The sequence below is a fragment of the Homo sapiens genome, chromosome X (genome assembly GCF_000001405.40).
Source record: "Homo sapiens chromosome X, GRCh38.p14 Primary Assembly".
Classification (NCBI taxonomy): Eukaryota; Metazoa; Chordata; class Mammalia; order Primates; family Hominidae; genus Homo; species Homo sapiens.
Window position 1 is genome coordinate 30,266,923 of NC_000023.11, and position 71,864 is coordinate 30,338,786.

The 71,864-nt window shown below is 38.7% G+C and overlaps 1 protein-coding gene and 1 pseudogene across 1 annotated transcript, besides 15 other annotated features; both read right to left on the reverse strand.

The window, feature by feature from the left end:
• Positions 15,370–15,471: a silencer, noted in NCBI's record as "fragment chrX:30300409-30300510 (GRCh37/hg19 assembly coordinates)". NCBI's record gives its function as "represses an EF-1alpha promoter that drives an FKBP-Casp9 reporter gene in an ReSE screen in phorbol 12-myristate 13-acetate-treated (for megakaryocytic differentiation) K562 erythroleukemia cells {active_cell/tissue: K562(+PMA)}" and the evidence as "EXISTENCE:reporter gene assay evidence [ECO:0000049][PMID:32094911]".
• Positions 16,155–17,354: an enhancer, noted in NCBI's record as "P300/CBP strongly-dependent group 1 enhancer chrX:30301194-30302393 (GRCh37/hg19 assembly coordinates)". NCBI's record gives its function as "activates an origin of replication core promoter dependent on BRD2, BRD4, P300/CBP, MED14 and CDK7 cofactors, with strong dependence on P300/CBP, by STARR-seq in HCT116 cells {active_cell/tissue: HCT116}" and the evidence as "EXISTENCE:reporter gene assay evidence [ECO:0000049][PMID:35650434]".
• Positions 16,504–17,244: a transcriptional cis regulatory region, noted in NCBI's record as "candidate enhancer chrX.504 targeted for multiplex CRISPR interference". NCBI's record gives its function as "positively regulates MAGEB2 gene expression with high confidence in K562 cells {active_cell/tissue: K562}" and the evidence as "EXISTENCE:mutant phenotype evidence [ECO:0000015][PMID:30612741]".
• Positions 17,335–17,481: a transcriptional cis regulatory region, noted in NCBI's record as "candidate enhancer chrX.505 targeted for multiplex CRISPR interference". NCBI's record gives its function as "positively regulates MAGEB2 gene expression with high confidence in K562 cells {active_cell/tissue: K562}" and the evidence as "EXISTENCE:mutant phenotype evidence [ECO:0000015][PMID:30612741]".
• PLCE1P1 (phospholipase C epsilon 1 pseudogene 1) lies at positions 22,931–23,436 on the reverse strand (annotated as a pseudogene).
• On the reverse strand, positions 37,284–42,468 carry NR0B1 (nuclear receptor subfamily 0 group B member 1). Its single transcript, NM_000475.5, has 2 exons — positions 41,274–42,468; positions 37,284–37,901 (listed from the first exon to the last, which is right to left on the reverse strand). The coding sequence occupies exons 1-2, from the start codon at positions 42,439–42,441 to the stop codon at positions 37,657–37,659; spliced, it is 1,413 nt and encodes a 470-aa protein (NP_000466.2). The 5' UTR covers positions 42,442–42,468; the 3' UTR covers positions 37,284–37,656.
• Positions 41,677–42,177: an enhancer, noted in NCBI's record as "H3K4me1 hESC enhancer chrX:30326716-30327216 (GRCh37/hg19 assembly coordinates)". NCBI's record gives its function as "activates a minimal SCP1, AML or CMV promoter by ChIP-STARR-seq in naive H9 embryonic stem cells {active_cell/tissue: H9 hESC(naive)}" and the evidence as "EXISTENCE:reporter gene assay evidence [ECO:0000049][PMID:30033119]".
• Positions 42,442–42,761: a promoter, noted in NCBI's record as "-290 to +30". NCBI's record gives its function as "core promoter" and the evidence as "EXISTENCE:reporter gene assay evidence [ECO:0000049][PMID:9232190]".
• Positions 42,442–44,024: a promoter, noted in NCBI's record as "-1550 to +30; fragment spanning EcoR1 to translation start site". NCBI's record gives the evidence for it as "EXISTENCE:reporter gene assay evidence [ECO:0000049][PMID:9232190]".
• Positions 42,442–47,268: a biological region, named in NCBI's record as "NR0B1 5' regulatory region". NCBI's record gives its function as "regulatory_interactions: NR0B1".
• Positions 42,496–42,500: a TATA box. NCBI's record gives the evidence for it as "COORDINATES:motif similarity evidence [ECO:0000028][PMID:7677767]".
• Positions 42,603–42,620: a protein binding site, noted in NCBI's record as "SF1-RE". NCBI's record gives its function as "positive regulation of transcription" and the evidence as "EXISTENCE:protein binding evidence [ECO:0000024][PMID:7677767]".
• Positions 43,499–43,519: a protein binding site, noted in NCBI's record as "ARE". NCBI's record gives the evidence for it as "EXISTENCE:protein binding evidence [ECO:0000024][PMID:23846226]".
• Positions 43,683–44,036: a transcriptional cis regulatory region, noted in NCBI's record as "-1595 to -1241". NCBI's record gives its function as "mediates positive regulation of transcription by EWS RNA binding protein 1" and the evidence as "EXISTENCE:reporter gene assay evidence [ECO:0000049][PMID:18591936]".
• Positions 43,836–43,938: a microsatellite, noted in NCBI's record as "GGAA polymorphic tandem repeat region; repeat number correlates with transcriptional activity".
• Positions 46,102–47,268: an enhancer, noted in NCBI's record as "-4.1 kb CNE (conserved non-coding element)". NCBI's record gives the evidence for it as "EXISTENCE:reporter gene assay evidence [ECO:0000049][PMID:19773398]".
• Positions 46,598–46,802: a conserved region, noted in NCBI's record as "conserved region; human-mouse conserved sequence". NCBI's record gives the evidence for it as "COORDINATES:sequence alignment evidence [ECO:0000200][PMID:11923472]".

Here is a 71,864-nt window from a genome sequence, read left to right on the forward strand (position 1 = left end):
TTTGTCTACTATAGCACATTTGAAATTTTTTAAGTTTAATACATAAATTGAACTAATTACCCATAATCCTACCACCCAAAGATAGCAGTTAACCATTGTTAGCACTTCAAACCATTGTTAATAATTTGATGCATTATCCTTCAGAAATACATATATTTCTGACAATAATGTATATTACAGAATGGTAACAAAGTGCTATAAGACAGAATTATCTTTTTCTTTTAAAAAATAATACTTCATAAATATATAAATATATTAGCATGTATTAAATATTCACCTAATATCAATGATTGATCTGTACAAAGAGTGGTGCATTTTATGTATAATTTCATGAGAGCAACCATTTCTCCACTTTAATCAACATTTCACACATATGAGAATCTGTTTCATTTATATGTCTATTTAGCACCAATATAATACTGTTTTAATGATTATATATTTAGAATATATTTCAGGCCGGGTGCGGTGGCTCAAGCCTGTAATCCCACCACTTTGGGAGGCCAAGGCGGGTGGATCGCTTGAGGTCAGGAGTTAGAGACCAGCCTGGCCAACATGGTGAAACCCAGTCTCTACTAAAAATACAAAAATTAGCCAGTTGTGGTGGCGGGTGCCTGTAATCCCAGCTACTCGGAAGGCTGAGACAGGAGAATCACTTGAATGCCGGAGGTGGCAGTGAGCCAAGATCTTGCCACTGCACTCCAGCTTGGGCGGCAGAGTGAGACTCTGTCTCAAAAAAAAAAAAAGAAATACATATATATATATACATGTATATATATACACATATATATACATATATATATATGTATATATATACACATATATATACATATATATATATGTATATATATACACATATATATACATATATATATACATATATATTTATATCTCAAAATGTGGTAGGTAATATTTCTTCCCAGTGATTTTCTTTTTTAATCTTTTATAAGCTATTTGCTATATTTATTCTTTCAGACAACTTTTAGAATTACTTTGTGAAATTCTAAATAAAAATGGTATTGAGATTTTGGGTGGGTTTAAGTTAATCCTACATATTTTTTAATGACCCATATGCTAATTTATCATTTTTACCAAAAGCACTTTTTGATTCTTATCCTACTTTAAAACATTTCACATAATTGGTTACCCTTCTATGCTTGGCATTTTCTTCCAAGATGCTTCTGGAACTCGATTCACCCTCAGTTTTCCTCTCATATTTCTACCTTTTTCTTCTCATTGTCCTGTGGTCTTCAACTTTGGGGTCCAATCCTGAAACGCTTAATGTTCTCAAAGGTCACATCTTTGCATCTCCTCTTTTTTCATCATGTAAACCCTCCTTGAAGACTTTATTCTCTCCATTGGCTTCAGCCTCTACCTAAGTATTGATATCTCTCAACTCAAAATTTCCAACATTTCTATGCACCAGGTTCTAGAAGATACATCCTATCAGTAAACAATCTTTGATATAGAGATGTTGGCTCCTTAAAGACCTGGCTTAATCACCTTCTCTACTGTGAGGTTTCAGACAGAATCTTATAAAATACATCCACTTATATGTCTGTCAGGTATTCCAAATGAAACCTGCCCCCAATCTAAACTCATAATTTTCTCCTCACCATAGTGCTTTTCCTCTTTTTTCCCCCCTAGGAGAATACCACCACCATATTCCATTACCAATTCCAGAAATCTGGGAATCAACATTAATCCCTACACCTCCCTCAGATAATCAGTCTTTCTCTGACATCTAGCATATCTACCTATGTCTTAGTCATCTATTACCACAATAATGCTACCTAATAAACCACCCCAAAACTCAGTGCTATCCAACAATAAACAATTATTCTCATAGTCATCATTCTGTCAGATTTTTGGACAACTCTGCTTTAGACTGAGTCAGAAGGTTAGATGCAGGTGTATTATACATGTGTTCATTCTGAGACCAAGACTGAAAGGACAGTAACTGCCTGAGAAGTAGTTCTCATAGAAGATCACAGGAATCCAAGAAAGTCAAGCCAAATAGTCGAAGTACATGCCAACGCTCTGCTCATATCATATCCACCAACACTCTATTGGCCAAAGATAGTCACATGATTAAGTGACAGGAAAGTACATGTTGGCCATCATGAAACCTTAGCATGAGTGTATATATGTACTGTTATTTCAAGGAAGAAAAAATTGAGACTAATGATTCAACCTACCACAACCTAATAACATCACTCAAATTAATTCCATTCTCCCCATACCACTGTCAATGCCTTGGTTTGTTCCTCTTAATTTCTCCCCACATTAATGAATAACCTCAACTATTCTCAATGATTTTATTCTTGCCCCCGTTTAATGCATTTTTCACACACACATTAGAGTCATATTTATACAACACAAATTGTGTTAGATTACCCTTATGTTCAAAATCTTTAACTGTGAATCCCCCCCAAAAAATATATGTTTCTTAAGATGTCATATAAGGCCACACTTGTCCTGACTATAGTTTCTTTTTCACAATTCTTAACCCACACTTCATCTGATCATAATGAAATCTTTGCCATGCTCTGGACAAATTGGAAAAAGAACTCTGTACTTGGAAGATCATACTACTAGTTTCTAAAACTGCCTGACATATAGTTGATGCTAAAAATAAATGTTTGGTAAAATAATAATTGTAAAAGCCATTAATTCTAGAAATATCATTTCCTAGTTTATGAGACTTTGCTGGGCTTATTAAATTATGTAAAAAATTATTTGAACAGTTTAGCCTTTTAGCTGGTTCTAAAATCTTGATAAAACATCATTTTTCTTATATGGCCTTCGCTACATATCATATAGTTTCTCATGTATTTTTATCTTGTTTCTAAAATCTTTCATAATCTATACTCAGGTTATTACTCAGAAAATCTCATTTCAGATGATCTGTTAAATTAGGACAAATTCAAAGAGAAATAAAAAATGGATGTTTTTCTCATTACAAAATAATGAATGTCTCTACCTTTGGAAAGAAAATGTTTAATAACCCCTCTAGAAAAAGTTTTATTGTGATCTAATTATACCTTAGAGAATTTATAAAGATGGAAATGAACCAGCACAATGTATATGTGTGGCTTAACATGGTAAAGTGGAAAGAATATGAGTTTTGGAGGTAGTCTAGGATCTATGTGCCAGCCTTGCCATTTTCATTTATTTAATACATACAGAAGTATCCACTGTATGCAAATCAATATAATAGCGGATACTAAGGTGAACAAAGCATACATACTCTTACAGTTCAATGGGAAAGTTGGAATGGTAGAAATTATTATTTACTGATATCTATTTTCTCTACTTTTGAGCAAATAGGAAAATTGCACTTTCTTTTCCCCTGTAAAGATAGATTTTTGCCATGTTACTTGCTTTGTCCAAATGAAATATAGATACGTGTCACTTTCATGAGAAGGAATTTGGTTGCCTGTGCTCAACTCTCCAGCCCTCACTTTCTCCACTTAGCAATTATGGCAAACATGTTGAGATAGCAATGCCATAAGCTATTGGAACTTTCATCAGCATGTGTCACCAAGTAACTAACATGAACAGGAAGGACCCTCTTGCTGACCTGCTTTGAACATGTAATGTGAGAAAAAAAAATGTATTTTAAGGCTGTAATATTTGGGAGATGTTTACTACAGCAGCATAACCTAGACTAACCTAATGGGTACAATGGGCATAAAATAAGTAATGGTAAGTGGATACTTATAACAAAAGTGGTAGGGAGTAGCGTGGGCAAAGCGTGTCACTGAAGTTAAAGACAGAATGAATGATTCTTGTGTGGTGGGTTAAATAGACTTTTTTGAGGAAACCGTGATGAATTATGTCATAGTTAGTCAAGTGAAGAATGTTAAATGGAGAAGTATTGCCTGACCTTTAAGCCTCAGGGTAGAATGATTTAACATATTAAATATGCTCCATGGAGCACTGGCCTTATAGTAAAGGCCTAGTAAGTATTACTTCCTTTTTCTCATCATCTCTGAATTGGTTTCTGCCAAAATATTTATTTCCCATTCACTTGACATGACCTAGACTTCTGTCTCAATCTCTTCTGGTAGTCACCTTAGCCTTAGATGAGAAGATAATGCTGTATCTTTTAATTGCCTGCAAGAGTCTAACTCACTTCTACCAACAGCTGAAAACCAGCATTAAAGAGTCTTAAACTTCACCTTTTAAAGAATTTTTATGTAGAACCGTCAAAGAATGCTTTCCTCAAATCACTACAGATTCTTTAAACCCAATATGTCAAAACAGAACTTACGGGCTCTCCCCCGAACCAGGGCCTCCTTAAGTCCTCATTTTAGTATATGGTCCTACTAAGTACCCTGATGCTAGTGCCAGAAACCTGGGCAGCATTCCTCTTCCTCATTATCCTCCAAAACTATAATCAAGAATCAAGGCCTGTTGATTCTATTGTTACTGTAATTTAAATAGTCTCATGTGTCTTAACTACTACTATTCCTCACCACTACCCTTGGCTTTGATTTGTTCATTTGCCTTCTAACCACTGATTTCCCTACATATGCTTCTATGTACCCTTTTAATTCTTTCTTCCTCGAATTTTAAGTCTGAACCCCTTTTCCGCCAATGTGGAAATGTATTATTCCATAAATGTGGAGAAGGAGACTGAGTTATACAAATCCTATTCTCTGATAGTTCACGGGTTGGCAATTGTAAAGGAATAGATAGCAAATATTCAAGGCTTTGTGGGCCATATAGTCTCTGTTGCAATTATTTAACTCTGCCTTTGCGGGACAAAGGTAGCTATGGATTATATGGAAATGAATGAGTGAGGATGTTTTCCAACCAACTTTATTTACAATAACAGACAAAAGTTGGAATTTGGCTTATGGATGATAGTTTGCCAACCCCTGCTTTAGATAAACTGTGTGTGTTTCCATCAGCCAAGTCCCTTCCACTCTCAAGTCCTCCACACTACAGCTTCTTGTTTCTAAAATGCTCTTTCCCTTTTACTTTCCCGATTCTGCTTCAGTCTTTTAGCCTCAACTAAAATGTCATTGCCTTAGAAAACCTTCTTATATTTCTCTTACGTCTTGACTATATGTTCCCCTTCTATATGTTCTCAAAAAACAAAGCTATGAGAGTATGTTACTTGTATTTTAATAATGATCTGTTCAATTATTAGTTTAAAATCTCCCTCCATATGGCCAGGGATTGTTTGCCGTGTTCACTGCTGGCTCCAACAGCACCAAACACAGTATCTAATCCAGAGTAGGTGCTCAGTAAGTATTTGTTGAATCAATGAATGATAAAATGATTAGACCTAAAACTTTGTATTTGGAGCCAAAAGGCAGTGATAATACTTCAATGTGATTTTATTGGCCACAGTGTAAAATACTATAGCTAATCAGTCCAGTTGAAAGGGTGTTCAGGGTAAAGTCTTTGTTCATCCATGAATGTGGAGAAGCAGCTTAAGTTATAGAAATTTTACAGTCAACAGCATTAGTCAAGAGATTTTAATAAACAATTCACAATAATGATATGATAAATGAAAGCCAAAGTAACTACCTGAAATAAGAAGTCAGCCATTAAAATGAAAACTTTGACTGAAACAACCCCCACTATTTCAAAAACAGGGATTTAAAGCCAAGACTGTTAACCCCTCTTCAGTCCTATTTTTTCTCAAGTCCTCAACTTGGGTTCCTTATATCTCAGTGCCCAGGTACCTTGCCTACTATAGTTATAGGGTCTAGTACCACCTGTGCTTCTCCTAAGGACGATTAAGAACATGAACACGAGAGGTGGGTCAGCCATGGTTCAATCGAAGAAACAATCACTGATAATGAGGTAGAGTAAAGAATTTATTATAGAGATCTGACCTTATGTAATTGCCATACTTAATTCAACTGTTTATTCTGTTTGGTGCTGAGCCTGAAGTTATAGAGCAGGGGGTCATGAAGGAAAGATGGATGTCAAGTAGTAGAGTGCAGAACACTGGAAACTTCAAGGAATAAGCTGGATCCTGCATCTGTCTTAGAAGAACCCACATTTATCTCTCCCTGTGTCCAAGCCTCCTACTTCACTGCTGGGCGACTTGCAGGAGGAGTGGGTGCTCTTGCCACCAATCTTCATTTGCTTCTAACTCAGAGTCTGGAGAAGCTAAAAAAAAAAAGTTACAATGAGAGCGGAAGAAGCTGTGGCCCCAGCTGCTGCCCATATCAACAAATAAACCAGTGCAGCCACACAAACATGAGTGGGCTACATCAGGTATGAACTGACATAGACTGATATGGTTTGGCTGTGTCCCCACCCAAATCTCATCTTGAATTGTAGCTCCCATAATTCCCACGTGTCATGGGAGGAACCCGGTGAGAGGTAATTGAATTATGGTCTTTCCCATGCTGTTCTAGTGATAGTGGATAAGTCTCATGAGATATGATGGCTTTATAAAGGGGAGTTCCCCTACACAAGCTCTCTTGCCTTCCACCATGTAAGATGTGACTTCGCTCCACATTCACCTTCAGCCATGATTGTGAGGCCTCCCCAGCCATGTGGAACTGTGAGTCAATTAAATCTCCTTCCTTTATAAATTACCTACTGTTGGAGGGAATGTAAATTAGTCTTTTGTCTTTATTATAAAAGTCATAAATATTATAAAAACTGAAGCGAGGCAATATCTCACTGTGGTTTTGGTTAAAATAATATTCAGCTATAAAAAAGAATGGCATCCTGTCATTTGCCACAACATGGATGAACCTGGAGGACATTATGCCTATAATAAGCCAAGCACAAAAAAATAAATACTTCAAGATCTTACTCATATGTGGAATCTTAAAAAAAATCTATAAAGGAAATTAATACATCTTTATAAGCAGCGTGAGAACAGACTAATACATAGACCTTCGAGAGTAAACATGGATACTGCTTCACTTCAGTCTTGTATGTCTCACGCATGCCACACTTGCAGCCACAGCTAACTGAAAATATACAGGGAAGGGAATTCTGGAAAATGTAACTCAGCTTAGCCAAGTCGACCATGCATTACACAGCCACTACAATAGGTTTCGGGCAAATACAATAAAGGGTATGAGACTACATTCTTCTTAAACCTACCTCCACTGCAGAATTTTGTGGTGGAGACTATAATTTGCAGAGAAAAGATAAGCATGAGTCTAGCATAAAATTGCCACATTAAAGAGATGCTTAGGTAAAATTTCAATAAGCCAATCACAAAAAGTGTGTTTTATGGCAAATGGCAGTTTTAGGGTTTAAACCTTTCAAGGCAGTGAAAACTGACAGTGGTTCTTCTGAACAAAACAAGTTCTGATAGCTCAAAATGTTACAAATACAGATATCTCTTTGGTTATACTGGTTTCATTTTCTTGGGATATATCCCCAGTAGTGGGATTGCTGGTTCATATGGTAGTTCTATTTTTATATCTTTGAGGAACCTCCTTACTGGTTTCCATAATAGCTGTACTAATTTACATTCCTTCCAACAGTGTGTGAGGGTTCACTTTTTTCCACATCCTCAACAACACTTGTTATCTTTTCTCTTTGTTTAAAAAGTCATTCTAACTGGAGTGAGGCAATATCTACTGTGGTTTTGGAAGGGAAAAACACACACTGGGGTCTGTCGGGGGCAGGGGGTTATGGGGAGGGAGAGCATCAGGACAAATAGCTAATGTATGTCGGGCTTACTACCTAGGTGATGGGTTGATAGGTGCAGCAAACCACCACAGCACACGGTCACCTATGTAACAAACCTGCATGTTCTGCACATGTATTCCCGAACCTAAAATAAAATAAATTTTTTTAAAAAGAAAATAGATTTATTAGTTAACTTATAAAGAGATTAAAGAGCTTGAAACAAGTAAAAAAAATCTCACTGTGGTTTTGATTAAAATACTATTCAACTATAAACAAGAATGACATACTGTCATTTGCCACAACGTGGATGAACCTGGAGGACATTATGCCTGTAATAAGCCAAGCACAGAGAGACAAAGACTGCAAGATCTCACTCATATGTGGAACCTAAAAACATTAATCTCATAGGAGTAGAGAGTAGAATAGTGGTTACAGAGTCTGGGGAGAGAAGTGGTATAGAAACTAGGGAGAAGTTGGTCAATAGATACAAAGTTACAGTTAGATAGGAGGAATAAGTTCTGGTGCTCTATTACACAGTAGGGTGACTATAGTTAACATTAATGTATTGTATATTTCACAATAGCTAGAAGAGAAGATTTTGAATGTTCTCACCACAAATATTAGAGGTGATGGATATGCTAATTACCTTTATTTGGTCAATATATAATGTATACATGTATCGAAACAATACATCGTACCCTATACATATGTATAATTGTGTGTCAATTTAAAATAAAATAAAACTTTAAGAAATACCATTACACTCATATTCCCTTCTTTGCTGTTTCCCAAAGTTTATGTGCTACTTGTAAAGTAGTCATGACTCTGAATTTGGATTCTGGTGGCAATTCACAGAACAGTGGAAATATAATGGATCAGCATATCAGAGACCTGCGTTATAATACTACCTTTGTGATTCAATTTTGGGCTTCATCTTCATGCACTCTAAATAGTGGTTTGGATGGTCCTTAAGATCTTTTCCAATTATTCTATTATGATTTTGTGCCTTAGCACTTGGTATTCTTGGGGATACCATAGGAATCTTTCAGAATTCCACAATCCTACTTAGAGAATCTTGAAATCAGGAAGTAGATTGAATATTGGGAATATTTGGTTAGAAAAAGACAGCAACATTTCTCAATCTTACACAGCCAGATGGCAGTGTTGCTTCTTGAAAGATAATATCAGCGGTTTGTAGGTTTGGGGCTTGACCCTTAGCATTTATTTTATTATTTTACTGAATCCTATCTAGCTGCACCTATTTATCCCCAGTCATGTCAATGGAGCAGCAACAAGGCCTGATTCCTTACTTTTTTCAAGTTTCTTTACTCTTTTTTTTTTTCCTTGAACACATCTCTGATTCTCTGGAGGAATATTTGTCTAAAAGAAAGACTGTATGAGGAAGAATTAAAACAAAGTTCCTGGCTGTCCTTCCTGTGAAAAGACTCATTATCAGGGAAGCAATGGTAGTGTCTTTGCAACAGAGTCCATGGAAATGGATTTAAAATCTATAGCAAAATAATACAAAAAGCAGTTTAGTCCAATCCCTGTGACTGCAGGGTAATTAGTAAAATCCAGATTAATCAGAAACTTGCTAGGCAGCGGGGTGATTTGACTAACAGTCTGGGAAGGTACAAAATAACTGGGTAATGAAGTGGAACCAACTATAATGTGCAAGATTGCTCCTGGGATTGTACTGAAATCCATTATTTAGACAGGTGCTGTATCTTGTGGGCAAGAGATCTTTAAAGCTGGAAATATTGTATCTTTTCCATCTGATTCTGCTTTATGCCCCCATGAACCAAAGGTTGAAGGGCAGCATTAGAGAGGGGAAGGTTTTAGGAAAGTCTTTCCAGATCCAGTCTGGTACTTGTCATCAAAGATGGAGAATATATTACTCTAGGCCTTTGTCACACATCATCTTATCTGATTTTCATGAAATATAAACCCTGTTTGAAGCAAGAAGACCAGTTGTCATTTTCACTTTTTCATAAGTGATAAACCTGAGGCTCCAAGATGTGAAATACTGGATTTAAATGCAGATACTAACAGCATATAAAGACAATTTTTTTTTCAATAGTGATGCCTATGGGAGTTTCCAGGTATCTATACCCAGGCTGCAGCTGCAAAATCCTCTCTTCAATTTTGTTCAGGCAGAGTGGAAAAGTCCATGCACACATTATCGGGCAAATCATCAGCTTCACGGATGACATGAGGACATTTTTGTCCAGGTAAAGTTCTCAGAGATAAATAAGTGCAAACAACATCCACTGCTTATTAAAAATAAGAAATTTCACTCTAACAGGAAGAGTTAGCCTTAGGCATGAGGGAAGTAGGTGTCTGCCTATGTAGCAAGATTTAGGAAGCATCCAAATGACTTCTTCCTCTTCCTTGATACAAATTCAAATAAATCGCTATCCCTTCTATTGCCATTCTTCCAGGTGAGAATGGGTACATAGGACCAGAGGTAGAAGGTGTCATTCTTACAGCACAGCATAGACATGCTAGGTCAAGTAGATGGAATGGAACATTTGGCAAAAACAGAGAAGACAAAGAGACAGAAAGCAAATCTCCAGGCTTTGAGACTTGAAACACGAGCAGAGTCTAATTCAACTTCTCAATAAGGGATCAGCAAAGAGAAAAGCATCAATAACAACAACAGTAATAAAATTGATTCTTTAGAACTTGCAAAGCACTATGCCAGGTAGCATGAAGGAAAAAAATAAGAAAAACATTGTTCTTCCCTCAAGGAATTTGCATCTTACCTTGAGCTTACCTTACAGTTATTTAATAATTATTTAATCATAATTTTAAAAATTATATTATCTTGGACCGTACTGAAATGATGCATATATTTTCTTATTCTCTAACTGACCCATATATACAATCAGCACATGAAGGTGGGGTGGAACAGGTAAGAGTAATGCATTCCCTGAGAATTTAGATATAGGCATACCTTACTTTATTGTGTTTCACTTGAGAGATAACACATGTGCATATAAAACCACACCTAACTATCAAAGACAGTTCACTACAGAGGTGAAATGGCTGATCTCAGAGCAGAGACACGCCTGAGCCCAGTAAATACAAAAAGATGCTTTTTGCCTTTTTTCCTTAATGTTTATTTTGTGATTTGGGAATTTTTTTCTGAGGTTAGACTGCAATATTTTGGAAGAGGGTAGTAAGAGTTGAAAGATTTTTTTTAACTTAAAATCAAAATCAAAATACTCTCATTTTTCCAGTGTCCTAAACTACGAACTACATAACACAACTAGCAAGAATTCATTGAATGTCAGTCATGGGTGAGATGTCTTATATTTGTGTAGCATTTAAGAAATCACAAAAACACACATATGTTTCTGTTTTCTCATAATTTCTCATGTATTCTTATAATTTCCCTGTAAGGTAGGTAGGGCAGAACTTACTCTGGCAATTTATGGTTGAGACCCCACACTGTCAAAGACAAAGGCAATTTGACCACACTGACGCTTAATAGATGGTTCTGCCATCAAGGGCCCTTGCCCCTGTGGAAATAGAGACATACGCAAGTCCCACACATTTAGAGAAACAACAACAAAAAAATTGGGATGCAGTAAAATTAAAAAGCACTGGTCTATGAACCAGAAGATTTTGGTTGTGCCCCATTGGCACTGTTCACAATGAGTGAACCTGGAGAAGTTACTTGACTTCTTGGGATCCTATGTTTTCATTTGTAAAACAAGGCAACAGCTTGCTTCAAGAGGTTACAAAGAGGTTCAAATTAAATGTTATATGTGGATAGGCCTTAGAAACAGGAAAGTTCTACGTAAATGTGTGGCATTAAAAGGCAAAAGAGGACAAGATGTAATTACCCACACCTGTAATCCCAGAACTTTGGGAGGCTGAGGTGGGAGTACCACATGAGCCCAGTATTTCAAGACCAACCTGGGCAACATAGTGAGACCCTATCTCTACAAAAAATGAAAAAATTAGCTGGATGTGCTGACACATGCCTGTAGTACCAGCTACTCATGAGGCTGAAGTGGGAGAATCACTTAAACCCAGAAGGTTGAGGCTGCAGTGAGTCATGATCACGCCACTGCACTCTGGCCTTGGCAACAGAGTGAGATCCAGTCTCCAAAAATGAGAAAAAACACCAAATAATCCAAAAGGGGAAAAAAGAATTTAAAAGCATGAAAAGTACTAAATGAAATTGTAATAATAATACATAATAACAATATAAATAAATATGCATTGATTACTATTTCTGAGAGCTGTCATAATATATATAAAATCATATATAATATAATCATATATATGATTATATATGTGTAAATATATAAATTTTTTGTTAATTTCCACAAGAACTTTTGAAGTAGGTACTGTGGGTATTATTATCCCATTTTACAGACAAGGAAAATTAAGGTTTAAATATGTTTAATCAGTTGGCCAAGTTTACATAGCTAATAAATAGCACAGCCACAGATGAATATTATAAGATTTTTTTCATTGTTTTGTGTGATTTCAAGGAGAAAAAAATGGAAGATGGTAAAATACGATACTGTGCTTTTTCTACTGCAGCTCCTATTTGATCATTTAATGTGGGATAAGATTGAATATGTTGATTATCATGAAGACATTATTAATCAAAAAATAATATACAAAATCTAATCAAATTATAGCCCTATAAAACAGTTATGTTTTGAAATAATATTTCTAATAAGAACCATGAGAAGAAGTTGAGAAGATATTTATTACAGACAGATATTTATGACTAAAAAATACATACAGGTAGTTTATTGAATACGTTGGATTCAGTGGGTTGAAATTATGAAATGAGTTCATTTTTTCCACATCAGGGGATCTCAGAGCCTTTCCTATATAAGCAGATCACAACCATTCCTAAAAGGCCCAGTTCATGTAAAATGAAGATCCTCCTTCAAATACCTACTGTTTTGATAGCTGTCCCAGTTAACAATTATTAAATAATTATTGAATCATAATTAAGTACAAACACCTTGGACCTTACCAAAACCATACATACATTTTCTTATTATCTAACGGATTCAAGGTGGGGTGAGGTAGGTAAGAGTAATGCATTTCCTGAGAATGTAGACACAGGCATATCTTGTTTTTTTGTGCTTCACTTTATTGCACATCGCTGATACTGTGTTTTTTACAAATTGAAGGTTTGTGTTAATCCTGTGTTGAGCAAGGCTATCAGCACCATTTTTCCAACAGCATGTGCTGACTTCAGGTCTCTGTGTCACCTTATGGTAATTTTCTCAATATTTCAAACTTTATTACTATGATCATATTGGTTATGGTTATCTACAATCAGTGATCTTTGATGCTACTATTAAAATTGTTTTGGAGTGCCACAAGCTGCACCCATATAAGGCAGCAAACTTAATCGATCAGTGTTGTGTGTGCTCTGGTTGTTTCCCTTGCTCCCATCTCGCTCCCTCTTCTCAGGGTTCCTTATTCCCTGACACACAACAATATTGAAATTGGGTGAACTGATAACCCTATAGTGGCCTTTAAGTGTTCAAGTGAAAAGAAGAGTTGTAGGACTTTCAACTTTAAATCAAAAGCTAGAAATGATTAAGCTTAGTGAGGAAGGCATGAAAAAGCTCAGATAGGCTGAAAGCTAGGCCTCTTGTGCCAAACAGTTTGCCAAGTTTTGCATGCAAAGGAAAAGTTCTTAAAGGAAATCAAAAGTGTTACTCCAGGTAATACACAAATGATAAGAATGTGAAACATGCTTATTGCTGATATGGACAAAGTTTGAGAGGTCTGAATAGATCAAACCGGCCACAACATTCCCTTAGGTCGAAACCTAATCCAGAGCAACACTCTAACTCTTCAATTCTATGAAGGCTGAGAGAGGTTAGGAAGTTGCAAAAGGAAGTTTGAAGCTAGCAGAGGCTGATTCATGAGGTTCAAGGAAAGAAGTCATCTCTGTAACATAAAAGTGCAAGGTGAAGCAGCAAGTGCTCTTATAGAAGCTGCAGCAAGTTATCCAGAGGATCTAGATATGATCTAAGATGATGAAGGTGGTTACACTAAACAACAGATTTTCTTTGTAGATGAAACAGCCTTCTTTCAGAGGAAGATACCATCTAGGATTTTCATAGCTACAGAGGAAACTCAATGCCGGGCTTCAAAGAATCAAAAAACAAGCTGACTCTCTTGTTGAGGCCTAATGCAGCTGGTGACTTTAAGATGAAGCCAGTGTTCATTTATCATTCTGAAAATTCCAGGGCCTTTAAGAATTATGCTAATTCTATTCTACCTGTGCTCTATAAATGGAAGAATAAAGCCTGGATGACAGCACATCTCATTACAGCATAGTTTACTAAATATTTTAAGCTCACTGTTAAGACCTACTTCTGAGAAATAAAGATTCCTTTCAAAATAATACTCCTCGTTAGCAATGCACCTGGTTACCTGTGAGCTCTGATGGAGATGTATAAGGAGATTCATGTTGTTTTCTTTTATTATTATCATTATTATTATTATTATTATTATTATACTTGAAGTTCTAGGGTACATGTGCACAATGTGCAGGTTTGTTACATAGGTATACATGTGCCATGCTGGTGTGCTGCACCCATTAATTCATCATTTACATTAGGTATATCTCCTAATGCTATCCCTCCCCCCTCCCCAACCTCATGACAGGCCCCGGTGTGTGATGTTCCCCTTCCTGTGTCCATGTGTTCTCATTGTTCAATTCCCACCTATGAGTGAGAACATGCGGTGTTTGGTTTTCTGTCCTTGCGATAGTTTGCTGAGAATGATGGTTTCCAGCTTCATCCATGTCCCTACAAAGGACATGAACTCATCATTTTTCATGGCTGCATAGTATTCCATGGTGTATATGTGCCACATTTTCTTAATCCAGTCTATCATTGATGGGCATTTGGGTTAGTTCCAAGTCTTTGCTATTGTGAATAGTGCCGCAATAAACATACGTGTGCATGTGTCTTTATAGCAGCATGATTTATAATCCTTTGGGTATATACCCAGTAATGGGATGGCTGGGTCAAATGGTATTTCTAGTTCTAGATCCCTGAGGAATGGCCACACTGTCTTCCACAATGGTTGAACTAGTTTACAGTCCCACCAACAGTGTAAAAAGTGTTGCTATTTTTCCACATCCTCTCCAGCACCTGTTGTTTCCTGACTTTTTAAAGGAGATTCATGTTGTTTTCATGCCTGCTAATACAACATCCCTTCTGCAGTTCGGGGATCAAGGAGTAATTTTGGCTTTCAAGTCTTATTATTTGAGGAATACATTTTTTAAGGCTATAGCTGCTATCATTTCTCTGATGGATCTGGGAAGAGTAAATTGAAAATCTTCTGGAAACAATTCACCTTTTTATATGCCATTAAGAACATTCATAACTCATGAAGAAAGGTCAAATTATCAACATTAACAGGAGTTGGGAAGAAGTTGATTCCAACTCTCATGGATGAATTTGAGGGGTTCAGGACTTCAATGGAGTGAGTCACTGCAAATGTGGTGGAAATAGCAAGAGAACTAGAATTAGACACCTGAAGATATGACTGAATTTCTGCAATCTCATGATCAAATTTAAGCAGATGAGGAGTTGCTTCTTATGGATGAGCAAGAAAGTGATTTCTTGAGTTGGAAACTACTCCTGGTGAAGATGCTATGAACATTATTGAAATAACAATGAAGGGTTTAGAATATTCCATAAATGTGGTTGATAAAGCAGCAGCGGGGTTTGAGAAGATTGACTCCAATTTTGACAGAAGTTTTACTGGGGTAAAATACTATGAAACAGCACTGTATGCTTCAGTGAAATATTTGATGAAAGGAAGTGTCAATCAATTCTGTAAACTTTATTGTTGCCTTATTCTAAGAAATTTTAAGCAATCGCCACAGCCACCCCAACCTTCAGCAATCAGTACCCTGATCAGTCAGAAGTCATCCACATGAAGGCAAGACCCTCCACCAGCAAAAAGATGAAGACTCACTGAAGGTTCAGATCTTCATTAGCATTTTTAGCAATAAAGCATTTTTTAAGCAAGGTGTGCATGTTGTTTTTGAGACACAATGCACACTTAATAAACAACAGTAAGTACAATTTTAAAATCCAGTAGGAAATAAAAAAATCTGTGTGACTCACCTTACTGCAATATTGACTTTATTGCAGTGGTCTGGAACCAAACTTGCAATATCTCTTAGGTATGCCTGTGTATGAAAACCTAGATGTTCTACCTCAACATGTATCAGCTCAGCATGTTTTTAAAATTCTTCATAAAACAGGAACACATTTATTCTGAGTATTCAAAGCACTAGGAACCATTTCCTGACAGAGATCTGATCCTAGGGGCTCAGTGAGACCAGTGCCATTGCTGAATTGTACAATCGTTTATTTTCTTTGTGGAGTTTTGCTTCTTGTGTCTCACAGGCAGCAGCTCTCATTGCAGAGCAGGTATCTCAGAGATTGAATGAAGTTAACCCTTTTCTGTCATTACACCATTCTAAATATTTATTCGTCAAGCTTAATTCCTGTCTTCAAAATTGTACATCTCAGTGCTCCCAGTTTTCGCTCACATACTCACCATATGCTTGTCTGTAATTATTATGGCTCATTGACTATTGGTATTTGCTGGATGCTTTCCTCTTATTTTGCTTAATTCCTATTTTTTAATCTTTAGTGCTTTTTGCCTATCTCTGCTTCCATAGTGTTTATTTTGAGCTCATAGCTTATTGGTTTCTCTTTTCATATGTCATTCAAATTTTTTTCTATAGGCCTCACAGAGTTCTTACACAAAGTTTAGTCATCGATATCCTTCAGAAAATTTGTCAATATTTGATTAAACATCCAAAAACCTAGATCGATTGTTTGTTTAAGTTAATGTCCAGAATTGCATTCAATTCATATGAATAGTCACTACATATCAGTTTTGGGTTAATGAAAACATTTATACATTAATGGTCAATATTCCACATGATCACTTAATGAGCATTAGCTGAAGTGTGACCACGAAAACTAGCCCTAGCAACCCCTTGAGTAAAGACTCCAGAGTTTTATGTTGCTGTGCCATGATGATTCATTTGTATGAGTCATGTTTTCAGCAATATTTTTCTCCTTTGTCATTTCAAATTGTTGGTCAGCCTTTGTCACTGTGACTCATGGATTTTTACAAAACACAGAGAGATAGAATGGCTAAGGTCATTGGCTCTCCCTGTCCTTTGTAAAATCTCAATCTATTAAATGATCATTTTGCCTGTTCCACAGTTCACATGGGGATAGAGGGAGATAGATTTTGAAGCAGAGAAGGGAAGAAAAAGAAAGAGATTAAAATTTGGGGCTGAGGTTGGAAAAGGACCACAGGTTGAGGGTCCTGGTGAGAGTAAGGGAACCTATATATAGTTCAGAGGCTGTCCTCCAAGGAGATGACAACCTTCAGAGGGATGGCTTGTGATGAGCTCAGGGAATCTGGACAGGGGCTCCCAGACTCACCAAGTGAGTCACAAACATGTCTTAGAAACAGTGAAACTATCTGACCTGAAGAGACTCTGACCAAGCCTTAATAAAGGCTGAAATTGCATTTCCCGCCAGCCTGGTGGGCTGAAGCTTGGGTTTAAATTCTGGCTTAATTTTATTCAAGCGGGACAAAAAGTGAATATTTCTTGAATATCTGAGCTTAAAGAGTAAGATTCCTCCCTACAACATATGGAAGTTAATCCAAAACTTCTAAGAATTCTCATGCTGTATGTGTCTACATCCAGGACTGATTACAATCCCTCTTAAACAAGTGGCTTCCAAGACACCCATGCTTATCTGCATCAAGCCAGCAGGAAGAGGAAAAACATGGAGGATATCAAGTATATGGTCTGTATGTATTAGCTTGAAAATAGAACATATCACTTCTGTTCATATCTCATTGTCTAGAACTCCATTGTATATCCAATAGAGCACCAACTACAAGGTAAGAAGTTATGCTCAGTGATATATCCTATTTATGTGTCTGGGAAGAAGAAGGCCCTAATTTGTAAAGAGATAGACAGTCTCTTTGGAATTTGTTCTTCTGCCACTATATATTCATTTTTCTTCCCTCATATGGAACACATTCACTTCCCTCCTCAAGCAACTGAAAGTCTATTTCACTCACTTCATCCAGGTGAACATCCAGGACTTCTGAGTGATGTGCACTCTTCTCCATATGATCCAGATACACTTTGGTTATGTAATGATAAATCAGGGGCAGAATAAATGTCATAAAAACTTTTATTTAGAATAGAGAAAAATGAAAAACCCCTAGCAGCCACCGATCTGTGGCAATTATGAAATCCTGCTGAGGTACAAGACATTTCTTGATTAGACCCTGAATCTCTATCTGGGAAAAATTCCCCGGTCCAGGTCTACTGATTGAATTTCCCAATCACTTTTCTTGCAGAAACATACATCCGTCATGCTAGTCTCTACAAAAAGGAATGAGAAATTGCACATATTTAGAGAGCAATTGGAGTGCATAATTTTTTTATATTTTTATGACTTTTTCCAACTTTCACAGTTCTCTTGTTCACGTCTAATTTAGCAGCAATTTATATTTGTGCAACTCACCTTGGGCATTTAAAAGTATTTAATTTTAATGTAAAGAACACTTTATATTGGTACTCATTTTGTATGTGTAATATTTACCTAAAGTATAAAATTACAATAACAAAATAGGCTTAAATAAAATTGTTATTTAACACAGTAGATTCTTGGTAAACATATAACTCAACCAGTCTGAGCTAAGAAAAGTAGGGCATTCTAGACAGGCATTGTTCAATCTATGCTGGGAGACAGTTCAAGTGTTTAACAGAGAGAACGCAGGGTTTCATGTAATCAGGAGTTGATAAGTAGACCTTAGCTAAGAGAATTTCTCCTTTACTTTATGGCCTTGGGGATTTTGCTAAGCCTACCTGAAGCCATTGGTTCTCATTATTTTATTTGTCTGTATTTTGAAGTGCTTCAGTATATTGAAGAGATAGGGCTGGATGACCCACAGCAGAGTTGAAAAAAACAGATAGTTCTTGCAGGGCCTGAGACTATGAAGGAAACAACCAGGATCCTGAAGCATGGTGGATCCTGGAGACAACCAGGATCAGCTCATGAATTTGCGGCAATTTTCCAGGGATTTGGAAAGCGTTCAGGAGAGGCTGCATTTGAGCTACATGATGTCCAAGCTTGCCAAAGATTCCTATATTTTAAGCATGGCAAAGAAGCAGCAGAGAGTGGCATCAGGACCCTGAGCAACCCAAAAGTCACCATTACACCCAGGATTTTTGGCCAACACTGGAGGCGGGGATGTCTGAAGAATGATTAGGGTTGAATATTTCACTGACCTTGTAGGTTTAGCACTTGGAGTACAGTTTGATTTGATTTAAAGAAATAAACAACTGAATATTTCTTAAACAACTGAATTTTAGGTTGAGATTCATACCTGTTACATAGGTAAGACTATCGTCTAGGCACAAAGATTTGGAATGGCATGTTAAAGAGATACTTTTTCCAGGACAGCAAAACATGGTGGGTATCATATTAACAATTTTCAAAATGTTCATGTTGGAGGAAATATGATTGGCAACAAAAATTTTAGGTAAAGGCAATGCAAGCACAAAAGCTAATGCAAGCACCATCAGTGCAGCATTGTATAGGAAAACAAAAGCCCGGTCATGTCAACATGATCTTCCCAACAGTGAGGAGATGAATTTCTGATGACATTAAACATTTCAAACATTTTTACACTTATTGCCTAATTCCATATTCAGCAATTGGCATTCTGATATTTTGGTATATAGCATACCATGTCCACTGGGTGAAAATTGGTGTGTCAAGCTGGCTTCAGTATGTGATCTGCTTGACAGTCTTATTTCTTATTATAAATTAGCTTTCCAGTTTTACATGATAGCTCTGTGAGCTTTAGATATGTCCTGGATACAGCCAGTTCTTTGGCATTGTGGTAATTTAAAACAATGCAAATTCTTTGACTTTCCTCTCTTCAAAAGGTGGGGCATGTGTCCCTTCCAGTTGAAACTGGGCAAGGTTTTGTCATTGCTTTGACAAAGAGAATGCAGTGGAAGTGATTCTGGTGGCCAATAAAAGGCTTCTGCCTATTTCTCCTGGGATGATCACTTTTGGATCCCTGAATACCAAGTAATAACTCTGGCTACCCTGAGGCCACCAGGATGGAGAGACCATATGGAGAGACCACGTGAAGAGGGCCTGAGACTACCTGTAGCGAGAGAAATGTCTCCTGCTACTCCAGATGTCACCTGCTGTTCTTGCTTTACTCACCAACCAATTGCAATCGTAGGAGACCCTGAGACAGAACCACCCAACAGAGCTTTCCCCCAATTCCTAGAGCACAGAAACTATAAGAGAAAATACGTGTATATTGTTGGTTGAAGACACTAAGTTTTCAGTTAGGTTGTTAGGCAGAAATAGATAAAAAGAAGAGGCACTGGGGAGTTTGGATTTCTGGGCCTACAATAAAGAGGGACAGAGGCTGGCCAATGATGAAACTGCCAAATCATTTCCATGGTGCAAGGCTTCCTGGTGGACTCCCAATCAGCCCTTTAGCTTCTGCCATTTAGCTGCACCCTTTTCATTTAAGACTTGACTCCAGCTAGAAATTCCTTATGGACAGTGTAATTATCTTCCATTGCTTTTTATCCTGTATCTACATAATTTGATATTAGACACTCACAGGAGCCACATAATTAATGCTAACTGATCAATGAGAGGTCTCAAGAAAGTAACACCATGTAGTTTCGAAACCAGTGCCCACAGAATCCTTGACTTAATCAAAACTGTCAAGGAGAATTACATCACCATCAATCACATAATAGATATTAATAGCTAATATTTATGGAGCAACTGAGCACTTGTGTGTCAAACATGGTTCCAAAAGCTTTCCATGCTTCTACACATTTAATCCTTATAATATCTCTATGAAGTAGGTTCCATTATTATCCCCATTTTGCAGATGAGGAAACTGAGTCACAGAGCAGTGAGATTACTTAACTTTCCCTTGGTTACTCCTGAGTAAGAGGATGAAGTAGGAATGAAGCTCAAGCTGTGTGGGTCTAAAGCCTATTCTATTATTTATTACAGTTTACTGAATCTGAATAGACTCCTAGCTCTAAAATGAAATTATTGACAATTCTTTTTAAATAGGTAATGTGGTAAAGAATAAAGAACATGAGTTTTGGAGGGTAGGTTTATGTCAGATCTGTCTTTTACTGGCTGTGTGACCTAAAACAGTTTACATAACTTCTCTGAACCTTCCTTTTTATGAAAGTCTGTAAAATGAAGATAATAATACCCACCTTTCAGGATTAAATTTGATAAAACTTCTTAAGAGCCTTTCATGATGCCAGCACTGGTGGCTATTATTGTTTAATCAACTAACTGGATGGCAGTCAATCTATAATTTTCTCTAGCCAATAGGGTAAACCGCAAGATGGAGTTATAAGCCAAAGGAAAGCATGACTGAAGTAGGCTTCAGTTGAGTTGAGATCTGCCCAAAGAATCATTCACTAGTCTACAGTGGAGTCATATCAACCATATATTCAACTTTTGAGAAGTTGGCTTGCCAAAATAACAGACAGGGAATCAATAATTTCAATGTATAGAAAACCTCAGCTATCTTAAGCCTAGGAGTCAGCATGAAATGGTGAATCTTCTTTCTAACAGTCTCTGTTTCAGGTAGCTCTGCCTGACTGACAGTTGGGAGCTTCTTGCCTCAATAAGTGTGGTTATAGCAAAGCTTTCTTTTTTGTCAAACATAAGCAAGTTATTTAATCTTCTTGTGCACATCTAATAAAGAGTAATATGTTCCAATATTGGGGGACAAACTAGCGTTGGACTCATTATAGTTACAACAGGAAACACCATGATGATCTCCAATGGGGATGTCTTCCCTCAGGAATTTTTAAGGGAAATATTTATTACAGTTGATTTTCATTTTATGAGCTTCTGTTGTGATGCCACCATATTTTTGACATGGTTAATTTATGTTTTGGGTTTGTTTTTTTTGACCCCTGCCTTTCTTGAAGAAACTTCAGTCATAAAGCCTTTGGGCCACGTATTGGAAAGCACGTTGGCATTCAAATACCTTCATGATAAAATACAAAATAAGTAAATCTGTTCCAAGATTGTTACTTTATATTTTTTCTCGTCTGCAAACATTTTCAAAGAAATTATCTTTTCACAGTGCTGCAAATTCTCCAGTAGTATCAACTGTATATGGGAATAAGTTGTTCTGGCTTTCTATTCAGAGTGTATATGGTTGACTATATTCCTGATTACCCTATTGTTTATTACTGCAAGCAATCTTATCTAAAAGAGAAAGGGGAGAGTTCATGTTCTCATAATTCAGTTTGTTGATGCCTGAGGTTTAGAACCATTCCAAGGGCACTGCTTGTCAGCTCTCTTTGAAATGTCCAAAACTCTTTCAATTGCTGTGTTTGTTTTCTGTGAAGTGAACAAACATATACAGATTCCCTTATATATTTAATGTTGATGTATTTGGTGCCTAATCTTGTTATATTATCAAGCAAACCATGGGCCAGGTAACAAGGATCTAATGTACTTGCAATATCAATATTCATTCTATGGCTTATTTTTCTGAGTTATATAATCACATAATGAAGGTTCTTTAGTTTTAAGCAACAGAAATAATCTCATTTTGCTGAGGTTAAACAGAATTTATGTGGAAAACTATCAGGAGCTAATACAGGCTAGGGTTTTGAAATGGGCCAGACTCAAGACTGTCTTCCAGGCTGGAAAACAGGATTCAGCAGTTGGGGCAGTCAGAACATCCCTCCTTTTCATCTTCCACCCCAAGAGGGAATAAAATTTCTATGATTGTTAGTCTTTATTCCTCTGCCTGAGATTTACACTGGTTCAGACTGGGTCAGGTGCTAACCCATTGGTTGAAGGAGGCAGAGCCTTTGTTCAGAGCTCACCAGACTGCATTCAGTGTGGAAGAGGTAATTCCTCCAAAAATTGTTGAGTGCTTTTAAGAAGAGGAAATCGATGCTGGCTGGCCTAACCATACACACTTTTTCTCCAACCATAATTTTTTTTTTCCACAGAAGACGTTTTCCTAAATTGCCATTTACTTAATTCCCCCAACCCTCCTCCTCAACATCATAACAGGCTAAGAGTTTCCTTCTGTTCCTCATTAGTTCAACTCTTGCTTGATGTAAATCTCCATCCTTGGAGAAAAGAAAGTGAAGTAAACATAGACCTGGGATTGACTTTCTGTGATTGAAGATCTTGGCGAAATGCAGAGAGCTGGAGTGGGGTGCTTCATTTCTCTTCAAGTCTACAATTCCTGCCTGATCTCCGTACCCAGATCTGTCAGTTTTTGAGTTTCTGCTAAAAAGGCCTGATGGGTGGAAAAGGGGATGGGCTAGACTAGACAAATGTCACTAGAGATCATGTTGTCAAAACTCAAAATTGAGACATCTGGTCTTAAAAGCACCTGATTAAATCTTATCACAAGATCTTCAAGGGCATTGTGCTCTTTGTTCTGGGAAGTAAAAATTGATGCTGAAATGAGTCAGAGCAGGGACCTCTGGAATTCAGAAGTGCCCAAGTCCCAGGTTAAAAAGCAAAGGTAGTCAACTAGCAAGACCCTTTGGTAAATCTGCTCCTGCTTTGTCAGAATTCTGGCAATTCTCTCTGGTAACTGCATGAGGGGCTGTAGAGTGATCAGTTCCCTGCTAAGGCCAGTTGAACTTGAAGGGAAGGCATTGGAATTGGCCACAGAGGTGACTGGTTGGTACTCTCATGTAAGTGGAATCATGCAGTATTTGTCTTTCTGTGACTATTTTATTTCATTAGCCTGACATCCTTAAGGTTCATCCATGTTGTCCCATATTTCAGCATGTCCCTCTTTTTTAAGGTTGAATAATATTCCATTGTATGTATGCACATTTTATTTATCCATTCATCTGTTGATGAACATTTAGGTTGTTTCTATATCTTGGCTAGTGTGAATAGAGCTACAAAGAACACAGAAGTGCTAATATCTCCTCACTCCAAAGACTCTGAGACCATATTAGAAGGCAGTTCTGAAGAGGACAGGTGTGACTCGTGTCTGGGAACCCTCAGGAAGGAGGCACTATAAAGGATCTGGAGGCTTACTTGAAAGTAAAATGCCAATGGCTGACATCCCTGTGGCCACTGGGGCACAAAAGAGGGGATAAGGAGAGGTAGGTTTCTGTGGAGTACTGGGATCAGGACATGTTGCACTCTTGGGCTATTTTTCAAAGGCATCTTCCCTCCCTAGTATAACCCCACACCAAGAGTTTTCTATTCTACTTCTTATTTCTTTTAGACTTAATTTATTTTACCTTGAATATTAAAACACAAAATTTCAAAAAAATAAAAAGGCAGAACTAGCAGGTGGAGATCCTCTCTTAGGTAACTGGACTTTGACTGGGAGCTGAGGGGAATTACCACAGGGCCTCCTGGAGTGGAGGAAAACTGCCCCATATTGCCCACGGTGTCTTCTTGGACTGGAAGGAGGACATCTGAGAAAGCCTTAACCCCAGAGAGATTGCAGTCTTGAGCAGGTGAGGCTGAGGTCCCTGTTGAAAGGAAGCAAAGGTTTCCCACCTCTGACTGTTTTCAGCTTCTGCCCATCCGTGGCACTCTGAGGAAACTTGTAAAGCAATTTCACTGGGGTGCCTGGCAGCTGCCACTATTCTGAAAAGGAGCAGATGGCAGATTGTGTTGAAGAGTAATGGGGAATGATTCGTTACTTTACACCCCATCCAAACACTCCACATTCTAAGGAGGGAAATATTCCTGAGACAGGTGCTCCAAACATAAACATGGAGGCAGGTTACAAATTTTTTGATGTTTTTTAACTTTTCTTTCATGATTTTCCAGTGACAAAGTTATCTTTGGTCTGATTGTCAGAGTAATTCAAATGATAAATTGTATTTACCTTTGAAGACGTATAATCGGAGTTACCCTCCCTGTTCTCTTTTTATTAATGACAATAAAGCAATATGATATTAATATCTTCCTGATACATTAGTGAACAAACAAAAATTATAGAGGAAAGTATTTTTCTACTCATAGTACCTGCAATGTTATAAAACTTTAAAAAACAAAACTTAGAAAGTATTGTGGAGTAGAAGAAAATATTATCTTGGTTTGACAGATAAAATAGTTTCCTAGAGAAAAGATTATTTGAAATGGCCTAGAAAAGTATACACAATTTTTAACTATTAAATGGAATTTTGGGAAGACAACACCTCCATTATGAGAAAAGATTCAAAAGAAAGAGAGTTCTTGTTTAGAAAAGAATGTTTCTTTTCTTTTCAAACATTAAAATGAAGACAACTGCAACAAATGTCATGTGGTTGCAAATGTTTATTGATGTGTGTTTTGACTTTTTTTTTTTTATAAATGGGTTTATAGATCCCAAAGATGAGGCAGAATTTTTTCTGATGACTTGATGAGTTGTACATTTCCAGGGTTGGAGAAGAGACACCCTAAAATCCCTAAAAAACCACTGGAAGTCCTCCAATTTATATTTCAAATTGTTAAATGAAAATATCTTCACAATAAAGTGAGGGGGCGAGTGCAGGGTGCCAGCAGCAGAGAGACAAATTTACTTCACCTTTGTCACATCTATGTTTTGAGGGAGAGATATATTAACCAATGAAAGGCCTCTTCCAGGATTTTGCCCTTTCAGATTGGAGCAAATAGTCTAGCCTTGGGTATATTGATACATGCTAAGGAGGTGTTTGTTAAATAAATAAGTGTCCTCTATGGAAAGGAACTGATGATAGTGAAAAGGCTATCAACACACCATGGTCAAAAGTATTCCATCTAAATGGCCTGGCACTAAGATTTGTGTCTTTCACAGATTTGCCAGTAAACTGTTAACAAAGTGCACCTGCTGGTAAAACAAAACTGGTATAAAACAATTATCCAAATATTTTCAAACAAATAGTCATTTCAACAGTTTTTTCAGATTTATTCAACCACCTGCTTCACTTTTTCCCTGGCGATAGTAAGAAGCTGGCAAAAATTGGAGGTTCACTACTGGGGGAAAAATAAAGAATAAGAAATTTAAAAGGAGAAATAATTTATATCTAGCCAAACCAAAGTCAAAATGCAATAGCTGAGGATTCTTGTTTAGGTGTAAAGCATCACTATGTGGAGTACTTCGGAGTGAACCATCTCTACACCCATCAGATCTTAAGCTCCTTGATGGCCCATTATTTTGTACATTGTAGGGACAATGTACAAAGGATTTCATTTCAATCCTTATTTGGATTGAATTGAATGTTACTTGTGTTAATTACTTGCTGACCTAGAAGCTCTAGCCTGAACTTGCACAATCCCTACCAAAATGTATTAGGATACATTTTGAGGACGTTAATGTCTGGTATAAATGATTAACAATCTGGGATTCAGTTTTATCACTTGTTACAATTTGTTTATATTTTTGGTACTATGAAGTTTTCTAACTAAAAGACTTCATGCGAACTATCAGCAGATGAGTTTACCAGGCTGCCTTACTTGCATCTTTAATTTCCATAAAATCAAAAAAGAAAAAAAACAAGTTTATAGGGGTCCTTCCAGTACACCATGACTCAAGTTTCCTAGTACCATCTAATTTGTAACTTTACCTTTCTCTGACATCAACATCTTGATGGAATTAAAGACTAACGTTTTTCATAATTTAACTTGCCATCAGGATGCAATGAAACCAGAGCAGAAAAACAAATACACGGTGGCTTCAGAACAGGAAGCTTTGTACATAACTCAAAGGAACTCAAGCAAAGAGAATGTAATTGCATGCTGAAATCAAAATGATTATTGATCTACAAATCCTTACCTATATACAAAAAGAAAAAAATATTTTGAGGACAAAGGACACCCAATCTACCCAATTGTAACTTACTGGCCTTTTGTTGTCATGTGAATTAATTGATGAATAAGGAAAAGGCCCCTTTGGTTTTCTGTGCACCTGTGTGTGTGTATTCTTAGTGACTGATTTTAATTCAAATCATTATTCAATATAGTTTCAGATATCATAGGCTGAAAATTAATAGCCCTGTTTTCAGCTTCTTCCTAGTAAGAAATTCAGCCATTGCTTTTACCATTCATTAAAGTTTACTGATATTAAATAAGATTTTTAAAAAGTAAAACTTAATTTATGTACATAGAAGTGCAACCTGGCATATCATAGATCCTGCTTCAATTTCTATTTCCTAGAACACTTCTGATATGGTTTGGCTCTGTGTCCCTACCCAAATCTCATCTTGAATTGTACTCCCATAATTCGCATGTATTGTGGGAGGGTCCTGGTGGGAGATAATTGAATCATGGGGGCTGTTTCCCCCACACTGTTCTCATGGTAGTGAATAAGTCTCTTGAGAAATGATGGTTTTATCAGGGGTTTCTGCTTTTGCATCTTCCTCACTCTCTCTTTGCCTGCTGCCATCTATGTAAGACATGACTTGCTCCTCCTTGCCATCTGCCATGATTGTGAAGCTTCCCCAGCCACATGGAACTGTAAGTCCAATTAAACCTGTTTATTTTGTAAATTGTCCAGTCTTGGATATGTCTTTATCAGCACCATGAAAACGGACTAATACAGTAAATTGGTACCAGTAGCGTGGGGTGCTGCTGAGAAGATACCTGAAAATGTGGAAGCAACTTTGGAACTGGGTAACAGGCAGAGGTTGGAACAGTTTGGAGGGCTCAGAAGATAGGAAAATGTGGGAAAGTTTGAAACTTCCTAGAAACTTGTTGAATGGCTTTGCCCAAAATGCTGATAATGATATGGACAATAAGATCCAGGCTGAGGTGGTCTCAGATGGAGATGAGGAACTTGTTGGGAACTGGAGCAAAGGTGACTCTTGTTATGTTTTAGCAAAGAGACTGGTGGCATTTTGCCCCACCCTAGAGATTTGTGGAACTTTGAACTTGAGAGAGATCATTTAGGGTATCTGGTGGAATAAATTTCTAAGCAGCAAAGCATTCAAGAGGTGGCTTGGGTTCTGTTAAAAGCATTCAGTTTTAAAAGGGAAACAGAGCACAAAAGTTTGAAAAATTTGCAGCCTGACATTGCAATAGAAAAGAAAATCCCATTTTCTGAGGAGAAATTCAAGCCAGCTGCAGAAATTTGCATAAGTAACTAGGAGCCAAATTGTAATCCCCAAGACAATGGGGAAAATGTCTCCAGGGCATGTCAGAGGTCTTCACAGCAGCCCCTCCCATCACAGGCCTGGAGGCCTAGGAGGAAAAAGTTGTTTTGTGGGCCAGGGCCAGGCCCAGGGTCCCTGAGCTGTGTGCAGCTTATAGACTTGCTGCCCTGTGCCCCAGTTGCTCCCACCATGGCTGAAAGGGGGCCGATGTAGAACTTGGGCCGTGGCTTCAGATGGTGCAAGCCCCAGGCCTCAGCAGCTTCCATGTGGTGTTGAGCCTGCAGGTGCAGAAAAGTCAAGAATTGAGGTTTGGGAACCTCCACCTAGATTTCAGAAGATGTATGGAAGTGCCTGGATTTCCAGACAGAAGTTTGCTACAGGGGCAGGGCTCTCATGAAGAACCTCTGCTAGGGCACTGCAGAAGGGACATGTGGGGTTGGAGCCCCCACACAGAGTCCCTACTGGAGCACCACCTAGTGGAGCTGTAAGAAGAAGGCCATCATCCTCCAGACCCCAGAATGGTACATCCACCAAGGGCTTGCACCTTGCATATGGAAAAACCTCAGACACTCAACGCCAGCCTGTAAAAGCAGCTAGGACAGAGGCTGTACCCTGCAAAGTCACAGGGGCAGAGCTGCCCAAGACCATGGGAACCCACCTCTTGCATCGCGTGACCTGGATGTGAGACCTGGAGTAAAAGGAGATCACTTTAGAGCTTTAAAATTTGACTGCCCATTTGAATTTTGGACTTGCACAGGCCCTGTAGCCCCTTTGTTTTGGCCAATTTCTCCCACTTGGAATGGTTGTATTTACCCTATGTCTGTACCCCCATTGTATCTAGGAAATAATTAGTTTGCTTTTGATTTTACAGGCTCATAAGCAGAAGGGATTTGCCTTGTCTCAGATGAGACTTTGGGCTGTGGATTTTTGAGTTGATGCTGAAATGAGTTAAGACTTTGGGGGACTGTTGGGAAGGCATGATTGGTTTTAAAATGTGAAGACATAAGATTTGGCAGGGGCCAGGGGTGGAATGATATGGTTTGGCTCTGTGTCTCCACCCAAATTTCACCTTGAATTTTACTCCCATAATTCCCATATGTTGTGGGAGTGACCTGGTGGGAGATAATTGAATCATGGGGGCAGTTCCCCCATATTGTTCTCATGGTAGTGAATAAGTCTCATGAGATCTGATGGCTTTATAAGGGGTTTCTGCTTTTGCATCTTCCTCTCTCTCTGCTTGCTGCCATCTATGTAAGATGTGACTTGCTTTTCCTTACCATCCACCATGATTGTGAGGCTTCCCCAGCCACGTGGAAATGTCAGTCCAATTAAACCTCTTTATTTTGTAAATTGCCCCCCAACTCGGTTTTGTCTTTATCAACAGTGTGAAAATGGGCTAATACAACTTCATTAGCCTTGTTCATAAGACATTTTGGTGCATCTTATCTAGAATAAACTTCTCTATAATTGCTCACTGTATCAGCCAGGATTTAGTTAGAACACAGAAATAACACTAGTAATTTGAATATAGAAGACGAAGATAAAGAATTAATCACCAATAAACATACGTAAGTACTAAAAGGTGTGAAAGAAAACTCTAAGGGGCCCAGAGATAGCAGGTTTTAAAACAAATAGCCACAATATCTAGGCTGAAGAGAGTTGACAATGTAAGAACAATAACTTAGCAGAGGATCCCCTCAAGATGGAGGTTCAGATCTCTTTAAAGAGAGCAGGAACAGGCAGCTTCCAGGAGCAAAGACACTTGCCAGAGGGCACAGATCATAGCTGGTGGGCCCGCAAGTAGGGAGAATATGACGTGAGAGTGTGGCTGGCTGGAGCTGATGCATGAGGGCCAGTAGGCTCAGGTGCTGCTTTATAAGAAAAGAGAACAAAAACCTGAAGGGAAAGTGCCTTCCTGCTGCTATTACCTTGCAGTTTCACTCAAGCTCTTACTTTAGTTGAAGCATTATGCCAAATGGCAAAGCAGAAATGTTTACAGAGTGTCCGACTGATATCACAAAGAAAGGCAAATAATAAAAGAAAGATATAGGGCTGAGAGTCAAGAAATAAGCAGTTGGCACACTCATATATATGATTAACCTATCTTAGGTGCCCAAGTTTTTTTTTTTTTAATGTAATGGCCAATATACGTTTTCTTTTATCCTCTAAATCAAGGCTAAAAAACTTGCATGATCCTAAAAGCCCAGAAGATTACCCAAATGAGTAAAACAGTATAGATATAAGACAATAAGGAGTGGGATGAATCATGGTGAAGCAGAGGCAACAAGCCTGACCTCTTAAAAGTGATCCAATTCATAGATATATGTCTGCAGGCTGTATGGGGAGCCAGTTCACAACTGATGCATGGAAACCCAATAATACTGTGCTCATAATTATAAAACTAGATAATGAAGCTGTCTACAAACCAGAGGATTTTATTTCGTTGTGTGGCTTTTGGGGGTTTTTTGTTTTGTTTTGTTTTTGGTATGGCCAGTGAAAACTATCATTCTCAAGTTAGCTATGGAACCACAGATTAAATTACTCATCCAGTAGGTTGGAAAGGATTTATCATTTATCATTTTACTGTTTAAATGTCTCCTGTGAGTCTTCTGGATAAATAATTCATAGTATTTAACTAGATATATGTGCGGGTAGGTTTTTAGCTAATTGAAAGTAATCATGTTTATTTTGTGTCAGAAACAAAGGAAGTAAAGGAAGCAAGGTTTCTTGTATTTTAATATTCTACATGTTATGCCTAATTTGAATTAGGATACATTTCCACATTGGCAATTCCCTTGTTTATGATTTAAACAGCAATGACAATAGTAGCATCAGACTCTATTACAATTACTTTGTGGCGGTAAGAAAAGAAATAACCACTTAAAGCATTGTAATTACATCAATGTTATTAAATCTTCTACGTGTGTTTTTAAAGGTCAAAATTCGAACATTAATTACCTTTCTGCACTGAAGCATGAAATGGCTTCAAAGTCCTTAGCTAAACAAGGATTGTGACTAAATTAGTGAGGGTGAAAACTAGACCTGAGAGCAACTACAAAAAGATTTGGCTATAAAGAATAGAAGTTATGTTTTATAGAACCATATGTTTAGTATTCTCAAACTGGACTTTATTTCATGTGACTTTATTTTTCTTTTGAATGAAGGTAATTTGTTCAATATATAACTAAATGTATTTTACATTTTATATCTTCATAAGACTGTTCATATGTGTACAAAACTGAAACTGTCTTTGTAAAACCTTTGGTTCCAGTTTCTGATTTGGAAAATATCTTCATTGTAAGTATATAATAGCAATACCACGTTTATCCGCAGTTGAAAAACAAAAGTAGTCTTAGATATCTAGATTTAAAAATGAAGTACATTAGATGTATTCTACAAAGTGTCACAAATGTACTTACTCCTATTTAACTTTTGCAGTTCAGTTGTAACACAGAGTGGTATGGTAGGAACTCAGAGGCTCTTATCACACAAGACTACTTTCAAACTCTAGCCATGCCTTATGCTACTGATGGGAAATATACCCAACTGCTGAGCCCAGATTTTCTTATCTGGGAAGACAATATTTACCTTGTAGAGCTAGGATCAAGATTAAAAGATATACTCCATGAAAACCACTCAAAACAGTGCTTGGCACAATAAACATTAGCTTTTTAATTTGAAATACACCATGATTTTTTACTTGAATACACCATGGGTTTTTAGATCTATGTATTAGGAGTAAAACAATGTAATAATGTAGACTATTTTAGGTAAATCAGACACTTTTATTTTATTTTATTTTATTTTATTTTATTTGAGACAGGGTCTTGTTCTGTCACCTAGGCTGGAGTGCAGTGGCATGATCTCAACTCACTGCAACCTCCGCCTCCCGGGTTCAAGTGATTCTCCTGCCTCAGACTCCCGAGTAGCTGGGACTATGGGTGCCCGCCACCACGCCTGGCTAATTTTTGCATTATTAGTAAAGATGGGGTTTCACCATGTTGGCCAGGCTGGTCTCGAACTCCCGACCTCAAGTGATCCGTCTGCCTCAGCCTCCCAAAGTGTTGGGATTAAGGTGTGAGCCACTGCGCCTGGCCACTTATTTTATATTACAACAAATTTGTTTCCTTTTCCATTTATTTCAACCCCCACCCTCTGCTAGTTGCTACCTTCCATTTTGTTCTACTTATTTTTATATTTTGTTTTCTGTAGACCACCTGCATCTTTTTCTAATCACTTCAAATATTCTTAAAGTATCTGTGGGAACTTTTGGTCTTTGTATTAGTCTGTTTTCATATTGCTATAAAGAAATACCTGAGACTGGGTAATTTATAAAGGAAAGAGGTTTAATTGACTCACATTTCTGCGTGCTGGGGAGGCCTCAGAAAACTTACAATCATAGCGGAAGGGGAAGCAAACACATCCTTCTTCACGAGGCAGCAGGAGAGAGAACTGCAGCGAGAGGCGGAAGAGCCCCTTCTAAAACCATTGGATCTCATGAGAACTCTTACTCACAAGAACAGCATGGGGGGACAACCCCCATGATTCAATCACCTCCCACGAGGTCCCTCCCCCAACACGTGGGGATTACAATTCTAGTTATAATTCAAGATGAGATTTGGGTGGGAACACAGAGCCAGACCATATAAGTCTTCCACTCCAAAACTGAACATATGTTTTCATGGAGGAAACTTTCTGACCTAAAACATCAGGTTCATGGTTGGACATCACTGTTTATTCATACAGAGGTCCATTGACTATGACTATAATGGAAAAAACAAGTCTAATTCAGCACTATTGATCAGTAAGAAGTCTATATAACTACATAGGCAAACATATGGTCAACTCTCAGATATTATTACTTGAAAAGACTAACTGGTGGTGTCTTTCGCTCATACACGCAACTTATTGACTGATTGTGACAATGCCTAAGTGTACAATTTTAAAGAATGTTTAAATGGCTTCAGAGCACTATCTCACTCACCTTCATTTTAGTGGCTGTATTTCACATACATCGTCTAAGTGCAAGATGAAAATGATGCAAGAACCATCATGTTTGCATGACTCTTAATCCCTCATCAAGTGAATAAAATGATTCGAAGTTGAAACGGGAGAGGACATTTTTACATTATGAATGTAGGTAACACAACACAGTAGTATTGGCAGTACCTGCGCAGGAAAGAGTTAACATAGTAGGTCTGAGACTGCTATCCTTAGAATGGCCTGCTCGGAAGGTTAGTTTTTGGCTGGCATCTGGGAACTTCAATTCTGAGAGTGTTCTCAATGTTCCCTAACTCATAGGGGCGAATCACTCTGCCTGGACAGTTTGTGCAAACAACATAGCTCACACTGAGCACGTACTTCCTTTTTGTGTGTTTGGAATTTCGGAACATGCTAGGTGGAGGGTACCTATGTGACCAGCTCTCAATAAAAGCCCTAAGCATGGAATCTAAAAAGGGTTTCCCTGAGCAGAAATAATCACACACATGTTGCTGAGTTTTTATTGCTGGGAAAAAAGTATATCCTGTGTGACCCCTCATGGGAAGAAGAGACCATAAAGTGGCCTGCATATGGATTTCTCCACCAGTGTCTCTTCTCTGTATGACCCAGCCATATACCCTTACTATATCGCAGTAATGTACAACTGTGAGTACAAGTACCTGTGGAGTGCTGTGAGACCTTTTAGCAAATATCTGAATGAGAGGGTGGTCTTGGGAACAACGACACAATGGTGGCAGTGGTGGGATTTGCTAGAATGACCGCAATTCACTGAAATGTAGCTACAGCATTATGTGGGGAAAAGAAAGAGAGAGGGGCAGGGAATTATGAAACCCTGGTACCTGAGTGGCTATGGCATTAACCATAATACGAAACAGCAGCTGAGCAGCTGTCTGTGATCAGAGGTAAAAAGTTACCTATGGAAATCGGAAATAATAGATTCATCCCGGGAGAGTTGGCTCTCTGGATACCCTAGGTGCTTTTGATCATACAGAGTTGGCTCTGCTGAAGTAAGGGGGGTGGGGGAGGGTAGGAAATAGTAGCATAGCCTAGGCAATGATAGCTTTATTTTTTGTAGTCTCTCCGCCTCCCTAACACCCTCGCAGGAGGAGAAAGGGCCCAAACATTCTGCACAATGGGCTTTGGATGTGCCAAATATCATAAAATATAGTTTGTAGTTGTTCTTTCCTCCAAGTAGAGAGAAAAAAAAGAATTAAGTCTGTTTCCAGGGCTGGAGCAAGGATTTAGATAAAGCAGAGGGGAGAGAGAGAGAGAGAAAGAGAGAAAGAGAGAAAGAAAGAAAGGAAGGAAGGAGGGAGAGAGGAAGTAAGGAAAGAAAGAAAGAGGGAGGGAGGGAAGGAAGGAAGGAAAGAAGGAAGGAAAGAAGAAAAGAGAGAGAGAGAAAGGAAGGAAGGAAGGACGGGAAGAAAGAAAGAAAAAGAAAGAAAGAAGGAAAGAAAGAAAAAAGAAAGAAAGAGAAAGAAGAAAGAAAGAAAAGAAAGGGAGAAAGGGAGGAAGGGAGGAAAGGAGGGAGAAAAGGAAGAAGGGAGGGAGGGAGGGAGGGAGGGAGGGAGGAAGGGAGGGAGGGAGGGAGGGAGGAAGGGAGGGAGGGAGGGAGGGAAACCCACTGTAGCTATTTCTTCAGCCTAGCTGCTGCTGCTCCCCTCCCTTTCTCTTCCATCCCAGCTGGGTTCTCCTGGCAGCTGTGATGTGAACCCTGTAAATGGAAAATTTACTGCTAGGGATTTTAGTAAACTTGTAATGAGAAAAAAACAGGAATTTTAATTCACAGCTTTGCATTTGTGGCTATTGCATGTGGATGTATGATGAAAACTGATGTGCAATGTTATGTGCCTATAATTTCATAAATGCTAGAAGGGTCATCTCAATCAGGAAAAGCTGCAAAGAAAAAGTGTTAATGAAACACAGCTCCCTTGCTTTTTTGCCACAGGCGGGTGGATTGGAATTTATACTCTTGGTATTGGAAACAAGGCTCAGTAATGGATGATTTTTTTTTTTTTGCCATAATTTTGCCTACTGGAGACTCTGGAAAAGGGAGCCAATCTCCAAATGAAGACACACTTCTGGGGTTTTCAAAGCAGGTTTCGGGGGTTAGGGAGTTGTGCGGTTTTGTTTGTTTTTGCCAATAAGCTCTTGTGAAATCAGATTTCTGACCCTTAGAGGCTGATGATTTTCTAGCCTGACATGCATATTTTTGCAAGGGTCAATTTGAACAATCTGGCCTAACAGGGTAAAAAAGTCCTTAGGAACAGCCTTGCCTGTTACTTGGACTTGAAACACAGGTATCTGGCCTACAGCGTCTTAGCTTTGCTGCCGCTGCTGAAGAAAAGCCTCTAACTTTTTTGAATACTGAATTCACAGATCCTAATTCCCTGGACCTGAATGAAACCTGATACTGCCGGCTACAGGCTATTTCAATTTCAGCACTGAGCTGTGCTGAACTGCAAGTCGGCACAGGCTCAACGAACAGAACTCAGTCTCTGGAACTGCCACAAATTTAAGACATCCCTGTGGGGTCACAGCTATAAAACATCATGGATGCTAGCTGACCATCTGGGTCACCTGCAGATGCCCTAGAGAAAAAGGCTTGTTCTCTGATGGGACCATTAGAAATGGAGCTGCTGATGGACTCGATATTTCTGATACGGGATACAAGAGCCTGATTGCATTCCTAACTTTTGATTCTAGCCAAAGGCTGCAATTTAGGGAAGGGCACACCACAGGGTATGTGACCCCTCTGCCCACCCCTGATAGATCAGACTCTCAGGGATGTCTCAAGGCTGTTGACTTGTGTTCCACTTTCCAGGTTAGTTGCAGTTTGCAACAGTGGACCGATAGCCTGACTTTACTTCCCTTGCCTTTCTCCTGTTGTACACAACTTGGTAAGGCAGTTTGATCATCCAATGCAGCTGTCCTCAGAAAAGGACTGATTTTTGCTAGGTGTTCACTAAATAAATGATCATGGAAAAAGGCTTGGGGCGGGGGGTACGTAAACCCATTTTGAAAAAATATTGAAAATCAGGATTTTGCCCTGACCAGTTCCTGTGTCTTTCTGGTTAAGTTGTATTAAAACGTTACTCTGTGAAAATGCCTCTGTCCCTCTTACACACAATCCTTCCAGAAGGTCTAGGTGAAAAGAGAAGTGATTAGGAAAAATTACATGAAGTTAGGATTATTGAATGGGGCACATTGATTTTGTAACAGTCAAGAAAAACAACCCTGACACCTGGGAAGGCTCGGGGAGGAAGTAGGGCATTAATGATTTTTGCTTTTTGGAACTGCTTCTGGAAGCTTTCCCCTCTTTTCGAAGAAAACTCTTGTGCTGCTTTTGCAAGTGCTGCAGGCGCTTTGGACTCAGACCAAGGGCTGAGCCTAGATGGCACGTGACAGCGTGACTATGAGCTGGCAGCAGAGGGCCAGCTTCTACTGCATGTCCCCGCAGAACATGTCCAGATGCCATCTACACTCACCAGGCAGATGAAGTAGTGTCACTGACAGACTATTTGAGACTGACAGCCCCAGGCAGCCCCTCTAAAACCAGGGGCTGAACTGAATTACTTTCACTGGACTGAATACCTTGGGGAAGGAGGCACCTCGGTGGGAGGCCGCACTGGGGGCTGCCTAACCAATGCATATCCTGCTGGGGTGCCCTAACATTTTTAACTCTTTGTTTCTAGGGGACCACATGAGCCCTCGGGGATTGTGTGTGTGTGTGTGTGTGTGTGCTGTGACTATCATGACGCTTGCTTCCGCCCTACTGCATTCCTCTGAGAGCCTGATTTTGAGAAAATGTCCATAGGATTCAATAGACTGCCAAAGGGATCTGCACGAAAGAAAGTTTAAGACTTCCTGCAATGGGTTATTACCCTAGACTAGATACACTCATTAATAACAGGCAATTTATTGCCCATAAACAAATAGACATATAGTAGCCTTGATTTTATCTGGACACAAAGAAAAATTAGTTCTATGGATTATAATTAAAGGGGCAGCAGGAGATAACAATAAAGTTGCTTTATGATTTCATGCCATGTTGTTCAATATACCAGTTACAAACGTAATGTATCTAAAAGATGAAGTGTAATTAGTGGTTTTATAATGATGTTGAGCTTTCTGGAACTATAACCCCTCATTATAGAATGTATGTTCCTTGTGGATCTTTAAATCCATAACTGTGTACCAAAAAGATCCCCCAATAAAACAGAAAATCTCCTCTTTCACTTCTGCATGTCTTTATAATTACAGATTGCTTCTTGACTCCAGTTGGATGCAAACGCAGTCTTCCATACAGCTGAGGGAAGTGGAAATGAAGATAGAGCAAAGTGACCTCCCACTGATACTGGCACATAATTACATTCAATGTCATGTTGTTACTTCCAAAGATACTTTTTGCTTATGTTGGCTAGGTTTTAATAGTTTTTGAGGCCTTACTTAAACCCTGCTGAAGCTTTTTTCAATCAAGTTAATAGTTAAGACCTTAAAATTTATTATAACAATATGTACAAATTTGATTTGAGCAGGTTCCATGAAATTGCTACACTTGTGAAAATAGCTTATTATACTAGTACCCTGCTATTTTTTTTTTAAAAGATGTACAGAGCTATGCTACCTGTTGGCAAATGTCTTCTTTAACTATGGAACAGAGAAATTTGTGACTGTCTGGAATAAAATTATTTCTTTAATTGAATACAAAAATACTCTGCATGTAAAAATATTAAGAAAGTTTATTTTAAAATATTTTACACTCTTTTGCCCACAGCTCTTTATTCTTCCCTCATGGTGAACTGCACTACTGCACTTGTGTGGCCCACATGACTTTATATCTTTGTACAGAGCATTTCCAGCATCATATCATCCATGCTGACTGTGCCGATGATGGGCCTGAAGAACAGTTCAGCAATGACATTGGCATTGATGAATCTCAGCAGGAAAAGGGTACTATTAAGTTCGATGAATCTGTCATGGGGCCCTTGGTGCGTCATCCTGGTGTGTTCACTGAGTATTTGCTGAGTTCCCCACTGGAGTCCCTGAATGTACTTCACGCACTGCAGGCCCGGCACGTCTGGAGGGAGAAAAATCTCTTTGTTATAAAACAGCTCACCACAGAGTCCTTTGCTAGCTTTTTAAAAATAGCCATTTCTGTTTCATCCCAATTAAACAAGACCCAAAGCTTCCCGGTTAAAAGGGTAAAAGGCCAAACCAGTCTACGTTTTCAGAAGCAACGTGTCCAAGAATGAAACATCATGTGATCTTACTTAATATTTACTATGTTTCTATGCACACGTTTGCAAATACACTGGCCATGAGCCAACAAACGCACACAATTTAATATGACAGTAGAATACGGTTTAATGAATCATCACTCCAGTTCACTTTCTATGCAAATATGAAGAAGTTCATGATATTTCAAGAGGTGGGCACTTTACCTATGAGAAACAAGCCATGATAAACAAGAAGTGTTGCCATGAGACAAATGTTTTTACCATTCTTCTTTGAACTTTCCATCATTACACTGATCGTTCAGCCAATGGTGGTAAACTTCACAGCCACAAACTTTGACGCACAGTTTCATTTTACCTATTTGCCTGCAGGCCAATATTAGTCTAGAGGCCCGAATAATTTGAAAGCTAACACTGGCCACTTAGCTCATTGCACCATGATTTCTGTATTGGGGAAGATTTTGAAAAAAATAAAAGAATGATTCTAATGAGTGTTCAAAAAGGCTCTTTTCAAAAATATTAAAGTAAGAAGTTTTTGAAAATTCTTATAGTCATTAAAAGTTTAAAAAGTAAACATGAAAACATCACGAATTGTACCATGATTCAAGAATAACTTTTGTAATAGAAAACACATGACCTTTTGCAGTATAGTGTGATACCGAAGTAAAAGTGAAAGAAATAAATGCAGGAAAGTTTAAGTGGATGTAAGTTTTTATAAGGAAAGTAATAAGAGGAGGCTGCTTTTGAAGGTCCTTTGATCTTCCATGATGATAATATCGTTGCAAAGTTCTTTAACTTGTATTCAAGTAATTAGCAGTTGACCACTTGGTTTAAATGATGTTAATGATGATTGCAATCATTTTCCTTCCCTTTTCCTAAAAAATTCAACAGAAAAGTATTTTAAAAGCACCATGCCAATCATCACAGAGCAGCAGAACCAGTGTTCTTTAAAAAAATAATAATGGTAATAAGCGAGAGGCACTCCTATTATGGGCGAATATCAAATCTCATAAATAAGAACAAAAATAAAGCAACCATTTTAATCCATATTCCAGTTCTGATTACTCTAGTCCACACATTATCATCCCCTTCTATCTACAGCTTGAGATCCAGGCTTAAGACCCAATTTTGTTGTGTTTGAATTCCATCGATGAAAGTAGGAAGAGGCTTGCATGAAACTCCACCAGAAATCTGAAGCTTCTCTAGGTCTAGATTCATGGCTTGTGAAAACTTCATCTTGTGTATGCCACATTACTTTTCTCTGTGTTCACAATATACCCCTCCACCTTCTCCCCACCCAAGTGGTTCCCCCCCACACAGAGACACACAAACTGGCCTTCAAAATAAGGTCAGGGAAGAGAAAATGCAAATGGACTCCACAGTTTTATATCTCCTTAAGTTTGAACCTATATATATAATGTATTTAAATTTATATATGGGACATACAAAGGATAAACAGCAAAGAGAGGCCACACTCTTAATAGGCATTACCTTTCTCCCAAATATAGGTACATTTGTGTTTCAAACACACTCAGCTTAGCTGGTTAAACTCATATTGAGAGAGGATTAGGAAAAGTCAATCAAGAATAAGGAAGAATGTGTGTGTGTGTGTGTGTGTGTGTGTGTGTGTGTGTGTTAAAAGTATATAAAACAGAGTCAAGGGAAACTGTTGATACTGAAACTAATGGAATGTAAATTTCTGGAAGCTGAGCCCCTCTCACCTTTATATCCCAACAGGACGAGGAACATAGTGGATGATTAGTAACACTGGCTGAAGGAATAAGAAGACTGTTTTCCAAATAATCTTAAGAATCATCTGCGACACTTATTATGAATGCAGATTTGCAGACCCTGGGCCAGAGCTACTGAATCAGAATATATAAGGCAGGAGCCTAGAAAGACTTTTATCTACTCCCTCCCACCCCCAACCACACACACACAAGTACTTCTTATGCACAGGCAAGTTTGGAAAACAATGGTATAAGCAAAAAGGTAACATATAATAGACACTGGGGTGAGCTGAGGTCTCTACGTCATGAAACGTGAGGTTTGAACAAATTATTATCCCACCAAATACTGATCTATGCACCCTCAAAAATGCTAGGCAGGGGGCAGGGACTTAATCAGAGATTCCAGCACCAGGGAAAAAAGATACAAAAGGAGCATTATAAAAACTATCCCAACTCAAGTTGCCTGGAAAATTTTGTTCCCACTTCAATCATTTTGAAAGGACGCTGGTTGAAGATGATTCTAATAGTGAGAAACACCCAAGACAAGGTGCCTGGCTGTCCAGGGAGACGTTCCTCCAGTGATTTGGTTGCACTCTGTGGGACAGTGTGTCCAGCACCCAACAGACAACCTGAAAGTTTAGTGCAGCCAATATCCCACTGGGCCCAGAAGACAGGACCCTCAGGTGCCACAACACACCAACCATTTACTTGGGACCTTGGGACACATCTACCTACTCAGTAAAATGGGGTGGGGGGAGGCTACAGAGCAAAGGGGGTTGATTAGCAGGTCTCTAAAGTCTCTTTGAATTCTAAAATACAGTGCTCCTGCTCTCAGTCCCTAATGTGTCTTTTTTCCCTATCCCTTTGCCAACCTGATATTATTCACAGAGATTTGGAGGAAGGGATAGTCCAGATGCTTAGGACCATACAAATAACCATTCAGAGGCAGGCCCATGAAACACTACATCTAGTGTCTTGTGTGTCCCTAGGGAATAGTCTCTCTATGGGACCCTTTAACAAATGTTTCCTTTTTTGCTAGCCTTAATAGATTTCCTCCCCCCAAAAAAGGTTCTAGTAAATTTCAGAATGGGGTTTCAGAAATCGATGTTGCAGAATCTTCAGTGAGCAAAAACTTTTTTTAGAAAAAGATATGCTCTGGACTTAAAAGAAAGCTAAAGAAGAAAGAATAACCATTTCCCATGAAGGCACAAACTTTTCTATGGTAAGAAATGTGTAGAGAGCCAAGTACAAACCTAAACAAACAACTCCCCTCCTCTTGGCTGAGTTTCTGATAGCAGCCCACCCAGCAGAAGTGGTTCCTGGAGCTCCCCACCCCAACTCTGCTGAGTTAGTCACGATTTCTTCACCTTTGCCCCGACACTCTCCTGATCACTGAAAACTCGTTACTGCCCGCGCCCCTAGATAGGCACTGCCCGATGCTTTTGTGAGCTGGGAAAAGCCGGCGCCTAAGGCCAGTACCCTTACCCGGGTTAAAGAGCACGGTCCCCTTGAGGTAGGCGTACTCCTTGGTACTGATGTTCAGACTCCAGCATTTGGAAAGAAAGCACTTGATGGCTTGGACCTGGGAGGCGGAGGGCACCTTCCTGGCCTCCGCCGGCGGTGCCAAATGGTGCTGCAGCGTGGGCACGGGCAGTGGCTCGTTGCCCCCGGTCTCCCGCCGCCTGGTGGTGAGGATCTTCTGCAGCATGCTGGGCTCCGAGACTTCCACAGTCTCGAACTGCAAGCGGTCCTGGGCCAGCTCAAGCATGAGCAGGGACGCCCAGCAGTTGCGCACCAGCACCAGCTGCTGGTCCAGGGGCAGCACCTGGAAGCAGGGCAAGTACTTGACGAAGCGCAGCGTCTTCAACAGGCCCGCTGAGGCTGCCTCGCAGACCACCTGTGGACTCTTGAGCGCCACCGGCCGCAGCGCACCAGAGGAGGTGTCCCACCAGGGGGCCCTCGGCCGCTCCTCCGGAGCCGCCTGCGCTTGATTTGTGCTCGTGGGCACGCAGTAGAGGGTGCTGCCCTGCTGCGGGTGGTCTTCACCGCAAAAGCAGCAGCGGTACAGAAGCGCCGTGGCCCGCCCGCCTGGTAGCGCCTCTTTACCCCCTGGCCTCTGCGCGAAGTAGGAGCGGTCCCACCACGCGCCCCCTGGCCGTGCCTCGGGCGCTGCCGGAGCCACGTGCGTTTGCTTTGAGCTAGTGAGCAAGCTGTAGAGGATGCTGCCCTGCCGCGGGTGGTCTTCACCACAAAAGCAGCAGCGGTACAGGAGTGCCACGGGCCGCCCACCCGGAAGCCCCGCTCTGCCCACCCCGGGATCAGAGCCGCACGAACAGCCCCAGCACGGACCCAGCGTCGCCTCGGGCGCCTTCGGTGCCGCGTACGTTTGCTTTGCGCTCGTCAGCATGCTGTAGAGGATGCTGCCCTGCCGTGGGTGGTCTTTACCGCAAAAGCAGCAGCGGTACAGGAGCGCCACGTTCCGCCCGCCCAGCAGCCCCTCTCTGCCCACCCCGGGCTCATCGCCGCACGAACAGCCCCAGCACTGATCCACCAGCCGCGTCTCTGGAGCCTCAGGAGCCGCGCGCGTTTGCTTCGCGCTCATAAGCATGTTGTAGAGGATGCTGCCCTGCCACTGGTGGTTCTCGCCCGCCATGGCCCGCGGCGCCCGTAGCCCAGTTCTGCCCAGTGGCTGCCTCCTGGGACCTATTTATACCTAGCGCGCACGCAGGCGCGTCGGCCGCCTCGGTCTGGGCAAGGGCGCGGAGGCGGGCGGTGTGTGCGGGGGGGCGCGGTGCTGCGCTCCGGTGTGTTCGCCCATGACCTCGGTGGTTCGAAGGGGCGGGTGCTCTTTAAAAGCTGGAAATGGAAGAACAGCAGCGTGGGAGCTCCTGGACACTTTCCTCCTTCCTCTCATTACCCCTTTCCCTGTCTCAGGAAGACCGGAGGAGAGCGAGCGCCTGGATGCTGTTGCAACTCTTTCCATTGAACCCTCGCATCTAATTTGTTCCCTTTATTGGGAGGGCAGGGGAAAAGAGGAAACATCTACTTCTATGCTCTTTGTAAACTTTCATTAAATTATCACAGTTTGTGTGACTTATATTTGTATATGGATAGGGAGGTCTCATTTTCTGAGACCTTGAAAAATACAGAACATAGACAAGCATCATATGGGAACTCGGTGGAAATGCCCAATCTCAGGCTCCAACCAGACTTTCTAACTCTGAATCTGCATTTTAACGGTGTCCCCAGGGATTCACATGCACCTAGACGTTTGAAAAGCACTGCTCTAAATATGCTATCATAAGCGCTCAGTTTAATGCCATCAGTATTTATAAGCGCCCACTATGTCCTGGATGCTGTGTTAAGAGAGCTGGGGGCAGCGAGCAGGATGTAAAAGTGCCTAAAACTTAGGAATATAATAATTACGAGGGGATAATATTGTTACAGTGAGAATTGTTTTCATTTTAGTATATATTTTTTTTTCTTTTAACTTTTAGGTTCAGGAGTACATGTGCGGGTTTGTTATATAAGTGAATTGCTTGTCGTGGGGGTTTGGTGTACAGATTATTTCATCACCCAGGTAATAGTATCCAATAGGTATTTTTTCTCATTCTCTCCCTCTTCCCACCCTCCACCTTCAAGTAGGTTCCAGTGTCTGTTGTTCCCCTCCTAGTGTCCAGGTGATCTCTTTATTTAGCTCCCACTTGCAAGTGAGAACATGTGATATTTGGTTTTCTGTTCCTGCATTACTTTGCTAAGCATGATGGCCGCCAGCTCTCATTCTTTTTCATGGCCGCAGTGAGAAATTTTGATCCTTGTAAAAGTATTCCATTGGTAAGTGTGTAATTAGTATTTCTTTTCCCACCCTTCCTAAGTGAATAATGATAAATAGAAGCATCAGGAAGCCTGGATCCATTAGTCTTCACTTGCCACACAGCTGTGAAGACATGGGGCAGGGAAGGGTGTTGGTATATACCAGCTGATACAGAATCATTTTTACTTTTTCCCTCCCTCCCATCCTCCCTCTTTCTTTTTTTGCTGTTTCTTTTCCTTCCTTCCTTCCTTCCTTCCTTCCTTCCTTCCTTCCTTCCTTTCCTTCCTTCCTTCCTTCCTTCCTTCCTTTCCTTCCTTCCTTCCTTCCTTCCTTCCTCCCTCCCTCCCTCCCTCCCTCCCTCTCTCACTCCTTCTCTCTCTCTCTTTCTTTCTCTTTTTCTTCTTCTCCAGGACCTGGAATTCTCAGCATAAGAGGAAAACCTAGGAGACCCCCATTTTGCTTGCAGCGTTAAATTTCATTCTGCCTGTGAGAGGCCCTAAATAGCACAGTGGTTAAATCCCTGGAACTAGCACTAGATTGCCTCAGTTTTAATCCTGGCCCTGCCACTTTGTAGCATCATAACCTTGGGCAATGTGTTAGTTTCTTTGTCGCTGCTTTACTTACCACAAATGTAGTGGCTTAAGTCAACACAAACAACACGAATTTTTTATGTTATAATTCTGGAAGCCAGAAGTCTGAAATCAGTTTCACTGAGCTAAAGTCAAGGTGACATTTCTTCTGGAAGTTCTAGGACAGAATCTATTTCCTTGCTTATTCTAGCTTCTTGAAGCTGCCTAAGCTCCTTAATATCTGATCACATAACTCTGGCCTCTGCTTCCATCTCCTTCTCTGATTCTTGTAAGAATCTTTGTGACTATAATGGACCCACTCAGATAATCCAAGATAATATCTCTATCCAAAAATTCTTAACTTGATCACATATGCAAAGGCCTTTTCATTCTATAAGTTAACAAATGCACAGGTTCTAAAGGTTAGGACATGGACATCTTTGGACACTATTCAGCCTATCACAGGAAAGTTACTTAAGCTGTTTGTGCCTCAGTTTCTTCATTTGTCAAACATGCACAACAGCGTCTGTGAGGTAATCTTTATACATGAGTTAATTTGTGTAAAGTGTTTATAATAATGTTTGTTATGTGTCAAGTGGTGGATGTATCAACCATTTTAGGACAACGCAGAATAACTTCAGAGTTAGGAGGTGTTCCTGTACCAGCACTGCCACAGTTCTGTCTCTCCTAGGGAAGCCTCACACACACACAATTTCCACCCAGAAGATTTTATCCTACTTTCTTTGTGTGTCCACATTTCTTGGCCCAGACTCTAAACACTGGATGGGTCACCTGGTTCACACAATTGTGTGTTGGCAATATTGTTTCATGGGCTATTTCATTATTTGCCATTTCCAGTATTCAAGCTACTGTTTGGGGTATCGTCGTTACTGCTTTAGCAGTATTGTGGCAGTCTTCACTCGCCATACAGCCTCATCCCTCAAGTGCCACACAGGCACTGAGATCAGTGGCTTAATGAACCCACCAACCAGCCTAGCTGAAAAACCCAGCCGACCTTTGTCCCTACCTTATGTTGCCAGAGCTAGTCACGATTTCCTTTTCCTCCCAACACCTGACATGATTTATTTAGTTGTTCGATGCTTACTGATTGTGTCTCCTCCACTAATACAAAAGTCCTTTGAGGGCAAGGAATCTGTCACTCTGTATTGTGTCCCAGCAATTAGAATGATTTCTGACACGTAGTAGGTGCTCAAAAAATACATTTGTTGGCAAACTGTACCTTGAGGGAGAGAGAAGGCTACGGCTCCTACTGCCAATGGGCAGGCCGAGCACTCCCACCCAGCTATCGCTGCGCTGACCCTGGAAGGAGGACAATGTAGTAGGCCTTGTTAGACTCAGCATTTTCTGGAGGCCTGTTTTGCTACTCAGAGTGCTACAAGGACTGTGGTAAAGTAACAGGAAAAGTGGGTTAACAGTCAAAAGACCTGACCTTGAATTTGGGTTCTTCCACTCTAACAAAATAACATTAAACAAGTCATTTAACTTCACCCTTCTCATTTCTGAAGTGGGGACAAAATTCTATGAACCAATATTGATATGTACACTCTGTTCTAAGTCTGTAAGAGAGTTATTTTTTTTTAACATGGCCATTTTCAGAAATGTTTGCTGACTCTTCCATTACATTGGGATATAAATAAACAAATTTACACTCATTTACTTTCAATGATTTAACTGTGAGCAAAGTATTTAACATTATGTTAGCCTTTTCATCTAGAAAATAAGCAGTGCTAAAAACTAGTTTTAATACATGCACCTTGGTCCTGTATCTTTCTAAATTTGTTTCATCTCATCAACTAGATTTTTTTTTAATTCTAGAAACTTAAATCCATTTTCTGTGAGCAATCATTCCCACCTCACACATATCTGATGCCTTTGAATTTTAGGCATTATCTGAGGTTGAAACTTAAGTGCAGTGCTGAGAACCATGAATTTGTAACATATTAGTCATAGTTTCTCATCTTTCTCAGGGGTTGAGTCTTCCGATTTTCTTACTTTTGTTTTCCTTCAAGTTGCGATCTTCTATTTGCCACTCCGAAGGACCTTCTAGGTTCTCTGGATTGACTTTTTCTAAGAAGAGATTGCGTGCTTGTCCTTCACAAGTATTCATCCTTGAAAACATCACGAGAAAACTGACTTCATCTTTCCACTTTCCATTTTTTCCCCTGAACAAATAGCTCCTGAAAAACAAAATCGTCCAAACACACCAGAGCAGAGATTTGCACAGATTAATGCCAGCCTGCTGGTTGCTACAGGATTAGTGAAGACATAACCTTCTAAAGCAGGCACAGCCTTTTTCATTTGATTTGTTCCGTGTCCTCAGACCACTGTGACACCTAGACAAAAGGACACTTATCAACTGCACCTGTCATGTGCTGAGTTTGTCCACAACTGCAATTTGGATATTTACACTGACTCATTGTGCGATGACCTTGGCCAGTTGGACACCTGTTCTGCGGAATCCATTATCTGCTCCAACTCAGGGTGGGAGTAAAGCTGCTCTGCCTGCCTGAATGCAACCTTCAACTTCAAAGTAATGCAGTTTTTACTAAAGGATGTAGGAGTGAAGTACAGGTAGGGATAAAGCTGGGTAAAATTGTAAAATTGACCTTTTCGCAGCAAGCTGCTCTTGACCTGGGAAGCCTTGACGATGTGAAACATGATACGAATTTTTAACCTGGGCTTAAAAGAGCTACAATACCTTCGAATTCAGTTCCTTCAGAGACAGGTGACAGGGAGTAACAATAGTGTTTTCCTTGTTTTTTAAAGTAAATATCAGGTAAACACTATTGTAGATAAACACTAGCTGATAAAACCAAGAGATGGTCTTTTACCTTTCCCTTTCTAAGACCCAGAATGTCTAAAGCTATATTTATGAAAGAATTAATAGGCTTTAGGTGACTCATGAAACCCCTAAAGAAGATCAAATCATTAGTCTTTATTTCTTCCGATGAACTACAATGAAGTTAATCAGCTGCATTAGGGGTCACAGAGTTGCTGATCTGGAATTGTGACTCTAATAGTTCCTGTAATCCTGAAATGTTCTAAAATAAGCTTTCCAAATCAGTCAAACAACCACTTTGTTCAAGGAAAAATTTAATTCCATTTGTTTTTCTGAGTCTGCCAATTCTAAATCTACCTCAATACCAGATGTTGATGATACTATCTAATTAATACATTTAACTGACTGGCAGGCTTAAAAATTATGGCCCCATTGATTTAATGGGTCAGTTTGAAAAGCATTTCTCTATTGGTGCACATCACTTGTTCCCCAATAACAATGATAATTTTAGTTAGAAACTCCCTGCTTTGGGTCTGGAATTGTTCTAATATCGTCCTCCTAAAAATTGCCTTCTTGTCTCCTCCAACTTTTCTTAGCAACTTACTCCTCACAATCCTTGTTTTTGTTTGTTTCTTTGTTTGTTTCGTTTTGTTTTGTTTTTGAGACGGAGTTTCGCTCTATCACTCAGGCTGGAGTGCAGTGGTGCAGTGCAATCTCAGCTCACTGCAAACTCTGCCCCCCTGGGTTCAAGTGATTCTCCTGCCTCAGCCTCCCAAGTAGCTGGGATTATAGGTGCCCACCACCATGCCCAGCTAATTTTTGTATTTTTAGTAGAGATGGGGTTTCACCATGTTGGCCAGTCTGGTCTCAAACTCCTGACCTCAAGTTATCCGCCTCCCTCAGCCTCCCAAAGTGCTGAGATTACACGTGTGAGCCACCACAGCAGGCAATTCCTCACAGTCCTTGTATCTAGAGTCCATTTTACATTACCTGGCATATTGAAGGTGCTCAACAAACACCTGCTGAGTGAAACAGTGAGTGAAAAGTTTCTTCTACATCTGTGTATCTTTTAACTTCACGAGATTGCTCAGCCTTCACTCCTTTCCCTGATTTTGTGGTTTTTAGCAATTTTGCCAGCCCTGGTGGCTAGACTTAAGGTCCCTTCTGTCAAATTATCTGTCTTAACCACTCTGACGTCTATTAGGTTGGTGCAAAAGTAATTGCGGTTTTTGCCATTACCTTCAATTGCAAAAACTGCAATTACTTTTGCACCAAACTAATAGTTTGACAGTCTCTAAAATGAGAGTAAATTTTTTATGTTTATTTCACAATTTGCCAAATGTATGAAATAATGTTATATATATATATATATATATATATTTTTAAGTACCTCACAACTGTGAGTTATTAGAGCTGGATGGCAAATTCTTTTTTTTCTTTTTTTAATTGATATGTAATATTTATACATATTTGTGGGGCACATGTGATGTTTTGTTCCTTGCAGAGAGTGTGTAATGATCAAATCAGGGTACTTAGGGTATCCATCACCTCAAGTATTTATCATATCTATGTGTTGGGAACATCTCAATCCCTCTCTCCTAGCTGTTTTGAAATATACAGTATGCTTTTGTTAACGCTAGTCACTCTACTCTGCTGTTGAACACTAGAATTTGTCCCTTCTATCTAACTGTATGTTTTTACCAATTAACCAATCTCTCTTCATTGCCCCCTCCCTGCCCAACCTTCCCAGCCTCTGGTACCTATCATTCTACTCTTTACCTCCATAAGATCTCAATTTCTTAAGTTGGTGGCATCAGACTTTATGAAGTGAAATACTTCCCAATTCACTCAAATTTGTGCATTTGAAATTCTCTGCAGATATACAAGCCCAACGGGTTTGAAATAAGGGACCATCACAGCCAATAAACTGTCAATAAGAAGACATTCAAGTCTGGAGTTAAATGCATTCAACATTAGTAGTGTCATAAGCCTAATTGCTTTCTCTGAGCCCACAATGACAAGTGTATGAAGAAAAAAAATGTAGTGAATAGATGTAGGAGAATTTATTTGCAGCAAAGTGAAACACTGGTGATGAAGAAAATCAGAACCTTTATTTCTGAACTGATGTTTTTACCATGATCAGTGTGGCTGGGTAAATGAAAAGAAGCTGGCTTTGTTCTCTGAAGCAGGGAATGAGACAAGGACTGTGTACGCTTCCTTGAGAGATGATTCCAGGAAGCAGTGGTGAGTGCAGGAAAGTGAAATTGGGAAGGAGGAAAAGCCAGTATTAAGGTACATTACTATCCTCACTGCTCTGAGCAACAGGGGTAATTCCACCAGGACCTCCAAGGAAACATACAGAATGCCAACCAGAATTGTCTGCCCCAGGGAGGTGGCAACAGCATTTATCCATTAGTTTCCATCCTCCAAGGTTGAAGGTTGCCACCAAGTCTCCACTGGTATCCTAGCGTTGCAAAATATAGTGACATGAAAAAAGTCCCAGCCCACATGGAACTGTCTACCCACCTATACTTGGAATCAGAGGTATGGACAAAAAAGATACAAGGTAGAAAATCAGAGCTATCTAAAAGCTCATGGCCAATCATCCTTGATTCACTGCCACGAGATGAATCCCACTTGATATGGAGACTGGTTGAAGTGATGTAGTAACAACCCCAGGATTTCTCCGCTGAGCTTGTTCATCTTTGAAAAGCATGTTACCATTATGGTCCAAGTTGTTCAATTCTTTAGATAAGCAAGGCCTGAATGAGGGAAGCAGGAAAGAACATTCCCCCAGCACTGGATAATAATTTATCCTGACTGAGCTTTTATTCAACAGTGTTACCAGCCACTCTTTCATAGATAGAGAAAAAAAGAAAACACTGTTGGCCAGTAAAACAACAAAATTTCATTAGAGAGCCATAGCTTTTGCAAAATTAGAGGTCGTGGCATTACTTGTATCAGTTGGGTATTTCTGAATACTTTGACATTGTCCACAGGTTCTTAAAATTTTTCAATCTGTTTCAAAGGGGTTTAAGCAAAATCAGAACCTTTATAGAAGCCTCGTCTTGAGGCTTGAGGCATGACTGGATTCAGATACTTGAACTACATGACCAGGATATGTTTCTTGGAGACTTATGATCTCTCATTCTAATGTGAATTATCCTTGATTCATATCCTGCAACCCACCCAACTAACTTAGTAGCAAATTTGATCAACTCTACCTTCAAAATGTATCTCAGATTCAACACTTTCCCATGAGCACCATCACACCACTTTGGCCCGAGTCGCCGTCTTGTTTGACCTCAACTCCTGCAATAACCTTCCCACTGGTCCCATGCATCTTTTCCTTTTCTGCCTATAGCTAGTTTTCCAAATAAAGACTGATGCTTACAGATAAGTGAGATTATGAGTGTTCACTGCTCATAGCCTCCGATACCTTCCTGTCACACATAGGAAAGTGTAGCCTTGTAGGCCCTAGACTTTAAAATCTTACAGGATCTGGCCCTGGATCTCTCTCCAACTCCATCCCACATTTACTATGTGGCTCTAGCCACATGGCTTCCTTGATATGCCTCAAACCTGCAACCTCCCTCATCTGGACTGTTGGGCCAACTGCAGATCTTCACATGACTCATTGTTTTCACTTACATTAGGCCTTTGCTCAGATGTCATGACCTCAGAGAGGTCCTCCCTGGCCCCCCTGTCTAAAATAGCACCACACCACTCTATCCTTGCTGTCTGCTTTATTTTTCTTCTTGATCCTTATCAGTATACATATATGTTTATTTTGGGTTATTTATTGTTGGCCTCTCCCAGGAGAATATACATTCTATGAGAGGAGAGACTGAGGTATTTGCTGCTATAGTTCTAGCACGGGGAGTAGTGCCTGGAACCTGGGAGGTGATGAATAATGTGGTCCGGTTATTCTCTACATCTACTGTACCTGAGTGCCTTCTGGAAATTCTTTTTATTTTCCTGTTTACTGGGCAAAGGTTTCCATGGACAATTCCTTAATTAATAACCTGAACAACTATCTGGCAACTCACTCCTGCTCTGTCTCCGTGGCTTCCCTCTCTGGTTTAGGAGTCTCAGGTAGAAAGACATTGGTAGACAATGCCAACCTTCTCAGGAGCTTGTTACTTAAAAAAAAAAAAAAAAAAAAAAAAGCGTGCATTTTTTGGGTGTGTTTTCTGGGTCATGTGTTCCTCTGTCCTGGTTTATCCATCAATGTAACTATAGCTCCCTTCTATCTTCCAAAAATGTATCCAAATCTCTGTCCAGAGATTATTTCTTTCTCAAAGTTGTAACAGATTTATCCTGTCTGTATCATTTACTTTGTCATTCCAATAGCATTCTGTGAGAAAAAGTAAACCTATATGTTCCCTCTGTTACCTTGAGCCACATGTTTCTGGTTGAGTTTGTCAAACATGAAACTCTTGGGAGTGTGTGTGTGTGTGTGTGTGTGTGTGTGTGTTTAGAAACTGTGCAGTATTAGGTGCAGAGACTTAACCAAAAGTTGACCAGAGTCTACAAGGTTCAAGGTGGTAGAATTTGGTTTACAGACTGGTAAAGGGAAATTCTTTCCTGCTGGAGTTCTGATGTACAGAAGTAAAAAGGCACCATTAGGGACCAGATTCTAAACATCGGTTCAATAACCATTCAGCAGCATTTGAAATGGGCATTCCACATGTAAGAAAGGACACATACAAACAAAAAATGAAACTTTTGGTAAAAATTCTATTAAAATCCACCTAAACTAGAAGCAATGTAAATCAAATATAGTTTGCTATTTCTCCTGTATCTACAGCTGTATGTAAGAAAGAGGTAACTTGCGTGTTATTGGCATCCTTTACTCTGCAGATGAACATTAGTCTTATAATAAATACCTCCTTTTAAGACAGGAAAGGTCATTCTAAATGAGTTTGCTTTGTTTGGCATTTCTTAAAATTTCATTTAACTTAATTATGATTATTCATTTATTTCCTAAGTATCCTTTGAAAATTTCTTGATTAATGATCACTACAGCATAACCTTTCACATATCAAGGCCATTCAGTTCTCTTAAAATGGTACATTATATAATGCATTGCTTCACTATGTGCAAATCTCAGCTATATTTTATTAAGACAAAGCACACTTGGTTTTTCATTAGCACTCAACCAATTACTTATAATGTACTAGAGATGGCCAAACAAGGGATACATACTTAGGCAAAATTCCAAATGTAGCCCTGGGAACAAGGAGGGAGAAGAGAAATGTTCCTTGACAATCACAAATAATAGTATTTCATTTAAAATATCTTAAAATAGTTTTATGACAGAGACACTAATGGTGCATTAAGTCCTGGCTACACAACTTGGGTTCCTCAGATCAGCAGCATTGCCATCACCTGGGAGCTTGTTAGGAATGCAGAAGCTCAGGCCTCACCCCAAACCCCCACACCTATGGGATCAGAATCTGCATTTAAACAAGATCCCCAGATGATTTGTATTCACATTAAAGCTTGAGAATCACTCTGTAAAGCTCTGCTTCTCAAATTTGGCTGCACTTTGCTATCATCTTGAGAGTTTAAAAAATTACTGAGGTTCTGATTTAATTAGCATGGGATGTGACATGAGTAGAGAGAGTTTGAAACACCCCCCCCGCCCCGCCCGCCTTCCAGGTAATTCTAATGAGCAGCTAAGTTTGAGAATAATTGCTCTTAAAAATAGAACCCAACATCATCATCGTTGTGAAATAATAACAATAATAATAATAATAATGTGATGAAGAAGTTATATTTTGGGACAATGAAGTCTTCAGAAAGCACAGATGGAAGCAAACATAAGAACTGTAATTAATGGAAGTATTTTGTGCATAATCACCTTTACACTGATCAGTTTATCAGGTTAACAGAATGATAAGGGGATGGAACAGAAGTGGTGGTGGAGAAGGATAAGAAATGAAACAAGAGGTGAGGCCTAGAAAGCTAGACCCTGGGAAGTACAAAAACACAGGGCCCTTGATAGCAAAGGTTCAGTATATAGACTAGTGTGGTAAACAAGGAGTCAGCATTGAATTCACCTTTGGAAAACTGAGGATCCTGGAAACCACAAGTGGTACTCTTGTCTGTCCTGCCCTATTGAGGGCATTGCTATATGTGTGTGTCACCTAACAAAGTCATACAAAGGAAGGGGAAAGGCCAAGTATTATAACTGCCTTAGCCTGAAGCCTCATCATCTCTTGATTGTTTTATAACACTGAACTCCTAACTGGTATTCCTGTCTCTCCCTCATCATCCCACTACCTACATGCTGCCCAAGTGATCTTTCTAAAGTATGGTTCTAATCTTATTCCTTTTCTTAAAAGGAAACACTCCAAATACATTCCATTTCATGAAACATTACCTCCTTAGCATAAAGGGTATGAAGGAAACTAAGATTTATTGAGTATTAGGTATTTCTTTTATTCCTCAAACAGGATATATGAGATAGATTTTGTTGATCCCATTGTACAGGTGAATAAAAGGATTTTTTCAAGAGGAGAATATTTAATGGCAGAGACAAAATTGGAACTCTGATCTACCTGTATCTTCACTACCTCTCTAGCATGGAACATAAGACTCTTTGTTACCTAACAGTCTTTCTGTATTTATCTCCCAACCTTCTCTCGATATTATAGATGCCCCCACAGACATTTAACATTTCCAAAACATGTCGTGCTTATTGCTATTCCTTTAAAAATTAATTTTCTTTTATGCCTCTATACTTTTGAAGATGGTATTTCTTGTTTCTGGAATGCCCTCTTTTTAAAAAGAAATCTTTGAACAATTACATAGCATTTCAAATTCAAATTCAAATCCCTCAAACCCTAATTGAGGGAGTATGGGGAATGCCTTGTGTAGGAGATGCTTCCTACACAAAGCACTCCCCAAACTCCCTCAATTAGGGTTTATCTCTATTTTTTTTGGTGTGATCATTGTACTTTCCATATATCCTATTCGCTTTGACATGTTGTTTCATAATTATTTTGGTGTATCATTCCCTATTATAAAATGGGGTTCTTGCTGATGCAAATCATGTCTTATCCATTTTCCTAATTAGCATATTCTTCAACTTAGGGTCTACATCAGTCAGTTTGGCCTAAGTTATGCTGTATAACAACCCCTTAAATCTCAGTAGCCTACAACAGCAAAAGTGTGTTTCTTGCTTATATCATAGGTATGATGTGGCTCTGTTTCATGCTATCTTTACTCCAAGACCTAGGGTGATAGAACAGTTTTCACCTGGAATATGGCTGGTTTTGTGACAGAAAGAAAAGTGATCAGATGATCCATGTCACTGAACATTTTATGCTTGGAATTGATACATACCACTTCTACTCATATTTCATTGGCTAAAGCAAGTTGCATGGCTGCTGCTTTAAGAGGATGGCCTGCTAAACTACCTGCTTATTCGACAGTGCCATGATATACAATTTACGCAGGGCCATGATATATAATTTTACCAAAGAGATGGACACTTCAACTTACATAGCCAAGTGTGATGTCAATGACATAGAGATATCCCTATAGTGAGAGGAGTCAATAAATAATGCCATGTACTACAGAGTCACCTACACTACAGGAAATTCACCTGTTCTTCACGCAGTGAAATTGCATTTTATGCAAACTTGCATTGTGTTCGTGTGGTATTTAAGCATTAAAATATTAATAAAATCCTACTATAAACATAAAATTTGAAATAATGAAAATTTCTTATATCTGAAAACTCACCCAAAATTACACAATTTCACAGCTGTAGGGCCAAGTGAATTGAAAACTCTGCCCTATTGCCCCGTGGCAGCACTATTTTAGATAGTACATGAAAATAACATCACCTTTCATCAGGACTAGTCGAGACTTTTTTTTTTTTTTTGAGACAGAATCTCGCTTTTGTTGCCCAGGCTGGAGTAGTGGTGTGACCTCGGCTCACTGCAACCTCTGCCTCCGGAGTTCAAGTGATTCTCCTGCCTCAGCCTCCTAAATAGCTGGGACTACAGGCACATGCCACCATGCCTGGCTATTTTTTGTATTTTTAGTAGAGACGGGGTTTCACCATGTTGGCCAGGCTGGTCTTGAACTCCTGACCTCAGGTCAGGACTGGCCTTTAACTGTATGAGTCCTTTAACTGTATGAGTCATCAGAAAACAAACTCCTTACACACAGTTTCACTGATTGCAGATGCACAATACATGTTTCAACCTCATCCACCACTCTTCCACTATTAAAACTGTAATTCCCAATTTCAATCCTCATATGACCACTAAACCACTTCCACTGAGACATCAAAGCAAGTTCAACTGCTTCTTCTCATTCACATAAGGAATACAAATATAGAGTTAAGATAACAGAGTTAGTGTTGAAGATTAGATGTGTTACAACATCAGATTTTAAAATCAGGATTGATAGCATTTTCCTGGCTAATGCAAGAAAAAAAGTGAAGTCCTGATTCTACTTTCCATTATCCAGCCAATTATTAACAAGCCAATTATGTGGCTTCAGAAACTTTTTGTCCTTGTCAACATTTATCAAGTAAAATCTTGGTCTAAGAAGGTTAAACTCTACTTAACAAATGCTACCAAAAAAAAGAAAGAAAATGATTTTTTTTGTCAAATATCTATCTTTCATATTTAACATAGCACTATCATGGACACATTCATCCCAGAGTATATTTATATGTTAATATGTGACAATTTGAATGTGTTTAATTACCATGAAACCTGCTCTTTCTTGTGCTCTAAATGTTCCATGAACATCTTCATATGCCATGTTGCTCCTACAAATAGTGTGATGCTCCTTTGAAACATGAGCTGATAACATACAATTATTATGGCAATCATTCTGAAGGTAAATTAGACAAGGCATTTTTGCCTAAACATGAGCAGTTAACTTAAATAAGATAATTAAATATATGTTTTATTCCTAAATACTTTATTTCAATCTCTACAGAAATAACCAAGACACTAAACATATCAGATGTCCAAAAACCTTAAGACCATTCAACAAGTGTATTTTTCAATGTGTCCTGCATATTTGACTTTTTGTGCATTATTGAACATTAAATCTATTCTTTTAACAGATTTTTTGAGAAGTGTCTGTTCATATCCTTTGCCCACTTTTTGATGGGGTTGTTTTTTTTTTCTTGTACATTTGTTTGAGTTCATTGTAGATTCTGGATATTAGCCCTTTGTCAGATGAGTAGGTTGCGAAAATTTTCTCCCATTTTGTAGGTTGCCTGTTCACTCTGATGGTGGTTTCTTTTGCTGTGCAGAAGCTCTTGAGTTTAATTAGATCCCATTTGTCAATTTCAGCTTTTGTTGCCATTGCTTTTGGTGTTTTAGACATGAAGTCCTTGCCCATGCCTATGTCCTGAATGGTAATGCCTAGGTTTTCTTCTAGGGTTTTTATGGTTTTAGGTCTAATGTTTAAGTCTTTAATCCATCTTGAATTAATTTTTGTATAAGGTGTAAGGAAGGGATTCAGTTTCAGCTTTCTACATACGGCTAGCCAGTTTTCCCAGCATCATTTATTAAATAGGGAATCCTTTCCCCATTGCTTGCTTTTCTCAGGTTTGTCAAAGATCAGATAGTTGTAGATATGCGGCGTTATTTCTGAGGGCTCTGTTCTGTTCCATTGATCTATATCTCTGTTTTGGTACCAGTACCATGCTGTTTTGGTTACTGTAGCCTTGTAGTATAGTTTGAAGTCAGGTAGCGTGACGCCTCCAGCTTTCTTCTTTTGGCTTAGGATTGACTTGGCGATGCGGGCTCTTTTTTGGTTCCATATGAACTTTAAAGTAGTTTTTTCCAATTCTGTGAAGAAAGTCATTGGTAGCTTGATGGGGATGGCATTGAATCTATAAATTACCTTGGGCAGTATGGACATTTTCATGATATTGATTCTTCCTACCCATGAACATGGAATGTTCTTCCATTTGTTTGTATCCTCTTTTATTTCATTGAGCAGTGGTTTGTAGTTCTCCTTGAAGAGGTCCTTCACATCCCTTGTAAGTTGGATTCCTAAGTATTTTATTCTCTTTGAAGCAATTGTGAATGGGAGTTCACTCATGATTTGGCTCTCTGTTTGTCTGTTGGTGTATAAGAATGCTTGTGATTTTTGTACATTGATTTTGTATCCTGAGACTTTGCTGAAGTTGCTTATCAGCTTAAGGAGATTTTGGGCTGAGACAATGGGGTTTTCTAGATATACAATCATGTCGTCTGCAAACAGGGACAATTTGACTTCCTCTTTTCCTAATTGAATACCCTTTATTTCCTTCTCCTGCCTGATTGCCCTGGCCAGAACTTCCAACACTATGTTAAATAGGAGTGGTGAGAGAGGGCATCCCTGTCTTGTGCCAGTTTTCAAAGGGAATGCTTCCAGTTTTTGCCCATTCAGTATGATATTGGCTGTGGGTTTGTCATAGATAGCTCTTATTATTTTGAAATACATCCCATCAATACCTAATTTATTGAGAGTTTTTAGCATAAAGGGTTGTTGAATTTTGTCAAGGCCTTTTCTGCATCTATTGAGATAATCATGTGGTTTTTGCCTTTGGTTCTGTTTATATGCTGGATTACATTTATTGATTTGCATATATTGAACCAGCCTTGCATCCCAGGGATGAAGCCCACTTGATCATGGTGGATAAGCTTTTTGATGTGCTGCTGGATTTGGTTTGCCAGTATTTTATTGAGGATTTCTGCATCGATGTTCATCAAGGATATTGGTCTAAAATTCTCTTTTTTGTGTGTGTCTCTGCCTGGCTTTGGTATCAGGATGATGCTGGCCTCATAAAATGAGTTAAGGAGGATTCCCTCTTTTTCTATTGATTGGAATAGTTTCAGAAGGAATGGTACCAGTTCCTCCTTGTACCTCTGGTAGAAATCGGCTGTGAATCCATCTGGTCCTGGACTCTTTTTGGTTGGTAAGCTATTGATTATTGCCACAATTTCAGATCCTGTTATTGGTCTAGTCAGAGATTCAACTTCTTCCTGGTTTAGTCTTGGGAGAGTGTATGTGTCGAGGAATTTATCCATTTCTTCTAGATTTTCTAGTTTATTTGCGTAGACGTGTTTGCAGTAATCTCTGATGGTAGTTTGTATTTCTGTGGGATCGGTGGTGATATCCCCTTTATCATTTTTTATTGCGTCTATTTGATTCTTCTTTCTTTTTGTCTTTACTAGTCTTGCTAGCGGTCTATCAATTTTGTTGATCCTTTCAAAAAACCAGCTCCTGGATTCATTAATTTTTGAAGGGTTTTTTTGGTCTCTATTTCCTTCAGTTCTGCTCTGATTTTAGTTATTTCTTGGCTTCTGCCAGCTTTTGAATGTGTTTGCTCTTGCTTTTCTAGTTCTTTTAATTGTGATGTTAGGGTGTCAATTTTGGATCTTTCCTGTTTTCTCTTGTGGGCATTTAGTGCTATAAATTTCCCTCTACACGCTGCTTTGAATGTGTCCCAGAGATTCTGGTATGTTGTGTCTTTGTTCTCGTTGGTTTCAAAGAACATTTTTATTTCTGCCTTCATTTCGTTATGTACCCAGTAGTCATTCAGGAGCAGGTTGTTCAGTTTCCATGTAGTTGAGCAGTTTTGAGTGAGTTTCTTAATCCTGAGTTCTAGTTTGATTGCACTGTGTTCTGAGAGACAGTTTGTTATAATTTCTGTTCTTTTACATTTGCTGAGGAGAGCTTTACTTCCAACTATGTGGTCAATTTTGGAATAGGTGTGGTGTGGTGCTGAAAAAATGTATATTCTGTTGATTTGGGGTGGAGAGTTCTGTAGATGTCTATTAGGTCCACTTGGTGCAGAGCTGAGTTCAATTCCTGGATATCCTTGTTAACTTTCTGTCTCGTTGATCTGTCTAATGTTAACAGTGGGGTGTTAAAGTCTCCCATTATTATTGTGTGGGAGTCTAAGTCTCTTTGTAGGTCTCTAAGGACTTGCTTTATGAATCTGGGTGCTCCTGTATTGGGTGCATCTATATTTAGGATAGTTAGCTCTTCTTGTTGAATTGATCCCTTAAAAGAAGACATTTATGCAGCCAAAAGACACATGAAAAAATGCTCATCATCACTGGCCATCAGAGAAATGCAAATCAAAACCACAATGAGATACCATCTCACACCAGTTAGAATGGTGATCATTAAAAAGTCAGGAAACAGCAGGTGCTGGAGAAGATGTGGAGAAATAGGAACACTTTTACACTGTTGGTAGGACGGTAAACTAGTTCGACCATTGTGGAAGTCAGTGTGGCGATTCCTCAGGGATCTAGAACTAGAAATACCATTTGACCCAGCCATCCCATTACTGGGTATATACCCAAAGGACTATAAATCATGCTGCTATAAAGACACATGCACACTTATGTTTATTGTGGCACTATTCACAATAGCAAAGACTTGGAACCAACCCAAGTGTCCAACAATGATAGACTGGATTAAGAAAATGTGGCATATATACACCATGGAACGCTATGCAACCATAAAAAATGATGAGTTCGTGTCCTTTGTAGGGACATGGATGAAATTGGATATCATCATTCTCAGTAAACTATCGCAAGGACAAAAAACCAAACACCACATGTTCTCACTCATAGATGGGAATTGAACAATGAGAACTCATGGACACAGGAAGGGGAACATCACACTCTGGGGACTGTTGTGGGGTTGGGGGAGGGGGGAGGGATAGCATTAGGAGGTATACCTAATGCTAAATGACGAGTTAATGGGTGCAGCACACCAGCATGGCACATGTATACATATGTAACTAACCCGCACGCGGTGCACATGTACCCTAAAACTTAAAGTATAATCATAATAATAAAAAAACAAAAAAAAAAACAGATTTTTATGAAGAATCTGGTATATTCCAGGTAATGGGCTAAGCATTTGCTATGGATTATTTCACTCACTTTAGGCGTATCGGGAAATAATTTCTGTGAAAGTTATTCTTAAGTCAGGCCCATGAAGAATCCATGGGATTTAACAGGAATAGATGAGCATTTTAGGTAGAAGGTACAGATGGGCAAAAGCCTTCAGGGGGCAAAAATCTTAGCATGTTCAAGCTGAATGTCACAGGGACACACTGTGAGAGGGAACAAATGGATCAAGTTAAAAATGCCACGGCCTTTGATGGAGATAATGAGCTAACCCACATTTTCTGTAGCTAATTTATGAGTGTTCATTGGTATTTATTTTAAAAGAAACCCAACTCCTCTTTTCCTTATGTTTACAGACATAGAAGAAAATTTTGTGGTAAGTATTCTGCAACAATCAACCCAGCAAGCAGAATTATAAAATGGGTCACGTTTTTCACATTTCTACCAATCAGACTAAGGAGCACATTCTTTAGGCATACGATTAGTTTTCAGGTAATTCTTTATGTGCTTTATCTTAATACTGATATCCTGGTACCTTGAGGGTTTCTTTATGTTGACAATAGCCCCACACATATTTTGAAAGGCAATAAAGCCAATCTGAGTAAAGTGGATTTCTTTCTAATAGAATACTCTACCATCATAATATTGTTTAACACAATTTAGAATTCTCATTAACTTCAGTGAGAATGTGTACTTAACAAAGCAATCAAATAGTGTCTTATGTTTAAATATAGAATTTGATACTTTCCCTGTCCTCATGTTAATTACTGAATATCAGGCACTTGAGTAATGTTAATTCCTTGGGTATATCTTCACTGAACTATGTATTCGCTTTAATGATTTTATTAAAACTTTCAGAATGTTCAACTCATTTCAATCTCTCTCCCATGTTTCTTATTAAAGCCCTAGTTGGATAAGCTTAGCTTTGTCCGTGGTAATCAGTCATTCATTCCAAAATAATAGCGTCTTGAACAACATAGAAGTTCGCTTCCATCTCAACCATATTTAGTCAGGATGGAAACTCCATGTCTGCCAAGGCATCTCCAGATTCATCAAGGACCCATCACGAACATCCTCCTATATTCCTTTTCTACAATCATTATTAGCCCGCAACCTTATAGTCAAGATGATAGTGTTAGCTTCAGCAATCCAATCCACATTCCAGCCAGCAGGAGGATGAATGAGATGGGAATAAGTGGCAAAATGTCTCTGAACATGATTAGTAGAAAGCTCATGCCACCATTTTCTTTACACATCTTTGAACAGAACGTAGTCACAAAGACACACCTGGCTGAAAGAAAGACTGGGAAGCATAATCTTACTTCCACACAGCCATGTGCTCTGGTAAACTCAGGGATTCTATTACTAGAAAAGAAAGATGAAATAGATTTTTGAGTAGACAAACATCTCTGGTACAGAATACGTTCTGAAATCTAAAAATAAATAAGTAATTTTATCCAATATGTAAAATGATATATGCCTTTTCTAAGTCTTGGCTATCCTCCTCTTCCCTGCACTTGTCACCCACCACCCATCCTATAGCCCTTATTCCAAATCTTCAAGCATTTCTATGATTTTGTGATGTGTGGCTTGATCAAAGAAATGTAAGTTATATGTTTACTACATTTTGAGACGGAATTTTGCTCTTGTTGCCCAGGCTGGAGTGCAATGACCCGATCTTGGCTCATTGCAACCTCCTCCTCCCGGGTTCAAGTGATTCTCCTGTCTCAGCCTACCGAGTAGCTGGGATTACAGGTGTTCGACACCATGCCCAGCTAATTTTTTTTTTTAATGCTTAGTAGAGACGGGGTTTCACCATGTTGGCCAGGTTGGTCTCAAACTCCTGACCTCAGGTGATCCACCCGCCTCGACCTCCTGAAGTCCTGGGATTGCAGGCATGAGACACTGTGCCCGGCCTACTATGTTTTGAAATAAGTGTTTTCCTAGAGTTCTCAATCTAATCACTGACGTATAAGAGTAATTCTCTTTGGGGTCTAAAAATTTACAATTTATCAAAGATTATTCCAAGAGGATCTCTTTTATTGATTCACATAACACAAAATTTAGCATTTAAACATTTTTATGTATTTTTCAGTGGCATAGCACATTCACAGTGCTGTGCACCCATCATCACTAACTAATTCCAGAACATTATCATTTTTCCAAAAAGAAACCTCCTACTACACATCAAGGAATCATCCACATTTCCCCTTCCATCAACCCCTGAGACCACTAATCTGCTTTCTATGTCTATGGATGTGCCTATTTTGCACATCTCATATAAATGCAATTATACAATGTGTGGCCTTTAGGGTCTAGCTTATTTCAATTAGCATAATGTTTACAAGGTTAATCTATGTTGTAGGGTGTATCAGCACTTCATTCCTTTTTATGGCCAAATTAATATTCTATTGTGTGAATATACCACATCTTGTTCATCCATTAATTAGTTGATAGGTGCACGGATTGTTTCTACTTTTTGGCTATTATGAATAGTGCTGCTATAAATATTTGTGTACAAGTTTTTGTGAAGACATATGGCTTCATTTCTCTTGACTATATACCCAGGAGTAGAATTACTGGATCGTATGATAATTCTATGCTTAATTTTTTTTAGGAACTTCCAAATTATTTTCCACAATATGTGAAACATTTTACATTCCTATCAGCAGTTTATGAGTTTCACAATTTCTCTGCATCCTCACCAATACTTATTTTCTGTTTTGTTTTTAATTATAGCATCCTAGTGAATGCAAAATGGCATTTTTTTCTAGTTTTGACTTACATCTCCCAAATGCTTAACGATGTTGAACATCTCTCTTGTGTTTGTTGACCATTTGCATATCTTCTGTGGAGGAATGTCTATTTGAGTCGTTTGCTCAATTTTTAATTGGGTTGCTTGTTTTTTGTTGTTATTTTTGAGCAGTACAACTTCTTTATGTATTTTGGTTCAGTCTCTTATTGGATATATGAGTTGTGAATATTTTCTACCACTCTGTGTGTTGTCTTTTCACTTTCTTGATAGGTTCTTTGATGCACAAAAGTTTTTTTTTAATTTGATAAAGTCCAATGTATCTATTTTTGTTGTTGTTGTTGCTCATGCTTTTGTTGTCATATTTGAGAAGCCACTGCCTAATACACAGTCACAAAGATTTACATGTTTTCTTCAAAGAGTTTTATAGTTTTCGCTTTTGATTTGATTCTTTTTGATGCTGTTGTAAATGAAACTGTTTTCCTAATTTCATGTTTGTATTGTTCATTGCCAGTGTATAGAAATACAGCTGTTTAGACTGGGTGCGGTGGCTCACACCTGTAATCCCAGCACTCTGAGAGGCCAAGATGGAGGGGTGGGTGGATCGCTTGAGGTCAGGAGTTCGAGGCCAGCCTGGCCAACATGGTGAAACCCTGTCACTACTAAAAATACAAAAGTTAGCTGGGCATGGTGGTGTGCGCTTGTAATCTGAGCTACTTGGGAGGCTGAGGCAGGAGAATCACTTGAACCCAGGAGGCAGAACTTGCCATTGCAGTGAGCCCAGATTGTGCCACTGCACTCCAGCCTGGGTGATGGAGCGAGACTCCATCTCAAAAAAGAAATACAACTGTTTATTGCATGTTGATTTCGTACCCTGCAACTTTGTTAAACTTGTTTATTAGCACAAATTGTGTTTTTATGTGTGACTCTTTAAGTTTTAGTTTTACTTCTCTCTTTCCAATTTGGAGACCTTTTTTTTAATTGTCTAATTCCCCTGTGTAGGACTTCCATACGCTATTGAGTAGAAGTGGTTAGGGCAGATATCTTTGTCTTTTCTTTGATCTTACAGTAAAAGCTTTTAATCTTTTACCATTGAGTATGATGCTAGCTGTGAGATTTTCATAAATGCCCTTTATCAGATTAAGGTAGATAACCTCCATTCCTAGTTTGCTGGTTGTTTTCTCATGACAGGTTACTGGATTTTGTCAAATCCTGTTTCTGCATCAATTGAGTTGATCATGTGCCTTGTTTCCTTCATTCTATTAGTATGGTTGTTGCATTAGCAGGTTTTCATATGCTAAGCCACCTTTGCATTCCTGGGATAAATTCCACTTGGGCATGGTGTATAATTCTTTTAAAATGCTACTGAATTCATTTTGCTAGTACTTTATCAAGCATTTTTGCATCTACATTCATAAGGGATATTGGTCTGTAGTTTTTTTCTTGTGATGTCACTACCTGGCTTTAGTATCAGGGTAATATTGGCCTCATAGAGTGAGATTATTCCTATTAGCCAAAACATGAAAACAACCTAAATGCCCATCGATAGACGAATGAATGAAGAAAAGATTACATATGTTTATTATATATGTATATATTATATATTTAGTGTTATATATTACTTATCCATATATATCAATATATGGGGAACAGAGTTAGTTCAGGCTTTTTGTTGGATGATGATAAATTCAGAAAAATCAGAGAGTAGCGTGAAGTGGCAAATTCAAAGCAGCGCCCAGACAGGCTGATGGAGATATCATTTTAAGTCAAAGAATTCCATAAGTGACATGAAAATTCAAGTAGGGATGATTTAAAGGGAAAACAAGAGATGCCTATAGTGTAGGTATTCAGATTGACAGAGGTTGTTTTAAATATACCTCTGACCTCTGACCTCAGTCACAGGTGACTGGACAATCCAAATAGTTTAAGCTAATGATAGTCATCTCAAATTGTTTTTTGAGAAAATATAGTATATGGAGTAGAAGTAATTAAATGTTTAATGGTTAGAATTTTCTATTTTAAAACATGAGTGAGAAAATAATTGTAGATAGTAATAAATGGGCAATAGTATACTACCTATGCACAAGGACGCATATTATATTTTATCATTGAGAGAAATTGTGTACCTTTCTGTCACCTGCCTATGCCAAAACAATGGTAACAATTCCAGTACATTTAAAACCATACATCAAGAGTTTTCTCTTTCTAACAGAAATTCAGAAAAAGTTTTAAACAAATATCTACAAGGATAGAAGGGGGGTACAAAGCAAAATGTTTCCAAGTAATATTTGATTATTTCCGAACTTCAGATCCATCATCCATGTATTTACCACCAAAAACTGCAGGAAGGCAGGAAGGCAGGCAGGAAGGAAAGAGATAGAACCATCACCTCTAAAGATAAAGTTAAGAGATAAATTACACAAAGTTTTTGAATAATTAAAATAAGTGTTTTACCTCCCAGGTCAACTATGAAGAGTATGTTATTCTTTAAGCATTTGTTATTCTACATGAACACATGTGCTGTTGAAATCTAATGAGCCAAAGATTACCAGAGGCAACCTATAGTCTGACCAAATTATAACTATTGCCTCAATGAAGTAAGAGGGGCACATTCCAGAGAGACTGTGGGTTGCTGCTCCCAACAAGAAGGAAGGAAGAGTCTTTGGTAAGATTTGGGCTCCTGCTGAAGGATTTTGTGGAGAGTCTCAGGGAAGTGGGGATCAGTTCTGGACTGGTTTTAGTTTTTCTAAGGTAAGATCAGAAGAAGCAGGGATTAGTTAGGGGTTGAGTATTGTCATAAGTCAAGGACAATTTAGCAATTGGGTACCCCCCAGTAATAGATAGGAACAGCAAAGTGTACCTGGGAGCATCATTAGTAAGAAAACACTCACTTGGAGGCAGAAGGTGGAAAGGATGGTTGTCATGACATTAAAAACTATTACACAGCTTTGGGAGGACAAGTGTGCCCTGTTAATTTTGCAGTTAACATTATGTGTCTGTCCTCCCAGGATGATTAATGACAGACCTGCTTTTTTTCCTGTTTTAGTCCACGACATTTTATTTTTTCAACCTCGGACAGGGTTTTACTATTTTAGTGTACATATTCTAGCTGTCTGTTGAATGTCATACATAATTAAGAGCTTGTTTAGTTTTGAAATGGCATAAATCTTCAGTACAAAAGCAGAATAACAAAGAAACTTCTACTCTTCTGGTTAAATTTATATTCTCTTTTAAAAATTGACAAGGAAGTAAAAGTCTGTGGGATCTTCTTTTCTCTATCTTGATCATTGATTCTTAGAGGACATAAAACAGGGTTAGTCAAGCTTTGCCTCTAGCAGCTATGCCATGCTTTAAAAAAGTCCTTCACACTAGTAAAGTGCTAGTTTCATGCGAAACATGATCATAAATAAATTGGCTCAGGGTATCTGCAAACTCCTTGAGGGCAAGGACCTTGTTTTACTCACATTTGTACCCACTCACAGCTTAGTACAAGGTCTTTATATATGAGCCTCAATAAATATTTGCTGGATTGAATCCTATTTGAAAAAGAATGTGGAGAGCACTATATAAAAGACTGAATATATTATAAGATGAGAAAGAGAGAAATGTTGATCTTAACCGTACCTGGAAGTGTGTATGTCATTTTAATGCTTTCCTAAAGGCTAGGGGATAATCAATCTCTCTAGATAAAACCATGTTCTTTACTTCAAAGGAAAGGTGAGTTTCCACATAGATTTAGTGAAATAATGTACTATCCTTTATTGAATGTCTTAAAATTATGTCTTTGTCATATTTCTCACCAATCTGTCTAAAATTTATTAAATGTAGAAGTATCTACCAACCTGTAGAATTATAATAATAGTATTCATCCTTATTACTTAGCATATTAACATTATAGGTATAACTATCCAACCAATAACTTAGCATTTATTATATAAAAACATAGTTTCCTATCATAAATCCTTGAAAACAAAGTCTATTGAAAATAATAACCTTTGCTATGTTTGCCCTTTTTGAACAGCCATGTCTGTGATCTGCAGACTATTAGATAATAGTATGTATTTGTTTTGTTTCATTTTTTAAAATCTATTTTCCTTAAAACCTGCTTGTTTAAAGAATAAAAAAACTTTGAATTGAGCCTCTATCCACAGTTTGAACAGCATATATACATATATATACCTACATATATATACATATATATATACCTACATATATATACATATATATACCTACATATATATACATATATATACCTACATATATATACATATATATACCTACATATATATACATATATATACCTACATATATATACATATATATACCTACATATATATACATATATATACCTACATATATATACATATATATACCTACATATATATACATATATATACCTACATATATACATATATATACCTACATATATACACATATATATACCTACATATATACACATATATATACACCTACATATATATACCTACATATATATACATATATATACCTACATATATATACATATATACCTACATATATATACATATATATACCTACATATATATACATATATACCTACATATATACACATATATATACCTACATATATATACATATATATATACCTACATATATATACATATATATATACCTACATATATATACATATATATATACCTACATATATACACACATATATATATACCTACATATATATATATATATTCACACACACCTACATATCCACACACACATATCTATACACACATACATACTGGTAAGCAATTAGATCCGTTTCACAGTGGTGTGTTCAATAATAAATATATATATATACACACATCAATATATATAAAGCTATGAGAGTGCAAACAATCCAGAAATCTCTTTGGTCTTGGGAATACTGGACATGATTTCACGGAGGCTACATGTGAGCTGGGTATTGAGGAAGGGGATACTCCATTCAACGGCAGGAAAGATTTTTTAAGGAAGAAGATGATGTGAATAATGAATGGAGATGAGAAAATCCTCTGGAAATTTCAAGTTATCCAGTATGGTGTGGAGTGGATTTTAAGGTTAATTTGTGTCAGATATGCTGAAAGCCAGTTTTAATTTAGGTTTCCCTCAGAGTTGATCCTGAGACAAAGACTTGGATGCAGGTAGTTCCTTTGGAGATTAATCTCAGAAAGGGTAAATAAGGAAGTGAGAAAGTGAAGGGAGAAGGGCAAAAAAAAAAAGTTTATTGTTGGTAACTGAAGCCCAATTCCTCCAGGAATCCTGGAAAACCATGTGGAACACAGTACAGAATTATTCCACTAGAGGATGAGGAAGCTAAGGTATTTATCTGCCAAGTCTCACTCCCTGTTGATTGAGGGTTGAGGAATAAGGGCTACTATACCACCACACTTTTGGGTTACAACTGAAGGCAGCTAGTCAAGCTCTCAGGTTGCTGGAGAAATCCCTCAGGTAGATAAGGAGAAACATGGTTGCTTGGGATGAAAATCTGACAATGGGCTGGGAACTCCATCTGCACTTCAGGTGAACTCAGACGAACTGAGAGTATATGAGAAAGTGCATCAACAGAGTCTATTACAGAGGTCTTGGCGGTCAAACTGATAATTTTCAGTATGCGATGGAGGTCTTGAAGCTAGGTGAGAAGCTGAATGTTATGAAGACAGGTGTATTAAGAAGATGCGCATAGGATATTATCTTCTGAATATACCTTCTAGGATATGGGGTAAACACTGGCGAGCAGGACAACCAGATGTAGAACTGTTAGTATAATTTATGTAATGGTAATCAAGCTTTGAATAACTTGTGTTGTGGGTATAGCGGTCACAGTGAAGGTGAAAAGACAAAACGTTCTGGAAATGGTTTCAAGAAAACAAGTTCAATGATAATTGGTGGGACCATGGAGTAATAAGGGGGTTGAGAAGTAATAAGAAGATAGAAACTTTATATTAGAAGTAGATAACTGTATTTTTTTTTGAGCTTAAGACATTTGGAAATTCACAGAAAGGCAGAGAATATGCAGCTTGTGGGTGGGGGGAGGCGGGTACAGAGAAATGATGAAATTAGATTTTTTCTGTCAATTAAGAAGTATAGGGACATTTAAGTTTTTTTCTGATTCCCTCCAGTCTCATTTCCAGTTCTGGTTTAATATATAGTTCTCAATTTTGGTTACCCATTTAGAATCACCTGAGGGGGCTTGTGAAAATCGTGATATCCAGGCTTCTCTCCAGCCCAATTAAATCAGACTCTTCAGGAGCAGTATCCAAGATTCTATAGTTTGTAAGACTGCCAAGGTGGTTCCAATATGCAGCCATGATTTAGAACCATTTGATTATATTAATAAAGTATTTAATAAGTTCCACTTTAATACTGTACATCAATTCACCAGTTCTAATTCTGGCTTTGTCTTGGTAAGTGGGTTTTTACTTTCTCGTGGAAACAATTATTTTTCTTATTCAACCACTGTGGTAACTGCACCCTGTGGCCTTAATAACTTTCCCAGCACCCAAACCCTCTATTTTCATCCAATTTCCTCCAGCCTTAGCCAACATCTGAACTTTAATCCTAAGGTTCAAGCTTTGTTGCCTAGTGTCTCTGATGCCAATAGCCTGCCAGCCTGAATGTCTTCATCAAAGTTCTATGTCCAATCTGTAGCCAAAGGACAGCCTCTAATTAAGTTTACTGCAGCTAAAATTCCTTCACAGTTCACAACTAAAGAAAAAGATTTGTTTCTCCTCACGAACTGGTATATTTCTTTCTATTATGTAATAAGAACCCATTATAGTTCCCTTTTCTATAAAAGCTGGAGAAGCTTAGTTTTAGATTTTTGGACATGTGAAATTAAAATTTGTGGAATACTTGTTATCAAAAAAGCAACCTGACAAGGTAAGGCATCTTTTCCAGCTTGTGAATATCCTGGCCCATCTCTACTAGCCACAGAATATATTGAACCCAAGAGATACAGCCTCCCACAACTTCATGCTTCTTCTCAACAAACATGTAAAATTCTCCTGCATTTATGTCAGCCTTGCCTCTTTCCTCTTGCTTCAACATATGAGATGTTTCTCTTTGTACTTTCTCCTCAGGTGTTTTGCTTCAGTAATTAACTTCTCCCTTCAATTAATTAGAGATCAAAAATGCTATTTGTATATTTCATCTTTAAAACAAACAAACAAAAAACTGTCAAACAAAAATCTCTTCTTTGACCCCATATTTTCCTCAAGGTAATTTTCCTGTTTCTCTTTCCCTTCTCTGCAAAAAAATAGAGTACTCATATGAAACCCAAAAACAGACTGAATAGCTGAAGCAATCCTAAGCAAAAAGAACAAACCTGGAGGCATCACACTGCCTGACTTCAAACTATACTACAGGTCTACAGTAACCAAAACAGCATGTACTGGTACAGAAACAGACACATAGACCAATGGAACAGAATGGAGAACCCAGAGATAAAGCCACACACCTAAAACCATCCGATCTTCAACAAAGTCAATGAGAAAAAAAAGCAATGGGGAAAGGGCTCTCTATTCAATAAATGGTGCTGGGATAGCTAGTGAGCCAAATGCAGAGTGAAACTGGACCCCTTTCTTTCACTATATACAAAAATTAACTCGGGATGGAGTAAAGATTTAAACATAAAACCTCAAACCATAAGAATCCTAGAAGAAAATCTAGGAAATACCCTTTTTGACATTGGCCTTGGCGAATAATTTTTGGCTATGTCCCCAAAAGCAACTGCAACAAAAACAAAAATTGATAAATGGGACCTAATTAAACTAAAGAGTTTCAGCACAGTAGAAGATACTATCAACAGAGTAAACAGACAACCTACAGAATGGGAGAAAATATTTGCAAGCTACTCATCTGACAAAGTTGTCATACCCAGAATCTATAAGGAACTTAACCAAATCAACAAGCACAAAACAAATAATCCCACTAACAAATGGGCAAAGGACATGAACAAGTACTTTCTTTTTTTTTTTTTTTTTTTTTTTGAGACGGAGTCTCGCTCTGTCACCCAGGATGGAGTGCAGTGGCATGATCTTGGCTCACTGCAACCTCCGCCTCCTGGGTTCAAGTGATTCTCCTACCTCAACCTCCCGAGTAGCTGGGGTTACAGGTGCCCACCACCACGCCTGGCTAATTTTTTGTATTTTTAGTAGAGACGGGGTTTCACCATGTTAGCTATGATAGTCTCGATCTCCTGACCTCGTAATTTGCCCACCTCAGCCTCCCAAAGTGCTGGGATTACAGGCGTGAGCCACCACCCCCGGTCTGAGCAGCACTTTTTAAAAGAAGACATGCATGCAGCCAACAAGCATATGAAAAAAAATGCTCAACATTCCTAATTATCAGAGAACTGCAAATCAGAACCACAATAAGATACCATCTCACACCAGTCAGAACGGCTACTATTAAAAAGTCAAATAATAACAGATGCTGGCAAGGCTGCAGAGAAAAGGGAACACTTACGCACTGCTGGTGGGAATGTAAATTAGTTCAGCCACTGTGAAAAGCAGATTGATTTCTCAAAGAACTTAAAGTAGAACTACCATTCAATCCAGCAATCCCATTACTGGGTATGTACCCAAAGGAATATAAATCATTTAACCAAAAAAACCCACATGCACTCATATGTTCATTGCAGCACTATTCATAATAGCAAATACATGGTCTCAACCTGGGTGCCCATTAACCATGGATTGGATAAAGAAAATGTGCTACATACACATCATGGAATACTATGCAGTCATAAAAAAGAATGAGATCCTGTTCTTTGCAGCAACATGGATGCAGCCAGAGGCCACCATCCTAAGTGAATTAATGCAGGAACAGAAAACCAAATAATGCATGTTCTCACTTACAAGTGGGAGCTAAATATTGGGTACCCATGGACATAAAAATGGAAACAACAGACACTATGAACTACAAGAGGGGAGGGAGTGGGGCAAGAGTTGAAAAACTACCTACTGGGTACTATGCTCACGACCTGGGTGATGGGATCCGTATCCTAAACCTCAGCATCATGTAGTACACCCATGTAACAAACCAGCACATGCACCCCCTGAATCTAAAATAAAAGTTGAAATTATAAAAAAGAGTAGTCTATATTCAATTAATTCACTTTTCCAACATATTACAGTCTGGTTTATGACAAGTCTTCTTTCCTGAAACTGTTATTGCAGAGGTCCCCAGTAATCTTCCAGTTGCTAAAACTAAAATGTTTTTGCTCC

Excerpts from the sequence above, each read along its gene's own strand:
- NR0B1 (NM_000475.5), bottom strand. The coding sequence starts at position 42,441 with ATGGCGGGCGAGAACCACCAGTGGCAGGGCAGCATCCTCTACAACATG. Across the intron at positions 37,902-41,273 it reads GACCGTGCTCTTTAACCCGG|ACGTGCCGGGCCTGCAGTGC; the intron begins GTAAGGGTACTG and ends TTCTCCCTCCAG.